The 72,089-nt window shown below is 36.9% G+C and overlaps 1 long non-coding RNA gene across 2 annotated transcripts; it reads left to right on the forward strand.

The window, feature by feature from the left end:
- The first annotated feature begins 13,543 nt into the window (after positions 1 to 13,543).
- LOC103550097 (uncharacterized) lies at positions 13,544 to 47,331 on the forward strand. 2 transcript variants are annotated; one of them, XR_544686.2, is made up of 3 exons: positions 13,544 to 13,699; positions 41,140 to 41,260; positions 47,129 to 47,331. It is a non-coding gene; the product is annotated as an uncharacterized lncRNA (long non-coding RNA). The 2 variants fall into 2 exon arrangements; XR_544685.2 differs by lacking the exon at positions 47,129 to 47,331 and adding an exon at positions 43,302 to 43,521 and having other exon boundaries at positions 13,553 to 13,699.
- Positions 47,332 to 72,089: the final 24,758 nt, after the last annotated feature.

The raw sequence follows: 72,089 nt of genomic DNA on the forward strand, positions 1-72,089 counted from the left end.
CAAAAATATATATTGATTTAAGAGTTTTACACTTTCTCAAGTCTATCTTCAAATATGCACACACCTCTCTTAAATAACTTTGCTGGAACCTTCTGAACACTTGATCTACTGCAGGACCTTGTCTATCAAACTTCATAACATAACTGGTCTTAATCCCACCACTTCTACTTCGTCACTCCTCATCCCATTTAGCTGATTTGCCTTCTGTCCCCACTATTCCACTGAGAACACCTTTTTAAGCACACCATTAATTTGTCTTGCTGAGTGTCTGTGGCTTATTTCTTGCTTTCTTTCTCTTTTCTTTGGATTTCCTTCTTGAAATCATTTGCCTATGTCAAGCACATTTTCCCCTCTCCCTTTGTCTCAATTCTTCCTTCCTCTCAGAATGACCTCTCCCTCTTCTCTATCTACATTCAAATTGCTTTTTAATAAGTAGTAAAATCAGCATCTGCTTCAAAAATACTTCTTCATGTTTCTAGCTCCAAAGAATTCATGGCACACATTTGACACTGACAATGTATCACCTATTACTACTGTTTTATGAATATGTCTTAACTCACAATAAAATTTAAACCCCTTACAGGGAGAATACCTGAAGATATTCTATTTATGCATATCTTTGCCTATTAATTTGTCCTTTTCAAAGAAGCCAGAGTCCAACTATCTGATAAGGTCTAGATGACTCTGGTATCTCTCACAGTCTATAATTAAAACCATCTCCCCTACAGTCATTCCTACTCCTTTCTGCAGCATGTGATGTTTGTCCTACCATCCTGACATTACCATCAGCATTCTCCCATGAAATAATGAACTTTGAAATATCTAACATAGTGTTTAGAATATAGTACATACAAAACACATTCATATTGCAGCCTCTTTCTTGCCTCAATTGTCAGTCACTATTACTCCATTTTCTGTGGAAAATTGTCATTTCTTGACCTCCAAATATCTGACATATCTTCCTGATGTTTTGGGGCATCTCTCTCCCAAATCGTGTTGTACAGTCAGTTCTGCTCTAACGTTACAAATGTGTCTCTGTTCTCTTTGAGAAATAACTCTTGACTTTTTCTACCTTTCACTGTTAAACAACAGATCACCATGTGCCCCGACCTGCTCAGTATTATTCAAAGCCGTGAACTCTGATGTACCCAACATCCACTGATTGTCTAGTGAAAGTTTTACTTATTGTAAAGACCAGAAGTGCCTCAATATGCAAGTAAATTTGCAGGAAAATTTGACTTAAACTCTCAGCATGACAATTCCTGCCGTGTTTCTATGGATCTCTCAGTCCACACTTAGGGATTCATGTGGAATTCCCTATGATTAGCTAACTGAGGAGGAAAAAATTGAATTTGGTTTACAGGTGGCTTTTTACCATACGCTAGCCCCAATCAGAGTGTGCCCTAAGGAGGGGCCAGGAAGAATAGAAAAGAAAATCTTCTATGAGGTAGAACTTTGTATGACACATCTCACTGCCCTCTTTGCCAGAAGGACAAATAGTCTGATGTAAAGCTTTATACAATATATGAATAATGGCCAAGATTTGGTCAGATGGTGAGAGATTCAATGTATTTGAGGATTAATAACAAACTGGTTTAAGCAAAAGTATCTGGGTAGATCTATTGATATAATCTCAACATAGGAAGATGTTTGTGTCCTTGAATACACATCTCTACTGTTGAAGAGGTTCTCAATAATCAGGCAGACAAGACACTCCTGTCTGTGAATGCCATTGAGCCTCTTTTTCACAGTAACACCCTTAAGCCAATACTTTCACAATGGGCTTACAAACAAAGTGCTAGTATATCAAGACGGCTACATATAAGCCTAATTAAATGGACTCCTCTCCACCCAAATTGATCTGGTAGAGGCTAAGTGTCAAGATGCCAACTTGATAGATCAATCTGAAACCTAAAAAGCCCTAGAATCAATCAACTACTTGATTGTTTGCTCATTACACTAAACTATTTCCATCAAGAAGAGAGCAGAGATTTGGCTCACTGGAAACAAAAAATTCTTTTTCTATATTTAGATTTACCTTGTCTACCTACCATGTTTCTGCCAGCACAATCTTCTGGTTACTAACTGGATGTCTCATTCATCATCATCAAGGAATTTGCTCCATAATTAAGGAAGTAGGTAAAGGACTGATGCCCACAAGTTTCATTGTTCTGATCATATCTGTTACAGAAATAGATAAACATACAGAACTCAAACATGGTCTATTAAGTACAATGATATCAGTAGGAGACAATTCCTTGAGCCAGTGGATTGCTGTCCTGCATGATGAAGTGTTTATTCTGAACCAGCGACAATATATGGAAAGATATAGTTGCTATTTACTGAGATGGGAAAGACTGCAGAAGGAAGAAGTATAACAGAGTTTCAGGATTTCTGTTTTGACACTTTGAATATGAACTGCCATTTAGATATTAACATGGAGACAGGAAAAAGAGGTTGGAGAAGGATGCATTTATATGAGAGTCATCAATAAGTAGATGGCATTGAAAACTAAGAGATGAGCTCATCCAAGCAGTGAAAGTTGACAAAAATGAGAAGAGGTCCAGCAATCTCATGGCTTTCCAAAACCAGCCAAGGAGACTAAAAGGAGCACCCACTAGGCAGGACAACCAAGAGGTTGGTGTCTTGGAACCTAACTGAAGAAACTGTTTCAAGAAGGAAACAGTGATCAATTATGTCAAAAATGCTGCTGCAAAATCAAGTTGTAAAGCAATCCTTACATTTTGCAATACAGAGGTCACTGTTTCCTATGACAACAGGTTTCCATGGATTGATAGGGGCAAGAGCCTAATTGGGATGGTTTCCAGAGAATTTGAGAGGAGAATTCTTGATAGTGAGTACAGGTAACATTTTTTAGGACACTTACTGTAAAGTAAATAAGGATAAACTGTTATTCCATGGTAACCAAGGGAAGGCAGAACACAGATACACATGCAAGTGCACTGATGGACAAGGGAATGTGTCTGTTTCCTCTGTGAAATAGACAGCAAGGTCATTAGCAGAGTGTGATGATATAGAGCTGGGTTAAGATGTTTGCAGAGAGAAAAGAAAATGTGAACTAGTAGTCCAGGACAGGGGAAGAGCGTGGGAAATGGAGCAGCACTGAGCACTTCAGACCAGTCACCTGATACATATGGTTTTTCTCTAGTCTCCTTCAGCTATTCATGCACACTCCTGGAGTAGGGGGAAAGTAATATTAAAAAAGAGCTGGGGATTTACAAAGCCACTATAGATGTAGGAAAGATAGACAAGGAGAAAGATGCAAGCGTGTGATTGTAATAATGGCCCATGTGGTCTAAACCAGAGAAGGGGAAGTGAGTATCTCACCTTGCTGGGAACACTTAAATCCCTCAATTTCTGTTCTATTCTCCTGGGCTCCTAACAGTTTCTTATTGTGATTTAAGTACTTTTTTTTGCATGTCTTGAAGAGTAAGTTCTTTCAAATCACAAATAGCATGATCTCAATAGCAACTCAATCATAAATAAGTGATTGCTGGCTACTTTTTAGTTTTGAAATACCAATTTATTCTATTTATTATCCACAGAGAGGAACAAAAATTAGGTAGTGGGCTAAAATACATAGCAAAACACTTTTAGGAGATAAGCAAAAGGAAGCCAAATCATGAGCTTTGAAGTCACATAGACCTGGGTTTGAACTCTGGCCCAGTTGCTTATTTAGCTTCTGTAACCAACACAGGTAACTAAACCTCTCTGAATGTAAGTTAGTTCTCTCCTCTTTAAAGTGAGGACAATACCTTCCAGATAGCTCTACAGTGAATATTAAACAAGATAGGGAGACGGTGTCAAGATGGCAGCATAGGGGGATTCTGAAATCACCTCCTCCCACAGACACAACAAATTTAAAACCACTCTTGGAACAATTGCCCCTGAGAGAGAACTGGAAACTGGATAAAAAGGACACCGACAACAAGGGACAGTCCTGACTGAGGTGGAAGAGGCAGAAATTCCTTTTTGAAGAGAGAAAAAGCAACAATCTAGCTGTGATGCATCATGGCTGGCTGGGAGCAATCTTAAGGTAAGAAGCCTTCCTTGAAGGAGCAGGGGATCTGAGTAGGGGAGCATTACCTCTATAAGAAACATTTGGGCTCAGCACAAGTGAGACAAGTGACATAATATCTGGCTTTGCTGGCTATTAACTACAATAGGGAATACCCCCAGAAAAGCTATCGGACATAAGGGAAAAAAAGTATGCTCTTAAAGGGCCCATGAATAAATTCACCCATTTCAGAAAGCAACCTAAAATCACCAAAAAGAAAGGTGCACAGTCCTTTGGTGAAAAGAGACTTACTTGAGAGGTTCTGGGTACATCTGGGTAAGAGGTGAGACCTCCGCAGGGACTGAGACATTGGCAGCAGCCATTATTGTGATTGAGTACAGATGTGCTGGCACAGACTCTGGCAGACACCATTGGAGTTCTTCCCCTGGTCTGTTAGCCCAGGGATCTGCCCCACCCACTAGATCACCAATTTAATCCAGCTCAGCCAGGGTAGGCAGACTGCCCTAGGGACTGGCCCCACCCAACAGCAAGCCTTTTGGAAACTTGTGGGCCCACAAGGTGGGGTGCCTGGAACCTCTACAACCAAGCGACTGGGTCCACCTCTGTGGAGCATATGCATATGCAAGGGCATATGCAAGAGCAGGTAGAGTGTGTGGGACATTGGTGGAATGTGTGGGGCCTCTGAAGTGGGGCAACTTGGTCTGCTTCAGTGGCTCAGGACATGCACATGGGACAGGATGGTGTTGACTGAATGTGTGGCCCTGTGGGCAGTGGGCCTTGTCAGCTGCAGAAGATTTGTGCTTCTCAAATAGCCACATAGGGGATCAGCTCCACCTTCCAAAGCCTGAAAAAAAACTGGGTGCTCTCATGCCAGGGGCAGGCCACATTCAGCTTCAATCCTGAAAAAGCTGACAACAGCCTTGCAGGCTGGACACCTAAAGCAATTGTAAGCCACTGAGAATAGCAACTAGTCACACTGGAAGACTACTCATTTAACAGAAAAACTGCAACATGAATGTGCTATTAGACCTTACAGCCAACTATGCTGGGGCTCCCCACATCTGCCAAAGTGATGGAAGGGTTCATAGCAGCCACATGCAGCTAAGCATTACAACCAGCCAGCCGGGGAGACAGCCTAGCCTCCCTTGGCACTGGCTGCAAGAGCAACCCTGCTATAACAAACGGACACATGCAGCTCACACAGTGGAGACTCCTGGAACATTTGGAACTGATGACAAGAGGGAAACACACTCCTGGGCCTCATAAGGCATCTCTTACATAAGGTCAGCTCTCCAAGAGTGGGAGACATAACTGACCTACATAATACATAGATATAAGCACAGAGAAAGAGGTAAAATGAGGAGTCAAGGAATACATTTCAACTAAGGGACTAGAAAAAAAGCCCATAAAAAGAACTAAATGAAACAGAAATAAACAATCTACCTGACAAAGAGTTCAAACAGAAAGTAATGACAATGCTCAGTGATCTTGGGAGACAAATGGATGAACTCAGTGAGAACTTCAACAAAGAATTGGAAAATACGAAAAGGAGACAATCAGAAATGAAGAATACAGTACTGGACATGAACAATTCAGTAGAGAAACTCAATAGCAGAGACGATGATACAGAAGACTGGATCAGCAAGCTGGATGAAAGACTAGAGGAAATCATCCAAGCTGAATAGATAAAATAAAAATGAATGAAAAAGAAAAAGAACAGACTAAGGGACCTCCAGGACATCAATCTCACTACCATTCACATTATAGATGTCCCAGAGGAGAAGAGAGACAAAGGAGCAAAGAATCTATTTGAAGAAATAGTAGCTGAAAACTTTCCTAACCTAAGGAAGAAAACAGACCTCCAGGTACAGGAAGCACAGAGAGCAACAAACAAGATAAACCCAAAGAGGCCCACATCAAGACACATTATAATTAAAATGTCAAGAAATAAAGATAAAGAGAGAATCCTAAAAGCCACAAGAGAAAGGCAACTAGTTACACACAAAGGAAACCCCATAAGGCTATTAAAGTGCTGAAAGGAAAAAAACCTACAGCCAAGAATACTCTACTTGGCAAGGTTATCATTCAGAATGGAGGGGGAGAAAAAGAGTTTCCCAGATAAGCAAAAATTAAAAGAGTTTATCACCAAGAAACCAGCCTTACAACAAATGCTAAAAGGACTTATTTAAGTGGGAAAGAGAAGACAACAAATAGGAATAAGAATATTATTTTAAAAAAAGCAATAAAAACACTGATAAAGGCAAACGTACAGTAAATGTAGTAGATCAACCATGTACAAAGATAATATGATGGTCAAAGACATAGTACTAAAATTATCTATTTCCTTGATAAGAGGGCAATGGAGATACACACACAAAAAAGTAGGTTAGGTATGAAAAACATAAAATGTGGGAGGAGGGGAGTAAAAGAGTAGAGCTTTAAGCAAGAGGTCAAACTAAAGAGACCATCAATTTAATATAAGTTGCTATAAATGTAGGTTATTGTATATGAACCTCATGGTAATCACAAAACAGAAACCTATAATAAATATATCAAAAATTAAGAGAAAGGAGCCCAAACATAATACTAAAGAAAGCCATCAAGCCACAAGGGAAGAGAGCATAAAAGAAGAAAGGAACAGAGAAGAACTACTAAAACACCCTGAAAAAAAGTAACAAAATGGCAACAAGTACATTCTTATCAATAGCTACTTTAAATGTCAATGGACTAAATACTCCAATAAAAAGGCATAGGGTGGCTGATTGGATAAAAAAACAAGACCCATATATATGCTGCATACAAGAGACACACTTCAGACCTAAAGATGCTCACAAAGTGAAAGTGAACAGATGGAAAAAAGCTACTCCAAGCAAATGGCAATGAGAAGAAAGCTGGGGTAGCAATACTTATATCAGACAAAATAGGCTTTAAAACAAAAACTGTAACAAGAGACAAAGAAGGGCACTACATAATGATAAAGGGAACAATCCAAGAAGAGGATATAATACTTGTAAATATCTATGCACCCAACATAGGAGCACCTAAATATATAAAGCAATTGTTAAGAGACATAAATGGAGAAATAGACAGTAACACAACAATAGTAGGGGACTTTAACACTCCACTTACACCAATGGATAGATCCTCAAAACAGAAGATCAATAAGGAAACATTGGCCTTAAACAACACACTAGGCCAGATTGACTTAGTAGAAATATACAGAACACTCCATTCAAAAACCACAGAATACACATTCTTTTCAAATGCACATGGAAAGATTTCCAAGATTGATCACATATTAAGCCACAGAAAAGTCTCAATAAATTTAAGAAGATTGAAATAATACTAAATATCTTTTCTGACACCAATGGCATAAAACTAGACATGAACTATAGGAAGAAAATCAGAAAAGTCATGAATTATGTGGAAATTAAACAAAATGCTACTGAACAATGATTGGGTCTATGAAGAAATCAAAGGAGAAGTCAAAAAACACCTGGAGACAAATAAAAATAAAATACGACATGCCAAAATTTATGAGATAGAGCAAAAGTGGTTCTAAGAGGGAAGTTTCTGGCAATACAGGCCTACCTCAAGAAACAAGAAAAATCTCAAATGAACAATCTAGCAGTGCCCCTAAGGAACTGGGAAAAGAAAAACAAACAAATCCCCAAATAAAGAGAAGGAAGGAAATAATAAAAATCAGAGCATTTAAAATGAAATAGAAACTAAATATACAACAGAAAAAAATCAATGAAACCAAGAGGTGGTTCTTTGAAAAAGAAGGGAAATTGACAAACCTTTAGTTAGACTCATCAAGAAAAAAAGATAGAAACCTCAAAGAAATAAAATCAGAAGCGAAAGATTAGAAATGACAATGGGCACCTCAGAAAATCAAAAGATCATAAGAGATGGGGCTGGCCCGGTGATGCAGTGGTTAAGTTTGCACATTCCACTTTGGTGGCCTGGGGTCCGCCAGTTTGGATCCCAGGTGCTGACATGGCACCATTTGGCAAGCCATGCTGCGCCAGGCGTCCCACATATAAAAAGTAGAGGAAGATGGGCATGGATGTTAGCTCAGGGTCAGTCTTCCTCAGCAAAAAGAGGAGGATTGGCAGCAGATGTTAGCTCAGGGCTAATCTTCCTAAAAAAAAAAAAGAAAGATCATAAGAGAATACTATAAAAAACTGTACGCCAACAAATTAGATGTTCTAGAAGAAATAGAAAACTTCTTAGAATCATACAGCCTTCCAAAACTGAATCAAGAAAAAATAGAGAATTTGAATAGATTAATCACCAGTAAGGAGATCGAAACAGTAATCAAAACCTCCCAAAAAATAAAAGCCCAGGACTAGATGGCTTCCCTGGTGAATTCTACCAAACATTTGAAGAAGACTTAATACCTTTCCTTTGCAAACTCTTTCAAAAACTTGAAGAGGCAGGGATGCTTCCTAACTCATTCTAGGAAGCCAACATTACCCCCAAACAAAAACCAGACAAGGAGAATACAAAAAAAGAAAATTACAAGCCAATATCACTGACGAACATCGATGCAAAAATCCTCCACATAGTGCTAGCAAATTGAATAAAACAATACATTAAAAAGATCATACACCATGATCAAGAGGGATTTATTCCAGGGATCCAGGCATGGTTCAGCATATGCAAATCAATCAATGTGATTCACCACATTAACAAAAAGAAGAATAAAAATCACTTGATGCAGAGAAAGCATCTGACAAGATACAGCATCCATCTGTGATAAAAACTCTGAATAAAATGGGTGTATAAGGAAAGTACCTCAACATGATACATGCCATATAAGACAAGCCCCCAGGAGAAAATCTGAAAGCTATCCCTCTAAGAATAAGAACCAGACAAGGATGCCCACTTTTGCCACTCTTATTTAACATAGTATTGGGAGTCCTGGCCAGAGAAATCAGGAAAGAAAAAGAAATAAAAGGGATCCAAATTGGAAAGGAAGAAGTGAAACTGTCACTATTTTCAGATGATATGATTTTATATGTAGAAAACTCTAAAGAATCCACCAACAAGCTTTTAGAAGTAATAAATGAATATGGTGAAGTTGCAGGATACAAAATCAACATACAAAAATCAGTTGCATTTCTATAGACTAACAACAAAGTAGCAGGAAGAGAAATTAAGAATATCATATCACTTACAATTACAAAAAAAAGATTAATTAAAATGTCTAGAGATAAACTTACTAAAGAGGTGAAAGTTCGGTACACTGAAAACTATAAAACATTGTTAAAAGAAATTGAAGAAGACACAAAGAAATGGAAAGATATTTCATGCTCTTGGATTGGAAGAATTGACATAGTTAAAATGTCCACACTTCCTAAAGCAACCTACAGATTCAATGCAATTCCTATCAAGGTTCCAAAAACATTTTTCACAGAAATAGAGCAAAGAATCCTAAAATTTATATGGAACAATAAAAGACCCCAAATAGCCAAAGGAATTCTGAGAAAAAAAGAACAAAGCTGGAGGTATCACACTCCCTGATTTCAAAATATTCTACAAAGCTATAGTAACAAAAACAGCCTGGTACCAGCACAAAAACAGACACACAGATCAATGGAACAGAATTGAAAGCCCAGAATTAAACCCACATATCTATGGACAGTTAATTTTCAACAGGGGAGCCAAGAACATACAATGGAGAAATGAAAGTCTCCTCAATAAACGGTGTTGGGAAAACTGGACAGCCACATGCGAAAGAATGAAAGTAGACCACTATCTTACACTCCAGTTGGATTAACTCAAATTGGATTAAAGACTTGAATGTAAGACCTGAAACCAAGAAACTTTTAGAAGAAAACATAGGCAGTACGCTCTTTGACATCAATCTTAGCAGCATGTTTTCTAGAGTACCATGTGTGACCGGGCAAGGGAGACAATAGAAAAAATACCTAAATGGGACTACATCAAACTAAAAACTTCTGCATAGCAAAGGAAACCATCAACAAAACAAAAAGACAACCTAACAATTGAGAGAAGATATTTACAAACCATATATCTGCTAAGGAGTTAATATTCAAAATATATAAAGAACTCACACATCTCAACAACAAGAAAACTAATGACTCATTTAAAAAATGGGAAAAAGATCTGAACTGACGTTTCTCCAAAGAAGAAATACAGATGGCCAACAGGCACATGAAAATATGTTCAACATCACTAACGATCAGGGAAATGCAAATCAAAACTACAATGAGATATCACCTCACTCCAACAGAACACCTATAATTAAAAGACAGGAAATAACAAGTTGTTGGAGAGGTTGTGGAGAGAAAGGAACCCTCATACACAGCTGGTGAGAGTGCAGACTGATGCAGCCACTATGGAAAACAGTATGGAGATTCCTCAAAAAATTAAGAATAGAATGCCATATGATCCAGCCATTCCACTGCTGGGATTTCTCCAAAGAACATGAAAACATGAATGCATAAAGATATATGCACCTCTATGTTCATTGCAGCATTATTCACAATAGGCAAAACTTGGAAGCAACCTAGGTACCCATCAAGGGAGGAATGGATAAAGAAGATGTGGCATATATACCCAGTGGGATACTACTCAGCCATAAAAATCAATGAAATCTGGCCATTTGTGATGACATGGATGGACCTTGAAGGTATTATGCTAAGCAAAATGGGTAAGAGGGAGAAAGTGACATACCATATGATCTCACTGATAAGTAGGAGACAAAAATAACAATGAACAATCACAGAGAGACAGATTGGATTGACGGTTACTAGAGGGTAAGAGGGAACGGAGGAGGGGAAAAGAGGTGATTAGACACATGTGTATGATGTTGGATTGCAATTAGTCTTTGAGTGGTGAACATGATGTAATCTACACAGAAATGGAAATATAATGATGTACACCAGAAATTTATATCACATTACAAACCAATGTTACCACAATAAAGATAAAAAACAAGATAATACTGTACATTACTAAATACTTTGTAGGCCTATTTATTTTTCAAATGTAGTTACTTTCCCCCTCTGTCCATTGATATTCCTAAATTGTGCTATATGAAAGGCTAGTTTCCCTGGGTACTGAGTAATAAAGTGACACCATGGTCAAATACATTTTACAATGCTGTGTCAAACAAGGGTAAACAGTTTTCTTGATTGTAGAACTTCCTGGAGGGTTTGATATATTGATATGCTTCTGAAATTTGAGAGAAGATTATAATATGCAAAGTGTCTTACATGTATTTGACAGGAGAATCCATTTGTCCCCAAATATTTAAATGGCCTACTATTTCACAAGATGTACTAGTAGGAGAAAATGTTTTAGACATTTTCCTGCCTGAATTTCTGCTCTGAAAAGTCATTCAAGTATATCCAAGCTCTATATAGCCTATTTGGCAGAGCTAATGGCGTTTTCAAAGGCCATGCCATACTATTAAAGATCTAGCATAGGTATTTTTCAGGGAAAAAAATTCTACAGCCTCTTGAGGAATCAAATTAAGAATCTAATTTTAAGTATAGCCTTCTTATACCTAGCTAAATCCTCTGTATTTCAAGTTCAGTCGACTTCCTCTTACGCAACATAATTTTGTTACAGTATTTTGTCACACCCATAAAATTTGAAAGTTGGAATATGAATCGTTTCATGTCTTCATTTGTTTGCTAACTCAACAAGTTTTCATACAATATATTAAACTATTTTTGTTTGATGATAAATCTAAGTAAATTTTTCTAATCAAATTATCTTGTATCTTACACAGAGAAAGCAAGTCAGCTAATAACTGGATATATAGTTGTTGGAGGAAATTAAAAACAAATCCTCCAAGTAGGGAATAGTTATACAACTATATTGGGAAAAGCATCAAGTACCTGCTCTTTTTTCACCAAAATAATGTCATTTTTTAAGCAAGTAAATGACAAACTTTTATTTTTAAAAATTGAAAGATGTTTTTCTTTTTTCCTTATTTCCTCCTGGGACTTACTTTATTGTGCTGGTAAAGACCAGAAAATTACTCTTCCTGCGGCTCCCTGATCTTTTATAAAGTTAACCAAGAAGTGAACAAATAGCAAATAAAAGATCATCAGTCTTTTACATAATCACTTTTTCCTGGGACTGCACACACATCTGTGGTCTGCCTTAACCACTGAAAATTGACATTTTCTATATCCTCGGGTTAGCATGACATTAACTGGAGCATCACATTCTGCTAGTATCTCTTTCCCTTATTATTTCTATGCATCTTAAGCTATTTTTAAAGTCATGCTGTTGAACATGTCATGACTGAGTATGAGCGAGTCCAAATATCAGAACTTTTAATATGAATACAAATGTCAGATGGCAGGCAGGCCCTTGTTGGTTGAATTGGATAACAGAGAGCACATCCCACGTCCAGCTAATGCTAGAATGCCATCTCAACCAAGTGTCCTTGTAAAGGTACAAGCATAACGGCACTGACAAAGTTTCAATGAATTCAGGAAAACATAAATATTTCAGGTTAATTTTGAGAAGGAAGTAAAGCTTCAAATGTATAAAGTCCAGTGTCAACCTAAATATGATGTGAAAGAAACTTGTGACTGTCTCTTCCTAGATAATTTAAAGATCAGTTTCAGATTATCAGGGACTAGTTTGAATGCAATAAATTGAAGATAAAATAACATCCATTCCATCGTTTTTGTTGTTGGGTTTTACATCCATTCTCCTTATTGGGTAGCGTGTAAGAAAAAGCATTTAAATTTTCAGTAATCCAATTCACAAAGTAATCACAGGTGATAGAGTCCTCTTAACAGTCACATTTTTAAGTTTTCAGGCAAGCAGTTGTTGAAGGAAATTATTGGAAACCAGATGACCCCAGGGTCCCGAGCCTTTTGACACAACAAATTTAGAGCATCAAATACAGGTGCATAACCAATCAGATTCTTATTATCTGGGCCTGCTAGAAAGAAATGTCCTGACTTCATTTTGGACTGACCTTCATTTTGCCATTCAACTGAAAATAATAATACTTAATGTGAGCTATATAAAGACTTATTTTGCCTTTGCAGCATTCTGTGCTCTGAGCAATGTCAATCCATACTTCTTTTATTTGGGCGATTCACTTTCTCTTTGAGTCTGTGGAAGAACACCAGCAGAGGGAAGGATACTTAGTAGAGTGGCGGTATATAAATAGCTCTGCCGAGAGCATTACAAAAGCTCTGTTGTGCTATCACACAGCAGAGCCAATAATGTACAATATGAAAAATCCCTGCCAAGTGCACAGAGAATACAGACAATGTTTGCCATTTCTCTGATCGGCTGTTTGTTATGTGTTGCAAGAGTTTATAGCTATAGAGTCAGAAAAGTCTACCACACCCCAAAGTCTTTCTATTAGAACAATAATAACAACAACATAAACCATAAACACACACACACACCCTTAAAGATATCAGAACAGCATCATCAATAACAAAAAAACAGTGGGTGGGAGCGGAATTGAAACACAAACGTTTCTATAGAAATAGAAATAGAATTTTCACAAAGTACCAAAGCCTTGTATAACCACTTCCTTGAAGATGTCTTCCATTTTCTGAAACCACATCAATCCACCTATTTGTAGAAGAGTTAGAATATCAAGACATCTAAGGAAAAATCATACCTTGAAAAATCACATATGAGGCAAGTACTTTTAAAATACTAAAAACTCTCCTCCATGAAAAGTTAAAATTTTATTTTCGGAAGATGGACTCCAAAATCAGTATCAGTGATTTTTGTTTTCAAAATATGATTCAGACACATAGCAAGAAAATAAGACACTTGAAAGCGACCACTTAAGATTCTCTTTGACTTTATCTCCTATATTTGAAGATGTCATTGTATCTATGTGAATGGCAAATAAATACACGTTCTGGGCATTTTTTATTTTAGCTACTTTCAACAAGCATTTGAAATCTTTTATGAGAAAATTTTCCATGAAAATTATATATTTTTATTATAAGAGCCTAAAATAACATTTCAATAAGATCTTTTCAAGTTTCTCGTCTTCTCACCCAAATCTCTCCTTTGTTTCCTTTCCTGTGACTCTCCCCTCATTTATTTCACCTCTAGACCTCTGATCCCCTCTCTCCTCTTCAGCTTTTGTCTTTCTTTTTTCCAGTCACATCTAAAATCATCTACAATTCCTCTTTTGTTTTTATCTTTATTTTATATATTGCTACTTCTGTATTTCCCTCTTCTTTCTTGATTTCTGGCTCCACCCTTTTCTTTCTCTATTTTCTCTGTCTCTCCTGTCTCGGTTTTACACTATTTACTTCCCCCTCACCAAAAGCATGAGGCTGCAGTAGAAATTTTTTGAAATGATACCTTATAAATGTTTTCGGGTTGTAGAGAACAGATTCCATTGTATGAAAATTTCCATTAGCGGAATCCAATCATACTTTATAGCCGAGTTCAAAATTCACCTCCACTGTGCAACCTTCTGTCTTTCCTTGGAAAAAAAATGTTTGCTTTCCTATCTGCCCCAAAAGAACCGTACATACAGTGTTATTGGAGAACTTGTCATGTTATATTATAGAAAATGGTTTACATATTCATTTGGCCTAGTCAAGTGTGAACTACATGATTGGAAGATATATGGCTTACATGTCTCCTTATTCCCTGTATCCAAAATCATATCTTCAATTCAGCAGGTCCTTAATAAACAAAAGTTGAAGGAACACATATACACAAGTTGTTCTAAGTTTAGAGCCTTGCTTTTCATTTATTGGGAAGTCACTTAACCTATACAAACTCAGATTACTAATTTATAAATTATAAATAATTACTTCCTGGGGTGATAAAATAATTCATTTAAAGTACTTAGCACAATATCTGGCATATAGTAAGTGCTCAATTTGTGTTAGCTATTTGCTCCTTGGAAGGTGGACCTCTCCTGATATCAATAGTTTGGATATACTTATAATTTCTCTTAAAATAAAACTGTTAGAATTCTCTCAAATACTTTTTTTAATGATCAACATCATCCTGCAAATGTTCTGTTGGATGTCTCATTAAATGATACATGGATTCCCTAAAGGTGAAGATGAGGACTTGCAACTTTTCTGTAATGGGCATCACTAGGGAGCTGGAACTCCAGATGGTTCACGGCAGAGCCAGCTGTCCAGGGAGCATTGCTTGACAAGAGCTATGGTCCACAGAGAACAGTGAAAAGTTAAAGGGCCCATCTGAAAGTCTGGCTCAGTGGCCTAGGGTAAGACTACGTGCACATCAAATATGAGATCCATCATTTGATCCATTCATGAGTTGTGCATTATTAGTCCATTCAGTGTATTGTATGATTGTAAATTCTACTACAATAGAGAAGAAACTAGCTAACACTTGCTTTGTATATAATCATCCTTTTCTGGAGAAACCTTATTTTCTTTTTCATACCTTTAAGGAAAAAAAAAGTGACAACATAAATTATACCAAGAACAAGATATAGATTCTTGGTATTGTGTCTGAAATAAATATATCTATGCAAACGATTTTTTTGCACATTGCTCCTGATAGCCTATTGTTTGCACTATGGGTGGAATCCAAGAAAACTTCATAAATCTTGTTTCTTTCTGGTAATTGGGAAATTTTACTTTCATTTTTTGCCTCACATGTCCAACTGCCTTTTCAAAAATGTCCCTAAATCTTCATATTTCTGAAATGGCCAAAAGAAAAGAATCTAGGTTGTTTCCTTTCCCCAGATGCCTTAAATATATGGACCTTGGTTTAGATGTTACCCAAATCTATTCTTTTCCACTCACCTTGTCTATTTCTCTGCTCTGTATCATTATGCCTTTGTCCTGAAAGATATCACTTTGCACGTATATCAATCAAAGCTCATCCTGACTTGTTTTGTAAAATAATTTTCCTAATTCCTCAAGGTCATTTTTATTTTTACTGTGACTTCTCTCAACTAATTAGCCTCTACAATAGCTTTGATGTATATAGTACCCCATACATTTGAAAAAAGTGCTTGGTTCCTTTTCTCTTTCTCTGATGAACGTATATTTCCAGAAATAGCAAGCATTACCTTCCCTTCCTTCTAGGGCCCTACAAGATTTTCTACTGGCCTTGCCTTCTCCTTATCTAGCCCAGAATCCTCGGTCAATGACTTAAGTCTCTCTCTTGCCAGCATCTCAAGTCCTTTGGACTCATACTTCCTCTGTCCATGTCCTGAAAACATTTAGCCCTGGATAAGCCCAGTCGTCCACTCTGTTCATTTCTACCTACTAAGCAGTGGAAGAGAAAAATCACAAAATCACGACATTTGGTGCTTTTACAAATATATAGCTTCTGATTTTAACAATGCCTTCTAGGTTGATGTGTAATTTTTAATGCTTTTTACTAGCACACTTTTCCATTTCTAGAGCATCTGTTCCAAAAATTCCATTGTTCCTTTTAAACTAGTATTAAATGTTTACCTACTGACTCCCAGTATATATTTGCCTCTTATTTTGTAGAGAAAATCAAGATCGTCTGGAATTTATTTCAACTTCCTGCCTCTTACCTTTTTTAAAAAACTATTCACTCCTCAAACATCATAACCTTGTCCCATGCTGCTTTCAGGAAAGAAACAGCCCTATTCCTATTCAAGAATAGACCTTGACCTCTTCTCAAGATCAATAGTGCTATTCAATGATCCAGTTTTTACTGATCAACATCATAATAGAAAAGAAACAGGGAGTTTTGCACAAAGTGTTTAATATCAAGGACCAACTTTATTCTGAAAGATACACTTCTACCTTTATTGGTGTTAAGTATCTTGTAAATTCAAAGGAATATTTCATGCAATTGATTTCTTGAATGGTTTTCCTCTCAACTGGATTCTTTCACTCATCTTCCATTGAAAAAGAAAGAGAAAGGAGAAAAGTAAAATTTTAAAAAATATTTCTTGCTTGCCCACTATGTCACACCTTTTTCTTTTTCATTTCTTGTTCCTTTTAGAATCAAGCTTCTAAAGGAATAATATATATCCACTGTTCAAATTCCACAATTCCAAGTCACTTCTTAACCACTCACATTTGACTCTTCTTCACTAAAATTGCCTTTGTTAAGATCAGTAATCACCTCCTAACCCCCAAAGCCAAGGGTCACTTTTAAGCGCTCATTTTCCTTGATCCCAGAGATGCTTTTGACACTGTTGACCATTCCCATTTCTTTGAAGGTTTTTTCTCTCTTTGATAATGCAACATTCTTTTGTTTCTCTACTTACTTTCTGACCACACTATTTGTCCTCCTTTTGGAAATCTGCCACATCTGCAAGGCTCTAAAATTTTTATCTACCTCCAGTGCCCCCTGCTTAGTTCATTCTAATCTCACATTACTCACTCTCGGTGTAATCTCATTCTAATTCCTGACAACATCAAGTGATCTCTGTCTCTTGACAGATCTCTTTACAGAGCTATGACTCTCTGTTATAACTTGCCATAATGCATTTTTATCCATATTTCCTGTTAACCTCCAGTTAAATGTTCTCAAGTTACACATCCTCTTTTACTCTTACATGTTTTCTCCCTCCATATGTTTTATCAAAAAGGTGCTATCCTCCAACTAGTTGTCCAAGTCAGAAACTTCTTCTGAGGCAGCCTTGATGGCCTAGTGGTTAAAGTTCGATGTGCTCCACTTTGGCAGCCTGGGTTCAGTTCCCAGCACAGAGCCACACTGCTTGTCTGTCAGTAGCGATGCTGTGGTGGCGGCTCACATAGAAGAAATAGAAAGACCTACAACTAGAATATACAACTATGTACTGGGGCTGTGGGCAGGAAAAAAGAAACCTGCTTCTCTTTCCCTTTCATTCTCCAGGCAGTCAGTAACCTAAAGCAACTTGCAAATTCCTCCTGTCTTCTCAATCTGACTCATACCACCTTAATCAGTTTCCTCTTGCCTTGATTAGAGCGATATCATTCTGACTCCAATCTCTTTCAAAATGCACTTAGAATGGGTTTTCTAAGACAGCTATGGTTTCTACAATCTACAGGATGAAGTCCATCCCCTTACCCATGCTTTTCAAAGTCCCTTACCACTCCTGTCATTTTTCTCAGCACTCTTCTGCATCTCTCTAATCTTGCTTTACTAGACATCATAGTGTACCTATCACGGCTTCTGCTGGGCACATGCTTCCCTCTTCCTGAAATGTCCTTCTTTTTCTTCCAAATTCTCAAACAACATTCAAGATACAGCTGAAAGTTGTCTCTGAGGCAACTACTTTGCTGTCTCTTAGCTTGCTTGCTAAAGGATTGCTTGTTTGCCTTTGGTCAGTACAAGGTAATAAGCTTCTCGGCTAGAAGGAGTTTGCCTTTTTCATCTGGTCTGGAGCCTGGTTTGTAGCAGCCACTTAATAGATGTGCACTGATAAACGGCATTCTCTTCTCTCAGCATTGAACTTAACTTCTCTCTTTGGTTTAAATAGACTATTAAAATCTCCAGCTCACCCCTACAAGTTTCATAATTCTTTTAGTCAATCACATTATACCTAGTTTGCTAATGGCAATATTAAGTTTTTTCATTTAAAAACAATCATGAGGCTTAGCTCACAAAATCTGTGGGCATAAGCTGAAGCTTATTAGTGCAAAAATAAATTAACAATGAAAGTAGAGGTATATCTTGGGCCAGATCTATTGAAAATGTATGACACTATTTAGAAGAGCTAATTTATAAGCTGATATTAGAAACATACTAAATGTTCATATCATTAATAATATGTAGAAAATTGGTAACTGACTTGCAAACTTAACTGGAAATATTTTTGAAATTAAGGGCTTCTGATGTCAAAGGAAGAACTTAATAAGACTAAATTGTTTTTCTCATAGTCTGTCCTCCTATTAAAAGTGTGAATGGCAATGAAAATCCAATTAATTCAAAAATACTCTTTTTATCCTTAAATTTTAGAACTATAATCATATTTTGGCTCACAGATATAAATCTATTTTCTAATGGAAGTTTCAAGGAAAAAGGGTATAATAGGTGACTTTTAGCTTGGCATTCTTATGAGTCCTTATTTCAGTGTCTTTCTCCACTCTTACAAAGCCCACATCCCACCTACCACTCTCTCTCTCCTCCCCCTCTAGGCAGTGAGACCAAATTTCTGAACTTACTAGCATGATAGAGTAATAAAGGATTGAGGTTACACTCCTTCATTATAACTTATATTTGAACATGAGACTCTAAAAGACTAAAGAACCTTCAGGATCCAAAGGAATTATACTCAAATGTATATTTTAGACTCTGACTAGCAATTGGTGAAAATGTTTTTGTTTGGGAGAATGGGGTGAGAAGATGATATTTAATGTTGCCTAAATTATAACAATTACTCATAAGACCAGATGTAGTGTTAATTTCCTGAAAAACATATCAGACCTGGTTTGAAAACAGGCCTTTAAGTTGCTTTTTTTGTTTTTGAAGAAGATCAGCCCTGAGATAACTACTGCCAATCCTCCTCTTTTTGCTGAGGAAGACTGGCCCTGAGCTAACATCCATGCCCATCTTCCTCTACTTTATACGTGGGACGCCTACAACAGCATGGCGTTTGCCAAGCAGTGCCATGTCCCCACCCGGGATCCAAATCAGGGAACCCCAGGTTGCCGAGAAGTGTTGTGCCACTGGGCCGGCCCCTAAGTTGCTTTTTAAAAGTTAATTTTATTTTTTTCAACATTGAGGAAATTAGGATTAAATGATATACTGGTGAGCACAGAAAATATCATTCAGCAACCAAAAAACAAACACGATTCCTAAGATGATAAGTGGGGGCTTAGGCAACATTTCATGGGAGCTTTAAAGAAGATTTCAAAAGAAAAGAGAAAAAGAAAAGTTCTTAAGGATATTTTGTCTACAAGAAATGTTGATTGGTGCTTACCTCAACACACACTTGGAGGGAGGTGTAGGGACCGCAGGAGCACGAATAGTTTTTTTTAGCACTTTTATACAAGTTATTTAAAGTCATAAACCACATTTACTCATTGCTTTCTCAACTCACAAGGAAAAAAAAACGCAAAGATGGATAACATTTAAAGTAAGATAAATGATAAAGGGGCAGTATCTTGAATCTATCATTGACTGTTGCCTATACTTGTAAACCAGTTTTGGAGTGGGAGTATAATTATTAGAGGATTTTTATGTTTCTCTTCCTTGAGCTGAGGATCAATAGCATGTGAGCTAAAGGGAGAATTTTCCCTGAGTTAGAGAGTTTTAGTAAATATCAACCTACTAAACCCTGGTGGAAATTTGGATTGCTATTTACAAATGTAGAAAGTAAAAAGAAAAAAAGAATGCTATTCTTCAAAAGTCTATTTGAAAGTTGGACACGATAATAAATTGCAGGTTGATTTAAAATTATTTAAATGACAAATATATCTTTAAACTCTGGTCTCACAAAGTGGTTTTTAAGGTATATCTGTATCCTATTAATCATTGTAACCCCAATCTCCAGCAAAATGTCTAGCATGTAGTCATGCTCAATAAATATTTTCTAAATAAATGGTGAAATCCATAAGTTTCATTGATTTTGCTGCTAATAATAATGCTTATTGAGTGCTTACTATGTACCAGGCATTGGAACTAGCATGTGGAACAAGGGTTTTCTGTGCTATATCTTTTTTAATCCTCATGGCAACACTATGAAGTAAGCGGAATTGTGATCCTCAGCTGAAATATAAGGTAAATGAGGTATTCAGAGATGAAGTAATTTCTCCAACTAGTGAATGATGGAGTCACACACAAGCAGACAGGCTTCAGAACCCCTGCACTTAATCACTAAGCCATATCTCTTCTGCATCTTCTGCTGTCTCTTTTGGCACTCTCATTCATTTAACAAACATTTATTGAGTGCCTTTTAAGTGCTAAGTGCTGTTATAAGCACCGAGGTTAAAAGAATGAAGCAAACACCAAGTATTCATGCTCTAGTTAACCTTATTATATTGGGAAGAGGGACAGGGAAGGGGGGAAAATTAAACAAACATGAGGAAAAAATGAAATTAAAGCAGAAGAAAGGGGCCCAAGTGTAACAGTACAGTTGTTATTTTAGATAAGGAGTCAAATAAAGTCATTCAGTTAAGGTGATATTTGACCAGAAACATGAAGAAAGGAGGAAGCAAGTAATGCAAATATGTGAAGGGAACCTGTCCGAGTCAGGGTAAGCACTCGTGGCAGTGGGCATCTGGCATCTTCAGAGAACACTGAGGTGACCAGAGTGGCCAGAAGAGATGAGAAAGGGGGAGAGAGAAGACAAAGAGAACAAAGTTGTACTGGGAGGAGCCAGAGAGCCTTCTAGGCCATGATATAAAGAATCGGATTTTATTCTGAATTGTTTAGGGAGCCATTTGAGGGCTTTGAGAAGTGTAACGATTCACTAAAGAATAAACAAAGAGACCTACTTCTTTTTATTGTATAGACAATAGACTGCCCATGATAGATTATACAGAAATACGAAAAATACATGTTCAGAAATGTTACAAAATTAAATGTTTTGTTCCTGTAACTCAGTGCCTCTTAGGCTTAATCTGTTGAGCTGAGAAAATCTAACCAAAAAGGAGAAAAGTTCTGAATTAGACAAGATCACTCCCAGGGCCATTGGCATTTATTTACATGTGGTCCTCTTTTTCAGGCTACATACACTCCCTGGACCATTTCTTTTCTCATTATCTCATTTATCGGCTATATATTGGTAACTTACAGACCAATAATTCCAACCCAGACTGCTCTCTTCAGCTTCATATCCACATATCAAAACATCCTTCTGTCACTCTTCTTGAATATCCCCCTCAAAAGCATTTTGAACTTCATGTGTCTAAAACTAAACTCTTCACCTTCTCCTATAAACTCTATTCCCTCTTAAATTCCTTGTATTGGTAAATTATATCACCATCCACTTATCCAAAGACATAGACCTGAGTCTGCTTATTCTTTCATTCAAGACTACTATGTATCAGAAATGATACTGAGACCAGGGGATGCAGGTATGAACAAAACAAGAACGGATTTCAACACATGAATCTTTGAGGCTAGTGGAGCATGTGGTCAAGAAACAAACAGTCACACAAATGACTAGATATACAAAAAAAGCACGAGGTACTGAAAGGTTATGTTATTTGGGCTGAGAAATTGGAAAAGATCTCCCAGAGTAATTTCCATTGAATCTGAATCATGGAGTCTTAAATAGGTGTTAAAATCAATGAAGATTGGATAAGGTTGGAGGAAAGAGAGAGACAGGTTACAGAGGGTAGGGAAGAGAATATATTTTAGATTTTAGGCAGAAGGAGCCATTCAAACAAATGTCCTAGGAAGATAGCAGATAATAAAAAGAGAAGAGAGTTCAGGATGGAGGTCTGAAAAACATCAGTTACTAGAGATTGTTTAAAAAAAAAAAGTAGAAAAGCAGCAGTCAGAGACTGAAAAAGAAAGCCAGAGCAGAGAAAAATCAGGAGAACGTGATGATACTGAAAAAAGGAGTTGCTAAATGAAACTGAGAAATCAAAAATCAAGTAACACAAAGACTGAAAATTGTCCATTGGATTTGTTAACATGGAGATCAGTAAAGATCTCAACAAGAGCAACTTTATGGGCACAAGGGCAGAAACAACCAGAATTGAACAGTTTTTGAGAGTGACTAGAACTCTCAGGAATCTATACAATAAAGATAAAAAACTAAATAGAAAATCTCAAACATCTTGAAGAGGCAATACGTTTAGTAAGAAACTTGATTGGCCAAGAAAACATAGGAAAAGATGCTCAACCTTCTTAGTAATCAAGGAAATTCAAGAAGTTATTTTTTCACACACCAGCACATCAGATTAACAAAAAATATCCCTTTTTGACAACATCAAGTATTGATAATACTTGATGAATATACAATAATATGAAACTGCCAGAATATTTACACACTGGTTACGGTGCAGACCTTGGAAATAATTTGCCTTTAAATAGAAAAGTCGAAGATACCCATGTTCTGTGACCCAAAAATGCCCCAGAGGAATTTGTGCACATGTACACTATGTGTACACACACTAGAATGTACATATGCACAGTATTATTTTTAATAGAACAAAACCTATAAATAAATGTCTACCAAAAATCAAATAGATAAATATATTGTGGTATAACAATATGTCAGAGTATATGTATTTGTAAAAATAGATAAAATGTAGCTACACATAGCAACATAGATGAATTTCAAAAATATAGTTGAGTGAAGTTGATATCACAGAAGAATACTGCAGTATGATTCAATGTGTAAAATGTTATCAAGCAGGCAAAACTGAACAATAGTGTGTAGTAAATCAATAAAGAAAAACATGGAAAAGAAACAAAAAATTCAACACAGTACCGACCTTATGGCATTGTATATGATATAGCACAAGGGGGATATGAAAGACATTAGAAATTTTAAGTTGCTGGTAATGTTCTATTTATGACAGCTAATTAATACATGGGTATTCATTTTATTGTCACTTGCTTCTTTGAATGTATGGTATATTTTTTGACTATTTTTTTTAAAGAATGACTGATAAGGTAAGAAGGGACTAGAGAAAGTGTACACTGTCCTTTGAAGAATCTTATGAAAGGAGAAAGAGTGATAAGAAGAGGATGTGAGGTCTAAGTCAATTTTTATAAGATGCCTTGTAATATAACTGAATAGGGTCTAGGAGTGACGCCATGATTACAGATCCAGGAAGATAGCATACACTCTGAAACAGGTGAAAGGAGAACATAAGTCAAGAGAAATTTGCATGGCTTCCCTTTTCTTATTTATTAATTGAGGACATAACTTTATTTCAAATAGATGTATGTGATAAAGGACCTAAGAACATATATCTCAACCTTTTTTGGAAGGAAAGTATAGACTAAACTCAACTGCTTAAGCCCTTTATGACTTATTTCTGCATGTCTCCTTTTAAAAACTTCCTATTACAGAACATTTTCATTGGATACAAGAGTAGACAGAACAAGTATAATAAACCCCTATGCATCAACTGTCCAGATTTAAACATTGTCAACACATGGCAATTTTATTTCATTTGTACCTCTGCTCATTTCTCCCACTTAATGTTATTTTCGAGCAAATCCTGGACATCACATCATTGAATTTGTAAACATTTTATATGCATTTTTTAAAAATGACCCTTAAAAAATCTTATCCACAACGCTACCACAATGTAATACATTAACAATAATCCTCAATATTATCAAATAGCCATAGCTGACTTCTTTTCAACACACATTCCAAAAAACTCACACTTTCCACCTCACCAGTGCTTACCTCTGATCAGTATTTAAATACAATTTAAAATAGATCTGCTGCATCCTTGACTTGCATGAGACAACATCAACTTCTAGTCAGCAAACCTATAGAGGTTCCCAAATATATACCACTTTCTCCAACTTGACTTTTTTTTAAAGGGAAGGATGTGTTCTTCTAGTTTTCCTGCTTGTGTTCTGAGTCACAAGTTATTCAAGTTAGTTTATATCCCAAGTAACTGGTAGTTCTGGACCCACTTATCAATCAGAATTTTACCACAATAATTAGAGTAATGTTTCATAGGAAGAGTTAAAAGAAAGTTGTAAGGAAAATGGAGATTAAAAAATATTCAAGTCTTTATAAAAAATTCATAGCGGAGATGAAATTTTGAGTTTTCATTGTGTACTTGGTGCAGAAAAAGAACTCAGTACATGCACAGAGAAGCATGTCAAAATGGTTCAGTTTGTTCCCAGGGCTCTGACACCAGCTGACTTAGATTAAATAGCAGTGAGCTGGAAAAGCATTCTGGGTATTGGTATGCAAATGAATTCACCAAGCATTTCTTCCTATGGCTTTGGAATTCCCACAGCCACACTACAATGAAACGTATATTTTAAAGTTGCATTTTAAGTAAGTAAATACAAGGCTAAAACTGTCCTTTCCACGGGCCAGATATAATCTTAATGGAGCTAAAAAATTTTTCTCTAAGAACAAAAATAATTTTTTAAGATAAATATGGTTTTTAAAGTGTTTTCAAAGATACATGGGAACATATACACATGGTACAATCTTTGATCCATAATTTCAGCCTCAACACACTGTAATGGCTTTCTCTGAGTCATAATAAGCATGCGTACAAAGCCACTAAAGATCAATGATTATTTGGATAGTAAGAAAACATTCTTTCTATAGCCTCTAGAGCATCAGTGTGGCTTTTAAAATAAATACTGTCTTAATCATTTAATATTACAAGGAACTAATAGCACTCTGAAGCAATAACTAATTTGAAAAAAAGGGGGAGGAAAAAATCATTCTCTCTCTAGTACAGAAATTCACATAGAGAATTTTAAAATATATTTATACTTGACACCCTGACTGTCAATTCTGTTTACACTAAAAAGAATGAATTATAATAAAGGCATCTCTGGCTCAGAGAAAATATTACAGCGGCAATGCTTTAGTAACGTGACACAGTGTCTTGATTTTTCTTAATGTTTAACTCCACCCCCTTCCCATTCTGCCCCCTGCCTTAAATAAAGTAGTCTTTAATTCTAAAATTATCAACTGAAATGCAAAGTGCATAATGCAAGCCATCCGTTTTCTGTGTAAGCCAAGATCACTTTGCAGCATACCCCTGCAGGGGACCTAACAGGGAATTTCCAAAACATTAATGTATTCAGAAGAAATGTCAAAATAAAGAAAGCCTGTAAACATTGTCTGTGGGAAGCTTTTTTGTGCCCTTCCAGAATGCAAAACGAACTCTCATTTTCCCACAGAAGTAGGATCTGTTTCTGCCATCTAGTGACAATAAGGCCAATGGGTGCTTGGAAAAGAAAAACATTTTCTAAATTGGCTCAACGAATCAATCCACAGCAACCAGAATTTTACACACACACGCAGGCATGTACTCACATACACATAAATTTTTTAGAAAGCAGTCTTTAACAGGGTACCCAGAGTGTAAGTGGTGTCCACATGTTCTTGACTAATCTCTGAAATAAGAGGAAAAAAAAAAAAGATACTAGTACCTATACGTGCAGAATGCTTTTAAAGTGTGAAATCACTTTCACATGTGTTATCTTCACAAGCGTCCAAGAGGCATTTCCAGCACTGGTTGGAAGCCTGGGCTCTGGAGACAGACTATCTGAAGGCCAAGCTTACCTGCTCCCATATTTGAATCTTGTTAATGACCAACGCAAGTGCAGAATCAGCTCTCCTGGTTACTAGACTTTTGATCACTGACTGTCTCTCGCATCCTCCTATACATTCAGTTAGGTTACATGGCTGCATTATGGTGAAAGCAGAAAAGTGAAAGATCACCTTTATTTCAAATGTTTGATTAGGGAACTTCACATAATATTATATTATTCACAGGAATATTAATGTCTAGAGGCAAATATAGAACTATCTGGTGGTAGAGACACCCGTGGTCAAGGAAGGTGAGGCAGGAGGGGAATGATCTGAACAACAACTTACTGTCTTTCAGGGATTTTAGGTTCTCAGCTGCTGCTTGGAACTTGGGTTTGAAGGCTTATGGAGAAAGGAAATAAAAGCAGTAATTACCTGCTTATTTTTCTACAGTATTGTTCATTTCTCTCCTCACTTCTACCTAGTGAATAAAATAAAACCTCTCTATTTAGTTCAAACTGTTATTTTCCACATAAGACAGGATGGGAAAATACAGAGAAGGGAAAGATGGGCTTTTCCAGGAATATGTGAGTTCTATCCACAAACACTGGAGAGAAGGTGAATATGGCGGCATAGATGCAGGCTGGTGGAGGTGGAAGGCTCCTCTCTTTAATCTCTCCACTTTTCATATTTACATATCCCTGCTTCCAAGACCACATTTCCTGATTTTTATCCTACATCTCTGGCTGCTTATTTTCATATTCTGTACTGATTTTCTCTTATGTCTCCAACCCTTGCATGTTGGAACCCCAAGAATTCATTCTTAGGACTTATTCTGTTTCCTATCTTTTCTCCCACCTACAATGATCTTACTCAGCTTCATGGCTTTAAATACTATCTGTACCTAACTAACTCACAGATTTGTATCTACAGCCTCAATAATTTCTCTGAACTCTAGATTTGTATAGCCAACTACTCCACTGAGGTACCCATCTGAAAATATAACTGGTGTCCCCACATTAATATATCCAAAATGGAGCTCCTTGAGCTTCCTTCTGAAATTGGTACCCTCAATCCACCTTCTTAAATAGCAACTCCATCCCTCCAGTTGTCCAGACTATTTAGGTTGTTTATGGTGATATGATTTGAGCCTCTGGATGTAGCTGGGCCTGAAGCTACCACTAGGCTTCCTGGTTACAGCAGCCAATAACTTCTTTTCATTTGCCACTAAAAGAGCCTTGACTATTCTATTTCCATATGCTTAACCAACATCTCTTCATCATTTTGATCCCAGACTGGAAGTTTTGTCTTCTGGAAAATCTTCTCCAATCTCATCAGACTGGGTCAGGCACTCTTCTCGTGTGGTGTCAGACAGCATATACTTATATGCTAACAATGTGTTTTAGTCAGATTTGTCTAATTACTTAATTGCAAAATCCAAAGGCAAAAATTACATGTGTGTTTTCATCATAGTCTCTTGTTTGCAAAACATATGTTATGTATTCAATAAATATTTGTTTAATTCTTGAATAATTATGAATCTTATCCCAAATTCAACTTACTAATTTAACCACTTATAAATTTAAATGCCTTAGGACACAAATAACAAAAAATCCAACTCTAATTTCTTAAACAGTATGAAAAGTTATCATCTTACATAGCAAGAAGTCTCTAGCAATACATCTCCAGGATCAGTATAGTCAGAGGTTTAACTGTCATGAAAGGTCTCAGCATCATATTTGTCCTCAAAATGATACCCTCATGATCATAAAGTGACTGCAGTAACTCCAAGCATCACCTCCAAACACGACAACATTTAGAGGAAGAAAGACGCTATCACTTTCTTGAGTCCCTCTTTAAGACTGAGGGAGTGAGGGAGTCTTTGCCAGAAGTGCCTCCTAGACTGTCTCTTGTATCAATGGCCAGAACTGGCCATTCTGAACTCAATCCCTGGCAAGGGAGAATGGAAACACCTTGACTGTCCTGTAGCAATCATTCATTCAGAGTAGATTATTTATCAACCACCATATCACAACTTTATAAATTTGAATTAAACATCTGTCTAAATGTATGATAGTAAAATATCTTTCCAAAATATGTAACTGGAAGTTAAATTACTGAGCACATCCATCCCAACTCTCAGTGATTTTCATGGATTTATTTAAATAAACAGCTCAATTTATTGAGGTGGCAGCTCTCCTATGCCCACTGTTCCACTGTCTGATACGTGAATGAATGATGTACATGAACTGCTCCAATTTCGAGAAAGCATAAGTGCCAGTGTTTTTCTGGCATGTGTCTCACCTATAAAATTTCATGTGTGGGAACTTCGTGCCAGAGTGCATGTGCCAATTCCCCTGCTATTCACTCTGGTCTCTCCTGGTAGTTGCTGTCTAGGAACAGAAGTTGAGAGTTGGGAGATAGGGGAACAATACTTTGCCATCCTTCCAGGCTACACCTGTGAGGTGGGAGATGATGGGAAAGGAGCCCAAACTGGGAGAGGATTATATTTCAATAAATTCAAAATTAAATAGAAAGTTAAATAATACTCAGTCAACATGTATAGATTAGAGCTAGGTGAGAGAAATCTTTAGCTTTTCTCCTATGATGGCATAAATATCATAAACTCAATTAAACATCCAAAAGTCCAAAGAATACATACTGTTTTCCAACATTACCTCAGAACCTCAAAGGGCATAGCTAATCAAATCTGGAGAAATGGAAGCTCCTGTTACCTATAACATCTTCCTTCCCTTTATCTTTTTTTTTTTTTTTTTTAAGATTTCATTTTTTTCCTTTTCCTCCCCAAAGCCCCCCGGGACATAGTTGTATATTCTTAGTTGTGGGTCCTTCTAGTTGTGGCATGTGGGACGCTGCCTCGGCGTGGCCTGATGAGCGGTACCATGTCCCCACCCAGGATTCGAACCGACGAAACACTGGGCCGCCTGCAGCGGAGCGCGCGAACTTAACCATTCAGACACGGGGCTGGCCCCTTCCTTCCCTTTATCTTAATGCTCTCTCTCTGCTTCCTAAAGTCCATTTAGAACATTTTTAAAAGGATCTTTCAAACAGATGGCTAACAGTTTTTGAACACACACGATGTATAAAACACTGGTCATACACATTATCTCATTTAATTCACAAACCATGTTATACGAGCATGCATACTTTCATTTTACTGATAAAAACTGAGACCCAGGGAAGTGGAGTCATTTGTACACTACTACTAAGTAAGTGACCCAGCCAAGATACGAACCTCGATCAGCTTATGGCAAAGCTCTTTGGGTAAGAAATTCAATTTTATAGAATTGAAAAATTCTTTCATCTCATAGATAATTCTAAAATTTGTGCCTCCTACTTAAAGAGCTTAACAAGCCCCGGTGCACAAGATCAAAGCATTATGCAGACAACTGAGATTGGTTCAGTAACTGTTATCAGTCAGGTACAATAGTTTATGCTGTGGTAACAAACAATGACAACAAAAGGTTATTATTTCTTCACTTGAAAAATAATGCACATTTTTTGGCTCACATGTCATTGTCCAGAGTAAGTCTCATGCTCCTGCCTAACTTTAAGGGAATGGGAACATGTAGTCTTCTTCAAGACTTCAAGAAGAAGCAGAGACCCAGAGGTGCTGGTGAGCATTAGTGATGTCTGTGAAGTAACCACTTGGGCATTGGTGCTCTTTTGTTTCTTCAAAGGTAGATCATAGAGGAGAGGAGCAACGTCTCCTAGTGACACGGCACAATGGGAATGTACTTGGGCATCTTTGCACAGCTAGTTCTCCCTTCCTACAACATCTATTGCATTTGTGAGCATTGCATATAAAGTCTGAAATGGCTCTTTCTACAGATATACTTCAAAAGAAGTCTAGTGTCAAAAGTAGAAACCCTTAGAGAAAAATAGAAATGCCTAGCCTAGAGGAAAATAATTCTAATTGTAGTAAAAGAACTTCCTAAATAATAGAGACAAATACACTTATCTTTATTCCTCAATTTTTCTTTAAAAAACTTTATATACTTTAGCATTTCCAAAATTACAAAAGAAACGTGTACTTGCCATTTCATGCTAAATAATACAGAGGCATTAAAATGTTATTAGCTAACACTCTTTCCCCAGGTATCATGCCCTTGAGTTAGACGTTAAAATTTTAGCGTGCATTCTTTGAGATATGACTCTATGCTCATACCAATATAGAGAGTTTTTCTCTTTTAAGAGAAATTGGTTCATACAATGTCCGTTTTTCTACAAATGTCCTTTTACATGGCAAGAGCATTTATTCACATCAGGATGTATTAGTTTAACTCATTTATGTTAATAACTGAAAAATATTCTCTATTATAGTTATACCTTAACTATGAAACAGTTCACCTATTTTTAGATATTCAGATTAATTCCAGGTTTTTACAATTATAAACAAGGATAAAATAAACCCTGTTGCATATGTGTTTTATATATTATCATTTTTAATTTTGTATAATAGATTCCTAAAAGTGAAAAGGCTAAGTCAAAAGATATGTGTACATGTTAAAATTTAATAGGTAGTGGCATATTTTCCAAATGTTTACTGCGATCAGATACATCATTTATTGCCTAGCTAAATCTCCATCTCAGAGGCATAGAGAAAGGATAGATGGGTTTCATCTGCATCCCTGTAAAATTTATGGCACCTGAAGATTTACTTGTAACTTTTGGTTTTACTCACCAAATGTAAATAAAAGTTATCTTAAGAAATGTAAGGAGGAAAAAAAATCGAGCGAACGGCTGATAAGGAGCAATGAAATTTATAAGCATTCTACTTCATAAATTAGAATATATGAGTTCTCCACTGCTTCTTCCTCCCTTGACCAATGAAATAAAGTTCAAAGATCCCTACCTCATGACAAGAGACATTTCCCAAGAAGGAAATTCATGACTTCTTCAGCACTCGGCTGATACACATCCAAACAAAGAATACTGCCGGGGCTCTGTTTTCAGTTCATGTCTCTACATGAATCCTGTCAACTTAGAAGAAAACGAAGAAGTAAAGGATCCTCACCATTTCAATAGTTTAGTTTGGATGATTTGCTTCCAATTGGCCTTTCCTCATGTGACCTAAAAGTAAACAATGATGTTTTAAAGTAAATTCCACATTTATAACTTGCTAAAGCATTGCATCTTCTAAGAAAACATATAATTATCAATATCATTTCATAAGTCAAGTAAACATCAGAATTGTATACCAAAGTGGATAGTGTGCAAAATATCTTGGCAAAAAGCCTAGATCTTGTTAAGAACATTTAATAGTTCAAACCAAAAACCATCACCAGAAGAAAGAAGTGGGGTTTTGTCCCTTTAGTTTTATATATCATTGTCATCGATGGCCAGTTACAACAGTTTGTGAGAGCACTAAAGTAACAAGAGTATGCTGGTAAATTTCACCTTTGTGTGGCCAGTAAGCTCTGCTTTCTTATGTGATCACAAGCTTTGCTCCAACTCTGAACATATCTTATAATGTGCACTGGGCTCTGAAGATGTTTGAGGACTGTGAACAGATGGAATGATTAGAAGTCCACCACCCAAAGTGGAGAAAGGATGTAATGACGATATAAAAATCATGCCTTCCTAACAAAAATGAAGCAGGAATATTGTTTCCAACTGGTGAAGAACAGGACATTAAACGTGATAAAATTCCTGGTTTAAACAGTTTGAAGCTAAAAAGCAACGTTCTAAAGTTTGATGTTTTCTTACATACCCTGATAAGTTAAAATCTAGCCAAACGTATTTCCTTAAACATTATTGTGAAACTGCATATTTATATTCCGTTCCCGGTCTTGGGTAGGGTTTTGCCGAAGCAGAGTCTAACAGGAGGCACATGTGATTTATTAAGAAAGAATTCCCAGGAGAAACTTAAAAGGGAGTCAAGAAAGCAGGGCACAGAAAGGGGAAGCAGTTAAGCAAGGGTGAGATTTCAGGCAAGGTCCTGCAGAGGGTAGCTGCAGACTGATCCTAACAGGGAATTCTAGACTGTAAGATGATCTCAAATTTGTCCTCTCTGCAATTAGGGAAGCTAGGATTTCATGAACCAGTCAATCATTGGTTTGTCTGCTCCTAAGAGTGAGTGGCTCCAGTAACTTGAGGGCAGTCCTCTGAAGAGAATTTCAAGTGCACGCTGTTAGATGCAAACGGACACAGAAGGTGGGAAAACGGTGTACACAGATTGTAAATGAGATCGGCAGGGTTGTGGGTGGAGCGCTGGCAGTGTTTGCTGTAGTCTCAAATTTTATGAGCACCATCCAGAAAATGTCAAAACCAAGCACTACCTGTATCAGTCTGTCTAGATTAGGTTATGCTGTAGTTTTAAACAATCCAAAAATCTCAGTGGCTTAAAATAAGAAAAGTTAATTTTTGCTCACAATACATGTCAATTATAGGCCAGCAGGGGGCTTTGATCATTGAACTGACTCAAGGACCCAGGTTCTGACAGGACAGCCAACAGCTTAAATGTTGCCAGCCACTGTACCAAGGAGTAAGAAAGCTCCAGAAAATCCTGTACTGATAAGGAAATATTTTGGTTCAGAAGTGACACACATTATTCTTGCTTAGAATGGACAGAACTTAGAATGGACACTGGACAGAACTAATTCTATGTTCCCCTCTTCACAACCACAACAGGGCCTGGACGCGATGTACTATCATGTGCCTGAAAGGTGAAAAGCTGGAAATATTTGGCAAATTAATAACCACCACAGTGTTTAACGGATTCAATATCTAAACCAGCACTGTTAAACAAGGCAAGGTTAATCAATATGTAAAATACCCAAACTTGAAATCATAAAGTCAAGAAACACACAGATAGCTCAACAAGACCAAATAATTTCTATATTATAAGTTGAATTAAACTCTGTTAACTTAAATCACAGATTGGAAAATAACAGATCGGAAATAATATTTAAATGTATTATAGAATTTTAGGTAATAAAATTTAAAATGCAAATGTGTGAAAAATAAAAACCCTGTATTAACAGGAATAAAGAGGAGAACAAAGGAACTAAAAGAAAAGGTATATATTTTTCAAGGATAAAACCAAAATTCCCAAAAATCCTGCAGGAAAGAGTGGACCAAGGAGAAGAACAACAGTGGAAAATACTTGACCTTTGGCACAGATGAAAGTTCACCCACATAACCAATGTGATATTATTAAACATATACATACACATATCTCTCAGAAGATGGAAATACAATACTAAAATTATTCCCCAAATGGCATTATTATTTCTTTCTTCAACTCCACGAGAGTGTTCTGTCCAAATAGACAGAACAGTGGAGTAAAGGAAGAGCTCCTAGTCCAGGGTAATTTTCAGAAGATCTTTGACTATGCCTCTTAATCGTCAGGAAGGCCTGCCAATAAATAGACCCTTGAAATAAAATGTTATTTTAAACCAGATTGAGGCAGTTTGGAAATCTGTAACTCAACATTAATTTATATAGTACTGGAGAATCTAAGAACGAATATTGGAGATTGGATTTCCAAGGCAATATCGAAGAAAATGGTATCATGTTGAATAGAGGAATACGTATTATTTTATAGAAGGGTCAAATATGGAGGAGGATAAATTATTTACTAATAAACATAATTATATGATAACAAGATTAGAAAATTTAAGCATATTTAGAAACCAAGTGTTTGTCAATCAATCAATTGATCGTCAGTTAGTTGACAAAACTTATAATCTACTAAATCCGGTAATATAATCCTAAACTGTCAAAATGCCCTTTTAAAGTCAGTGAAATATCAATACAGAGAAAAGAAATATTTAGGGAGGATTATTAAAAATATGCAGGAGCCAGCCTGGTGGCGTAGTGGTTAAGTTCACACACTGGTTTGGTCACGTCGGGTTCGCAGGTTGGGATCCCAGACGCAGACCTCCACACTGCTCATCAACCCACACTGCGACACTGTCCCACATACAAAATAAAGGAAGACTGGCACAGACATTAGCTCAGGGATAATCTTCCTCAAGCAAAAAAGAGGAAGATTGGCAACAGATGTTCGCTCAAGGCCAATCTTCCTCACCAACAACAATAATTAAAAAAAATGCAGTCCATTCATTCTGGAATCTAGACCAATGGATATAAAATTTTCTAGAAAGAAGGTTAATGTAATAGGGGGAAAAACACCTCTCCAAACCGTTTTTGATCCCCATTTAAAATAAAATATACTGAGTCTCATGGGAAAAAATGTAATCTTATAAGCTAGATTATTTACTAAAGTAATGTCAGTCAGAACATTAAGCATGATATTCTGCCATTAAAATTTTTATCATGGCAGTGTTGAGATAATTCACTGATTTCTCATCTCCTACATTGCATAGTGTTTTAGAGGTGAGTCGCTGATTCAACAAATATTTATTAAGCACATTTTATTGGCCAGTGTGTCCCTAGGCATTAATTTATCTTGTTCTGGAAACATCCCATCAAGATTAGCATCATTATCCCTCCTTACAAAGGCAAAGTTATTTGCGTATATTAAAATAGTGAATAAATTTTAGAGCTTGGGACAAGAGTAACATCCACGCAGAGGAACAAGTACTAGGCGCCTATTATGTGCCAGACATTCCACTAGCAGGTCCTGGGGTTATGAAGATGAATAAGAAATTGGTTCTGCCTTCCCCAACCTGGGCCTCTCTTACTCCTGGCTGTAGGACTTCCTTGCTAAAGCTGGTGAGGGGATGGGGAACCTTGGACCTGGAAGCAACAATGCCATCAGTTTCCAGAAGGATAAGGGGAATGTAAGCTGAACTGAAGTTGTATTATAAAGTGGCTTAAGTCGAAGCTTTGGAACCGTTTACAGACCTGATGTTGCTCCAAACTTCTATAGATATTCTGAAATCTCACCTTGTACCAGCTGGACCCTAAAGGGTAGCATGACTGGATCACATAGTATAGCCGCCCCTCTCCCATCAAAATGCTTTTTATTGCATCATACCATGGCAAGATGGCATCTCCCAATATTCAGGACATTACACAAAACAGACCTACGAAACTCCTTACTCCATGATAAATATGTTTTCAATTTTTTCTTCTTGCAATATACAAATACATAAAAATTTGTTTCCCGATGTTGGTTTCATGAATAGTTAACATGCTCCTTTAAAGCAATTCACTTCCTTTTACCTTAGAGATGGTGACCACATTCCCTCTTCTGATTGGCTTCTAGAAAGCTTAGAGTCTGATATCTGATCTACCTCTAGCAAGTGAGTAAAACTTCAGGGCAAATGTTTTATGTACCAACCTCATTCCTGGCTTGAGTCTACTTGTTTATTCTTATTTTCCCTTTCCCTTGGCTTTTTTACACATTTAAAATTCATTTCATCTCGCATGCATGTTCATAAGTTCTGATAAATTATTTTTGTTACAATTCAGAGGACTGGTAAATAAATAAGTGAAAACTAAACACCCTGGAATCTATTTTCAAGAGAACGTATTTCAGAGCTCATAGAACTTGTTTGTTGAGAAGGTGGGAAACAGCAGTAGCAACACAATCTTTCGATAAGCTCTTGGAAATAAAGAAGATAATTTTGAGCAGTATTATTGGTGAAATAATAAAGTTGTAAGTCAGAGTTACAGACATAGAAATTACAGGTATAGGCTGAAAAACAGCACAGTTAGAGTCATCGGTTCAGAGAGACACAAGCTGAGCTGCTGGTAGAACCAGTTCTCAGCCTCCCTTGCTGCCATGCTGAGGAACATGACTGTTAGTAGTGTGTTAAATAACAAGCACATTGAGAAACTTGAACAGGACAGCATATCCATATTTATATAAGGTACCACTGGAAGATACAGACATCAGGTATCTAATGGCTATAGATTTATTCATAAGGTGATGCTTAACCTGAAAGATCCTCTGAGCACATTTATTCCAAATCTTGTGAAATGAAACTGAGTCCAATAACAACAGCAATACATAAAGTTCATGGCTTTGAACTCACCTCTATGTTCATGAATGATCATGTTCACCATGTATATGTATTCAAGAAGACTGCCAGTAGTTAAGCCCATTGACTTCTAATTACTGGTGAAGGGTTTTGCTGCAATCAATTACTAAAAGGGTTTCAGAAACCTCTCCCAAGGGAGCACCACCAAAATAAAGACACCACCAGGGCAGGGGGAGTGTCAGGTGTACATATGTCTCCCTGTTCACTCCCACTCTGGGATCTAGAGGGCTCGATTACATATAAACTTCCCCCACATTTTAAATTTTCACTTTAAATGAAAGAAATTACCATTAATACATCAGAAAGAATATGTGTAATGAACACATGAGAAATTACCAATTTTGTGATCTAATACATTGGCCTGATGTTTAATTAGTGTACAACATGAGAGAAATAAACATTTCCCCAGGAAAAGTTAATACTAAAAACATTATTTCCTATTTTTATAATTTGTCAGTTCATAGTTTTAATAATCCAGTTTTGATACTTAGCTGTCTGGGAATTACCACAGCATCTAATTCAGGTGCTAAGGTTCCAGTAAAGAAGCTAGGAGAGCAGCCCTTATAACCCCCCCCCCAGCAGGACGAGCAGGGGCCTGGGGCTCCTATGCAGAGCAGTGATGAAGTGCCTGTGGTTTGAAGTCCAATTGCCTAGTCTGAAATCCTTCTTATGAAATGTATTCACAAGTCATATGACTCCTGAGCTTCAATATAATTAGATGTAAAATGTAGATAATAAGAATGCTGAGGAACAGGATTATTGAAAGGATTCGATGAAATGCTATGTATAATGAACATAGCATCTGAACAAGCATTTGATAATTTCTAAATAAAAATGCTTTGTATATTGTGTTTTTAAGTAAGCAATTTTAACCATAATAATATACTTGCTTCTTGTCCATGCCAGATTTATTTAAATTAATTGATATAAAGTATACCTTAAGTTAACACAGTTTATGAAAGTTTTTCTTGGATTCTCTGTAGTTAGCTTAGATTTAAAACAATAGAAGAATGAAGATCATGAATTCATCAAATATTTTTAAGCAGGTAGAATTATGTTCACAGTTCCATTTTGAAATTAAGGAGAACACAAAAAAGATTGATAGCAAATAAATGTCTGACATCTTTTAGAACTATTCTTTATTGAAAATTGTATCATTCAATCCATACAAGGGGCTTTAGAAAACCACTTTCTCAAGTTAAACCTGATCAGATGGGAGGTTTTACTTACATTAATAAATCAAATGAACAGTTTTAATTAAAAACTCATGCTATTTTCAAAATAGTGCTGAAGAGTAGATTTCTGATCAATTGTAACTGCCAGATGGGAGATTTTCATAAGCTGTTTTTAATATTTCACTTTTGTGAGCACATCACTTAAATATGCTGCCTACCGATCTCAAATACAAATGCTATTCAATCACAGTATTAAAATAATGCAATAACTTAAGTACTTTTCTGTAATTTTTGTTTATAGGCATGAATATATATATATTCATATATATATAGGGTATGCAATTCAATAATTTAATTAGCAAAGCTTTTCATCAAATTACTCTAAGTACATTTCCACAGCAAGCACATCGACGAGGAACTATGATGTACTTGGTCAATAAGTTAAAGTTACACCAAGATGATAATTTGACGTGTTGCTGACGACTGCAATGAGAAAAAATTACGTGTATGTGCATTTTCCATAAGATTTTTGCTCAGGTTAAGTTTTATGAAATTAAGTTATATTGATACTTATAATTGAGTGTGTTAGAATTAGTGTAAAAGAGAAGAGGGGCAGCATTACTTATTTGCGACATTTTACATTTGTCTAAAATTGACATTTTGCTTTTGCAAAAGGATTCGGACATTCATCATTTTATCTGATTCTTTAAATATCCCAGTGATGTAAGCAAGTTATTACTTATCTTGTTTAATAAGTAAGAAAACTGAGAAACACAGAGATTTAAGGGTTTGCTAAAGACACAACACTAATGACAGAACCCAGGTCTGGAGTCTCCCATGATGGTGTTCTCTTTTCACTACTTATCCCACATTTAGGTAGAGGTAAAAGGATCGACTCTAACTCATCTTCCTCAGCTAAATGTGAAAAGAATTAGAACCTACACAGCAAAAAATGAGAAGAACCCATTTTTTACTCTCTCTTTAAGTTCTTCAAGAAACCATACCCTATAACTATTTTTGCTTCTTTTCTTATTAGGAGAAAAAAAAATAAGCAGCAACAGCCCTAGTTGCAAAGTGATATACAAATATCCAAAGCAGAGTCTTTAGAGACCGACAGCATCTAACCCCAGATGAATAATTAGACACCTGGCTCACCTCTTGCTCAGCATTGGGCTACGTACCCTCTTTTTTAATTTTGGCTTCATTATTACTTGTGCTCTCATTTTTTTGAAGAGAGTTGTTTCCAGATTCTCTTGCCAGACTGAAAAAAGGGTGAGAGAATTTGCAGAATGAGCTATACTAGAAATGCTAAAATTTAGCAGCCACAATGAAGAACAGAATCAAATGGAAATCAGGGTATAGCATATGACCACAATTAGGAAAGAAGTCATTTAGAGATGCGAACATCTTCAAAAACACAGGCATGTGTCCAGGAAGAGTTCTGAATCTGTAAGATCAGACCAAGAGGAATAATACAGAATGTGAAATTCTTTCTATATGTTAAGGCCAAGGATAAATAAAATATCCCTGAAAGCAACCCCCAGAGAAGGCCAGATAGAACAAGTGAAGAATTTTAAACAGCATCAACAAGAGTTTCACTCAGAATCAACAAGATAAACCCCAAATGCCATTTCAATATTATTAAGGCAAAATATCCTTATTAGACCCTATGCTTCTCACTTTCATGTATGTTATCTGATCTTTGTAATATCCTCATGACGTACGTAATAATACTCCCATTTCACAGATGAAGAAACTAAGATCCAATTATTTGAAGTAATTTTCCCAATTGATAAGAAGTATAAGCAAGATGAATCCCAGAATTCTGGAAATCAACGCATTTGCACTGAATTCCTAGATGTATACATACACAAAGTAGGACAAATTTTAATGAGACACATTGGTACATTCTGCAAATATTATGAAGTCTCCTTTTGAGAACACAGATGTAACTAGTGCCAAGCAGTACAGTGCCACTGAGCATCAAGAAGGCATCTTGCTGGTTCTCTCTGAGTTGACAGCTATGGCTTCCTCTCTCTCATTTCACTCATCTTATAAATAACCCACCTTGAATTCATGATCTTCATTCTGATTCAAAGAGACAGCTTGATTACTGCCTGTTCTCTCATGCTCCAGAACTATTTGTTGTTAGTACTGTCCAGTTGATTCTGACCCTTATCGACCTAGCGGAACTCTGCTAGGTCATTTTTGTGTCATCCTCCCACATTCAGGCACTATATCAGATAATGCTCTGTTGCTATTCATATGGTTTTCATGGCCAATTTTTTCAAAGTGGGTGGCCAAGTCCTTCTTCCTAGTCTGTCTTAGTCTGGAAGCTCTGCTGAAACCTGTCCAACATGGGTGACCCTGCTGGTATTTAAAATACCAGTGGCATAGCTTTCAGCATCACAGCAACACACAGCCACAACAGTATGACAATCTACAGATGGGCAGTGTGGTTCCCTGACTGGAAAAACAACACAGGCCACAGTGGTGAGAGTCCCAAATCTTAACCACTAGACCACCAAGGTTGGCTCTAAGACTATTACAATACTCAGTACTTTCTAGTAAGCTCTTTGCAAAGCATTCTCACAGTAAATATACTTGCAATTTTTATGCCTTCTTTTTTAATGGTGAAAACACCTCTCATCGTGACAAGTTCAATTAATAGCTCAATCCCAGATTTGGCAATTGTCTTGTCGACAGTTGTGGTATCAGGATTTTGTTAAGAGAGAAATTAAGGAGAACATTATTAATTGGATCAGTATTTTCCCCAGCTGTCCTTTACAGACAATGACGGAGGGATAAGAAAGATAATTCCCTTGGTGAAAGTCAGTAGGTTGCCTTTTCATTAAGAGAAAAGGTGGAGATGAAATAATCAAAGAGTGCATTGACCGAGAAGTCTCAGGCTAATGTACAGCTTATATAGTTTGCTATATTGCCTTGCAGGGGTTATGAGTCCAGGCAAAGAAAAATAGTAGTCTTGTTTGGGAAGCCCAGCTTCTGTGAATCTGGAGGGCTGACTCAGTAATTACCTCAGAGGATTGTCATATAACACCTTAACCAAGGCTAAGATTTGCTTTGGTATCTAGAGTAGAATCAATTCTCAGGTTAATTTTTCTTTCCTAAGAAAAACAGAAATAATCAGTGATGTTGCAGAAACATTCACTTTTAAAAATATGCAAAATTTGATGCAGAGGACCAAAGAGTAGCAACCAATTAAAATAGGGTCATGACTGCATTATTTGAACAAATTAGAGGTCAAATTATACCCTTAGCACGGAATATTCACCTACAGTAAAACTTAACATAATATGGTGAGGATATGCGACAAAGACTGCTAAGTGTTCACAAAACTCCTTTTTCCTTTTTCCTTCTGGGCACACCAGTAGAATACATTTTCTAGTCTCCCTTGCAGTTAGGTGGGGCCATATGATGTGCCACAAATAAGGCACAGATAAATTCTCCATGCAGCCCTCCATGCTCTCATTCTCTTCCCCCACCTAGAAGACAGATGCAGAGTTTAGGATCTGAGACACTAAAGATCCTAGGGATGGTAGAGCCACTGGGTGGAAGGATCCTGGATCCCCTCAATCCATTTTGAACTAAGACATGAGCAAGAAAGAGAGCTCTCAGTAATTTAAACCACTGTAATTTAGAGTTTGTTTGTTTTGCATATGGCAACCACAGCCTGACCAATACAGCATATGAGCATCACTTTTATCACCAGACAACTGTTAGTTTTCAACTCTCCTAACCGCCCTATTTTCTATATCTCTTATGTTTGAGGAAACAAACCTGTATGTGCCTTCTCGGATTCTCTTGACCACTTTTTTCTTTCTCTCTTTTGGTCAGGTCCCCAGTCACATCAGGTCACTCCTCCGTTTTTGGACTTGGATGAAATAACACTCTAGAGTACAAGGGATCTCTCTTCCTGAGTGGCACTGAGGGAGTCAGATGATGTAACAGTATAAAGGTAAAAGCTCCCCATGCTGTTTATCAATAAGTAATTTGAGACGAGAGGGTTCTGGGAAGACAAATTTCTCCTTCTTTCTCTCTCCTAAATTTGGTTTATTCTTATCACACTTCCAGAGAAGTTCTATGTGTTGAGTGAGTACATCTGCTAAGCAACCTGAGGCATCTCTTAGTGACTCATCATGCAATGGTGACCAGTGTTGTAACACAATGCATTAAATTGCTTTGCAACTTCCTTGCCCCACTTCTGTTTTTCCTTCTTACGTTAGTGGGCTTGCATCTTCCAGATAAAATAATAACATCTTAATCTTGACTTCAAGCTCTCCTTTTTAAAGGATTGAGCTAAGTCACCTTATTTGTATCATTAGTTTTCAAGCCAACTAGTACTTTACGTTCTTTTCATTCCCACTGTCAAATCCTTGCTCAAGATCCTATAGTCACATAAAGTTTTCAAAAACAATAATTACAATCTTATGCTACAATAGTACAAAGTTCCAAATATAGGAATACTGAATTTCTGACATTAGATTATTTGTAAAACATTTATGGAGAATCCAAATAATCATCAGAAGCAGTGCAAAGAAGTTCAAGACCTAGTCTCTGCCTTTATGAAGCCCCATTTAGTAGCCTAGAGATTGGTAATGGGATAGTTGCAAACAGAGAGGTATAGTAATGCAGGTATAGTAAACATGTGGGCTCTTACAGGTGGCAAGCAGGACAAGTTATTATACAAGTCTTTCTCATATCTCTGAAATCATATCACATAAACAACTAAACAGAAACCCAGGTATGATATTTTAGAACAAATATCATAATTATAAATTTGAGCTACATACTATTTAATCAATATTCTTATTGGTCTCTTTCCTCTCTATTTACTTTTACTCAGTACACAGTCCTCATCTGAGTAGAAAAACCCTTTGAAGAGCTAACATTCACCATCATTTCTGCCCCAGGGAAGTTCTGAAATGAGTTATCTTTTCTTAGAATGTAACTGAACACAGGAAAAATTAAGACTCTAGAATTAGGTATTAGTGGTATAATTTCATTATGTCATTTAAATTCCCAGAAGATCAGAAATAACTATATTCAAAGTTTAAATGAGACATATTTCTAAGTCAGATATTGGCTGTGTGAGTTTTACCAGGAATATTTGTTCTCTTCCATCAATTCAGATGGTCAATAGTTTGTATCATTAAAAAAATTGAAAGAAAATAATGAATCTGTCTCTTCCTTATCAGGCGATCTACCAGGAATTTTACTTATGTTTTCTCATTTAATCCTTCCGTTGTTCCATAAAGTCTGCAGAGAAAACAGGCTCAGAAGTTTGAAAACTTTGCATAAAATCACTTACCCAGTCAGCAGTTGAGACATAATTCAAACTCACATTTGACCTCCAAGCCCACCTAGAAGATTAAAACATTTACAGGCTAATGTACTTCTGAAAAATAAAAGTACCTACATGATTTTGCTAAGCTATACTTTTGTAATAAATAGGGCACCATAAAGAATACCAAAGTAATAATTTATTAAGTTATGCTCTTCTGAAGGAATTAATTCAACTTTTTGAAAGCAACCTTTAACTAAGGCATGGTTTGCTCAGAAAAATTCTGGCATACTTAATAAAGTAATAGATGCTATCTCAATGAACACAAAATATAAGAGCATTCTTCTTTCACTGGGCATTTGGCAACTCGTAAGGGAAATCAGGCAGCTCGGTCATAGCATAGTAAAGTATTTAAAAGTCAGATATCTCACCTCACACCATATGCTGAAACAAATTCCAGATTATTAAAAAGTTTAATATTTTTGAAAATCAAATAAAAGAAAATGAAAATAATACTGAATACTGATCAAACCTCTGACAAAAAAATGATATTCTCTGCTTTGAATTTGTAAAGAATACACTAAGGAAAGTATCAATAAATGTTACCATACCATCTGAAATGTTAGTATAAAAAGATAAAATAAAACGTTAAACTTACTGGGAAAATTTTCAGCAAATGTGACATTGGATTAATAGCTTGGTTTTATTTTTACAGGTATAAAACATAGAATACTCAAACTGCTGATAGAAAAGTCACTGAGAACATGGATAAATTCGCAAGACCTTAAACAGATAATTAACATCAGAAGGAAAAATAATTATCAAATATAGATTTGAAAACATTCAAACTTTCTAGTAGCCAGAAAATGTCAGTTAAAGCAAATACCATTTGACATGTGAAACTGCAAAAATAAATAAGTAAATGAACACCAAAATGCTGATAAAAGTGCAGTGAAATCACTACCCCATTTATTTCTAACAACATAAGGTGGTACAATTCTTCTAGAAGCAATTTGGCAAATAACTTATGAAAGGTGTTCCTAATATTCACAGTCCCAGGAATCTAGCCTAAGGAAGCCGGCCGAAATATACAAAAAGGCAAATACGTGGAGGCACAATATGACACTGGGGACAACTAGAAGCAATTCAACATCTAACAGCAGCAGAACATTTTAGGACATTGTCACCAATCCACTAGATAAAATATCTGGCTGTTTTTACAATACTAATTGTAAGGACTGTTGAAGAATGAAGACAAGTACTTAAAATAAGTATTTCTTGAAGCAAAATTATATGGATTTGATTATTATGAGTACATTTTTAAATGCTCTCTAAAAAACTAGAGTGGAATACACTAAAATTCTAATGGTAGTGGGATTCATGTATGCACTTTTTGTATTTGTCCTGTTTTTCACATTTTTCTAAGGTGGGTTGTTCTACATCTATATTTTTATAAATAGGTTACATATCAAAACTGTGAGAAAAACATATGCCTAAGCATTGGGATAAGAAATAGCATGATTGAGATAAATAGGGCTAAACAATAAAAGTCAATAACAAAAAATGTTTTGTAAGTATTACCTCTTATCAGCTAGATTCACACACACTCATTAACTTCAGTAGGATCTGTATCTGGTGAGTGAAGAAATTATCTAAATTAAAGAACATAATTAGGTCTAACCTTAAAAATTCAAAAAACATCACTATCGGGACAAGTAATACTAAACAAGAGCATTGTGATGCAAGCAGAAACAGTCAAGTAACAGTATAAGTGATTTATGTTAAATTTGCCCATATTAGCTAGCATCTTATAGCATAGTGGCCCCAACTTTGTAAAATATGTGTTTTTCAATGAAGAAAATGTGAAGTTAATTTACTGAAAGAGAGAGAGACAGAGAGAGTAAATATAGATAGTTAGACTGAAGGACATACAGATAGAAACATAAATATCTCTTCTGTGTCTGAGCATTTTGTGTATAGCCCCCCATCCCTTGTGGTGTTCATAACAACGTTTCTTGGCACTAAGTTACTGGAAACAGCTTTCATTCAACAACGAACCGGCACACCTCCTGGCCTCAATATGCACTCAGAATGTGGAAGCAGAATTGAATTGAACCTGTTGATATGGCTGTATAAATCTCATAAACCAAAGAGTGTAAAAATGACTGATACTGGATTTTGAAAATGTTTATTTTCCTTTACATACAAACCAAATGCTTTCTAGGACTCAAATGATATCTTGGAAACCTGGGAGTCCTCTGAGTCATTAGTATAAAGATTGTTCCCCCCTACACACACACTCATTTTCCCTGCTCCTGCTGCCATCAGGAGAATATCAATAATAGCTACCATTTATTGAGCCGTGTGCCTCCCATGTGCCAGGCACTTTGTGTGTGTTATCTCATTTATTTCCGACCACAACCTTGTGAGGTCCGGCCAATGGCTCTCAGAGGGCTCTCCACGGCCCTTGTAACACACTGGCAGCTATCCTTCCCTCTATCTGTTCATAAGACTAATTGGGCCAGTTCTCAGGAATACTGTGTGGAAACAATTTTGCAGGATTTATGATCTGCATGTGATCTTCTCATACATCCTCTTGCAGATGATATAAGAAAACAAATGAGTAGATTGTTGTAGCAGAAAGACAACAAGCCTAAATGTCGTGAGCACATTTGGTTCTGTTCTTGGTTCCTGGTTCTGTTGTTCACAGGTTGGGTGATCTTAGTCAAATCATTTCAATTCTCCCACTCTCCAAGCCCCAGGGACTGCATAGTCACAAGCCTCAATGACCCCCTTTTAGTCAAGGCTTTTGTTATTATAACAGAAACCATACCAGATATGATTAGGGAAAGTAAATTTACCAGAATTATACAAGGATGTTGTTGGAAGTGTAGCTAAATTTCTTCAGGATTTTGGGCCAGAAACTAGAATGTTAATAACATTCCTAACAGGAACCTGAATAGCTACTTTTGGGGGCAGACACTCCAAAACCCACCAGAAGGCCTAAATTTAAACCTTAATTTCACCATTTAATTGTTTCATCACTTGAACTGATTTGCTAATAGTGCTTAACACAGTGTGTGGCCCAAAGCAGGCATTTAATAACTGGGAGCTATTTTATCATTATTTTGTCATCAGAATAATTAATAATAATCAGTGATATATTTTCCCCACAGAGTTGTGAGAATACATTTTGTAAATCACTAGGTATGCAGAAAGAGTAGAGAGAAATTACTAAGAGTTCAGGCTCTGGAGTCAATTTGCTTCTGTTCCATTTCCAACCATACCAACTATTAGCTGTATGACTTTAAGAAAATAATTATGGATTATGATAATAAAAGCATTTGCTTAATGGTGAAGATTAAATGAGATACATATGCATTTATATTGAGTCCTGCACATTACTAAATGGTCAAGAAGTATTAGTTATAAAATTATTGTTTTCAAAATTTTACATTTTTAGGAATAAAAACTTCTAGGTAAACTAAAGGGATAGGACACCTGAAAGGAATCAGAAACCACTCCCTGCCCCCAGTGTGACAACTACAACAAGGTGGCATTTAATGGGAAAACCCAACCTAACTGCACACTATTCTGTCCTTGTTATATTTAATTTTTCTTTTTCTTCTTTTCAAAGTCATTGGGAATAAAGAAATAACTAAAGTGATATCATATAAATGGCTTATCATAGATTCTAGTACAGCATCAGCATCACCTGGGAACTTGTTAGAAATGCACATTTTCAGGCACCTCCCCAGGCTCCAGGATCAGAAGCTCTCTGGTGTGCATGTGTGGGGATGCTCAGCATTCTGTGTTTCAGCAAGCCGTTCATGTGACCCTGAGGCACACTCAAGTCGAAGAAGCTCAAGTCAGAGAACTCTGGTTGCATGCTAGAATCACCCGTGGAACTTTTTAAAAAGATCTACATTGATGTACCCTGGCCCTATGAGAAAATAGTTGAACCAAAATCACTGAGGATGGAGTCAGGACAGCAATATAGATATTTTTGAAATATAACCAAAGCTTCCTCCTGTAGCCAGAAAAAGAAACACTACAACTGTCCATCCCACACAGTCATGACGCAAGTGGCTCCAAGGCCATCACCAAGGAGGCCTCTGAAGAGCACGAAAACGGAGGTAGAGCTGATACTAAATACCTCCAATCTTCACGTTACAGATACTTTAATGCCCCAAGATCTCCTCTTTCCTCATCTCAGGATAACACTCCCTCACGTGCTTCTGATTCCATAAAGAAACAAGTTCTTAGATATTTCATTCCTACTGATAGAAATCTCAATCAACCCAGAAGAACATTTTCTTAAGTGAAATTTTATACATTAGCCAAATGAAATTTCAGACATTGGCCAAATGGAGTGTGTAAAGATTGGGGACAAGGAGTGGGGGACTCCTTCCACTGTTTCATTTTAATTACCCTGCTTATTTTCTCAACTACAATGAATTATAGAGCATTGATCATTTATTACATTGAGTGGCATACCTTAATGAATACTAACTCATTTCAACCCTTTTTGGCATCCCCCAGAATTCACTGAACCAACTCTGTTTCGTTATGAAAACAGCCGCTCAGCAGCAGCAAAGGGGCTAACTGGTACATTTCATAGCAATGAAAACAACCTGCAAAGATATTTGGATGCAGAAAAATGGAAGCATATTGATAACCTGGCCTAGAATGGTAACATTTCTATTACATAGTTCAACAAAAATAAAGCGATTTTAACAAAATCATGTCAAAGGACCCATGTCTCATGCTTTGAAAACAAATGTGTTGGCTTCCAGTCAACATTTCCAGGGCTTAGCAGCAGGAGGTCATTACCCTTTGACAATGTTTGGTTACACAGACATTATCTCCAATTAACAGGTTTTAACAACAAGGATTTCTCTTTTATTTGAAAATGGTGTTATTTTTTAAATAAATAACTACAGAAGTTATTCAGTAATCTTGTCTCATTGACTTGGACTGGATTATATTTACTCCTGTAAACACACACACACACACACACACATCTGAGGCAGTGGAGTACTTTTAGTGTCCTTGAACTCTTTAAATCATGGTGGACAAATATTCTAATCATTACACACACAGTTCACAAAGACATCTTTTTCATCCCCCAAAAAAGAAACAAAAACAAAAAACCCTTTCCTGTGTTGATGCAGCCAAGACAGTCTGAGGATTTCAAATTTCCAAAATAAAGTAAGTACAAATGAAACATTTATCAATTGTAAGGCATTATGTTTTCTGTCTCATTTCAGAAGGTATTATGGAATTCTGGATGATGGCCGGAAACTCAGAGGAAAATTCTTAACACCCTCTCGGTAGACACATTTATAGCTTTTAACTATACAGAGTACTGGTCTTATCAGCGCATAGCAGAGAAATGATTAAAATATTTCAGGCAAACTTAAACTTGGTTGTCCTTAGGTAGAAATGAAGCATCATTCTGGGCTGAAACCTCCAATTATATAAGACAGGAAGTCACAGAAAGACATCAGATTCGTACACTGTCAGTCTACATGGCAGATGGTAGTGTCTGGCAATGCCTTTTTTATAACAGAAAATATTATTATAAAAATATCCACAGAAGACATTTTTAGTTCCTTAACTTAATATGTGGAAAATTAGAGATTTCTATAGAAATTAGAGGTTTCATACCCGATAGTATGAAACAACAATTTTCTTTGAAATCTATGCATTAACTATACTGTCATTTCTTAGAGAACTTTTTATAGTTGGAATTCATCTGGTATTTTCCTCTTTCTCCCTCCCTCTCAACTATCTATTTAAATTCAACCTAAATCTATATGTTTTTATACAACAGTTAAATCACACTATAGTGTGTTGTGGTGTGCTGTGAGTCACATTTTAGCCTTCCCCAAAGTTATTACAAAGAATTGCCTTTATCTCAAAGGAGAGATTTCCTTATAGATGAAGTTTCTTGCAGGTAGAATTCTCCTGAGAGCCACACTTTTGAGTGGCATGTTCTTAAGCATATTGCATTATGTGTCAGTACAATTAGCATATTCTTCTGGATGGTAAAAAGTAACAATAGCTGACAGCTGAATATGTAGGGAAATGGTCTGTAAAACTATCTAAGAACTAGGAAACCCAGTCCTCATGTGGAACAAGCAGGAGCAGCACAGGTTTTGTGATCCTGTTTTGAAATGAATGGAAGAAGCTTAGACTCCCAGGTGGTTAGACCATTCCTGTCTCATCTTCAGACACCATGTTCAGTGTTGATAGTTTGAGGAGTGAAGGGAGCCCAGCAGGTGACAGAAAGAGAGGGAACAGAAATGGAAATAGGCCTGCCTGATTTTGGCAAAGTACATAAAGTATATCAATATAGCGATAGAAATGTCCCTGAAGATTTTCAAAGAATCTTACTAGCTAGAAAAAGGTCTCTGTGTTCTCAGAAATGTTATATTGCACCGTTTGTGGTCTCAAACTACCAGAGAACTGAGTCTGGTCCTACCTTACCAGAACGAGCCTGGAAAGGTGGGTAGTCAGATCCGTTGCATAGCTAGGACATTGATTCAGAATGTGCAAAACCCACTGTTAAGTAGAAAAAAACAACAAAGACAAAATGGCCACAGCCAAAAATCGCTATTTTAGAGAATTTTATGTGGCAGAGAATGTCCTCTTAATTATATACACTGGAAGGGCATTTCAAGGAGCCGAAGGGGTATTAGGGTGGCCTATGGGACAGCGTGTTGTCTTCATTCCCTGGTGAGTAGTTGTTATTTTAATATGCTTGTTTAATTTCAAATTAAAATGATAAGATAAAAAAATGCCTGAGGTCATTCCTATAGTTAGCTTTTCCTTGTCCTAAACCTTATTTTTGTGGATAAAGATTATTGACAGTTTAAAGATATTCATTTACAAAAGAAATCTGAGAATTAAAAAATAGTAGATCCAAGCCCTGAAATTTCAAAAATAGAGGAGAAAGATGAAAGAAAGATATATATTCATTACTGAATATACCCATTGTCACTCTCATCATCCCTGTATCTGTAGCCCTAGCACAGGGAAAGGGCCCTACAGCTTGATTTTGACTCCTTTTCCTCTCACTGTAACTTTAACCTTCAGACATATTATTCATTGCAATATATCACACTTGCCTTTCTCCAAACTTCCATGTGTAAATCTGATAAATCCTTACAGTTTGGAGAAGTTGCTGGAAAGTTTCTTAGTTCGATTACTATTTATTGCGGCCCCCAGTATGGTAGGCACTGTGCTAGATGCCAGAAATAACATAGTAATCACCCAAAGGAGAAGAAAAGTCAGGGGTAGATTAAAATGGATCTGTAGAAATATGAATTCATTTCTAATCTAGGTTGTTTCTGATGTAATGAATTCATATTACACTGGATTAATTCTGAAATTCATGGACTTCCTAGTTAATGCCAGATAACTAGCCCGTCATCTTTTTCCTGGAGATAGTCAAGGGAAGCACCAGAAGGACTTGGTTTTCCCAAATGCTTTGGTTTAGTAAGGATGTTGAGAGTGTCTAACTCATGGTGGGCCAGACCCATACCTGCAGTAGTCAATCAATTGTTTACTGAGAGCCACATGCTCAAAATACTTTGTGACTGGAGCACAAAGTGAAACTCATTCCAAGTTTGGAATACAGACAAGCAGAGAAGTACACACACAGTTAACTAAATGTGATATAAGTTCTTGAGTTGTTAGTTGACAAATATGAAAAGAATGTAGGCAATAGAAACATATTCTGGGTGGAGCATACACTCTGTTTCCCGATGCCATGAACCTCTGGGTTATAGTCCACATGAACTCCCATTCATTTCCAGGTCAAATTCATAAAATTAGCTTACAAGTTAAAAGTCAGAATTTGTGGTTAGTTCATCAAGGCAAGTGCTGCTTATGCATCTCAGAATGTAACACAATATATTGAATTACAAACCATGACAAAATAAATGCTTTTTTTAAAATTGCTTGATTTAAGGACACTTAGAGAACATATAAAGTTATTTTGGTGATGCTAAGTAATATAAGTTTTCTAAATTATTTAGTTCTAGGAAGTTGAGAGTTACCTAAAACAAATCTTATTCATCAGTGTATAAGAAAATGAGAGAGACAGCCCTGATGTTAAAGTTAAAGTTCAATGCAGCCCCAGCAGGCAAAGTTCAATGCAGTCCACTTCAGCAGCCCCAGTTTGGTTCCTGAACACAGAACCACACCACTTGTCTGTCTGTAGCCATGCTATGGAGGAAGCTAACACAGAAGGACCAGAAGAACCTACAGCTATACACAACTAGGTACTGGAGCTTTGCAGGGAGAAAGGGAAGCAAAAAGGAGAAAGATTGGCAACAGATGTTAGCTTAGGGCAAACCTTCTGCAAAAAACAAAAAAAGGGAAACATAAGTCACACTCCAATTTGTTAAGAAAATTTTGAGAAAAAATGTAGATACTATTCTCTACTTATTTACTGAAAGTCATGTGGAAGCAATTTTTTTCACAAAAGTATTGAAGGGATAGTGAAATACAAACTTTATGTTACTAACAAACTATCCTGGAGCTCAATCTTGTCTATATAATATCAATGACTTAGATTTAGAAGAATTTTTGGGTATTTGGTGAACGAATAAACTTGTAACCCAGCACATATATTCTTTCAAAAACTATATAGAAACATAAGCCTATCGGTGTATATTTAATTTCATTTTTATGCAATTATTCTTTTCATAAGTATCAAAGAAATAAAATTGTCCATCATACTTAAGTAATGTAACTGACAGAAAGTAATAACAGATAATTTACAGATATAGAGATATAGATATATAAAGAGACAGAGAGAGGAGACTAAAAATTCACTGTAATTTCAAATGGAAAAAGAAATGGGAAACTCCACAATGCAATATTCTCTTTCTACATTCAAACATTCAAACTGTGCCAAGTTCTACCACTTTTACTTTACAAAATTTCTAAAATCCATCTGTTTCATGATGAAATATACATTTTTATCCCAGTCTTGATCATATCAACTACTTTATTTCTTACATCATAGACTCTTTGAATGCAGGGATATGTTAAACGATGTCTGGTCCAGGCAAAATCATGAATTTGGTAGAACTGCCCTGTCTACGTGCCCTCTCCTTATCTTTCTCTGCCTGACCGGTGCCTCCACATACTTCCCTGATTGTCAATGCTTTCAGGCTTCCTCATGGTTTCTTAGAAAGCCCACTTGGGCCCAAATCCTCTTGTTCTGTTTGCAGTTATCTCTCTCTCTACATAGTCTTCTTATTAAACCCACTAATGGGATCTCAATTTAGGATGCACTTAATTTATTACATAAACTACCGTGAAATGTTAATAACTGAAAGAACGTAATCAGCTCCTAGAGGTATTTATATTTTAAATGTTAACTAATTCTCAATAAACAAAGTATTAATTTAGCGCTGACTTGGCACTGGCTATGCAGCACTGGCTGAGTGAGACACAAAAGATATATAACAGATTGTCCCTGTTCTTGAGAAGCTTAACACTGTTTGGGTTGGAGGAGATATTGCTAATATGAAGCACTTTGAGCTAAGTCACCAGGCTCTGATTCCAATATCATTGGAATTTTCAGATGGAAACATTCAGGTTGGGATAGAGTAGGCAGAAAAGTCTTCAGGAAGGAGCTGAGCCGTTAACAGAACCTTGGGAAATACCCTGGATTTGAAAAGCCAGAGCCAGTGATCGAGGTCATTTCCAAAGCAAAGATAGGAAACAAAATAATCTGTGCAAGGGACATTTCGGTGGCTAGACTAACAAAATGGAACATCAGGTAACCAGCTAGATCAGGAGATGCAGCCCCAGGGATAAAAGGGATGATGGCTGTAGCTGTCAGGAAAGCGCACCGTAGTGTAGTGCAAAGTAAAATCAGGCAGGCTGTACGGAATTTCGTTTTCTATTGCTGCTTTCCTTTCTGATGGCTATAGGGAGGAATACTTTTCCTTACCTTTTCCAGCTTCTAGAGGTTGCCCAAACTCTTTGACCCCACAAAGATGTCCATTTCCCAGTCCCTGGAACCTGTAAATAGGTTACCTTACATGAGAAAAAGGACTTGGCAAGTGTGATAAAATTAAGGACCTTGAGAAGGGGAGAGTATCCTGGATTAGCCATCTGGGCCCAATCTAATCACATGGGTCCGTCAAACCAGTGAAACTCTCCAGCTGTGGTCAGAAGGACCTATGAATATAGAAGAATGGCAAGAAATACGCAATATTTCTGGCTTTAAAGATGGGAGAAGAGGGCCATGAGCCAAGGGGTGTGGGCAGTCTACCCAACCTGGAAAGGCAAGGAAATGTACTGTGCCCTAAAGAATCCAGAAGGGAACACAGCCCAGTCTTACACCTTGATCATAGCCCGGCGAGACCTGTGACAGATTTCCGACCTACATAACTGGAAGATAATAAATTTGTGCTGCTTTAAGCCATAGAAACTAATAAGGGCACCTAAATGCTGAAATAAGTGGATATTATCTACAGAAAAAAAGCATCATACTCTACTCAAATTCCTGTTCTCCTATTTAACAGCATCTGCCCTCTCAGTGTTAGGAGCGACATAAGGGCCCAATAAATAATCATATATTTATTTTCCTTAATTCTGAACTGTGGTTCTTCTGAAATGTTCAGATATTTGTAGTGAAAACGTCATAAATGGGGTATGTAACATTATTGCAAAATATGGCAACTTGCCTTGTCAGAATAAAAGTTTCTAGAAGAAGGAAATCTCTCAACAAAATCACTCTTCAAATGAACAATATTTGAGACTGTTTTTGCTTTTTTTTTATTGTCAGGAAACTGAGACACAAAGAAATTAAGTAAGCTAGTCAAGATCTTAGTGAGTGGCAAAACCAGGATCTGAACATAAGTCCTTTCGGCTCTTTATTACTGGACCAGTAAAGTGCATTTGTTTTCTTAGAATTTTACAGTATTCTTCCACCTTAGGAAAATCTTTCCCTGACTGTCTACTACATTTTACTTCCAAGTCATGCGGAAAAGAAAAGGTGGAAAAGTGAGTAGAAGCCAATGCAGAGTGTTTTGCAAGTTTTGGGGGTTTATACAGATATAAACTCACAAAAGAAGCCACATAGGCCAAGTCATCTTTTCTCTTTGTTACAAATGAATGTATGAAAGGCATTCCTTCTCAGAAGTCTACTTCAGGGCTATCTTTAGAGAGCCTGTTGTGCCAGCCACAGAGATGCTCCATTCAAATCTCCTTTAAAAGGAGGACCTGCCGCAGGGGTGCTGTTGGCCAACAACCTCCAGCTGCAGGACCTTTGGAATCCACTCTTGGCCTTAACAAGAGGACACACTTTCTGCAGGCGGCTCCAGCCAATAGCCAAAGGTGCTAAGTTCCAGGACCTGGCCATTTGTGTCCATCACAGGGCTTCTCTAATGGGCCATCTCTGCTTTAGAGCTCCTCCCTGGACCAACTGCAACTCTGAGGCTCTTTGTATCCAATTCTCCCTCCTTCTTCCCTTGTTTCACATGGTGCATCACGGTCTGAAATCTTTCCCTTCTCCTCTCCCCTCTCCTCTTTATCTTCAATGCATATTAGCTCCAATACATCCTCTGCTCTTGTAACTCAGTCTCAGCACCTGCTTCCAGTGCACCTGAACTGACACTCCTCTGATTACAAGGAGTTCAGGAATCCATTTCCCTACCAAAATAAACTAAGACGCACTTCCAAATAACAAGGCTACTATGTCTCCTATGCAAATCAATTGCTGGTGACCAGGATTGTTTCTGCTCAGCAGGTGACCACCTGGATGCACAGTCAATGTTGCTCCACCATAGCATCATAGGAGAGCAATGCTGGTGGCAACAAGGCTGAAAACTATCTATAAATACTTCCAGTCTTCTTGCCAGAAAAGCTGGTGTGTTCTGTTGTTTCATCCATACCTGTAAAAAACAACCTGTCCCTTTATTTCCATCTGTTGCTTGTGAGAAAATCAAACCTGTGTTTCCTCACTGAGCACATTTCCAGCCTTTGCTTATATTAATACAGCTTGTCCCCCTTTTAATTTATTAACTAGGTAATGAATTGTAAGCCACCAGACGAGGTAGCACATCTAATGCTACATCTGAGATAATTTCGAGACTATAATTTCTCCACCAAAATAGTTCTAATGCTATTTACAAAAATGATCATGCACATAAGCGTGGGGTTGCATTTTACCTGAACCATTTCCGAGTTCTATTATAAACCTTTGTTTTTCTTTGCTTTTCAACATGACATATGTGCTTTTTTTTTAATACTCTGGTAAAGCAACTTGACAGTTGGTAGCTGTCTGGCTGTTTACTCAACATATGTACCACTTAATGCACAGGTCTCAGTGATGCAGTCCCCAAAGTCGGTCCAACGGGAATAAAAGTCAACAAATAGAGCTTTGCAGGGAGTGTATTTACTTGGGCAGAGCTGGATATTTGATAGGTGTTTAGCAGTTAAGATTTAAACCTAATGCCATAAGAATTTACGGGGTCAGTGTCTCCCCCAGCACAGCACATTCTCTTGCTTTCACATAGGAGCTCCATATGTTAGGAAATCACCTTTTTAATTAGATCTCTGTAGCCTCATTCTAAGCTACCACTGTCACAAGTCTTGGATAAAATCCTATTCTCAGGAAACCTTTCCATAAACAGTAAGCTGTAGGTTCTTACAAGAAGATATTGAGACAGATTCTCCCAGATTGCAAGTGATTTTAAATTAGCTGTTCTGGAAAGTGGTGGGTGTGGTGTTATTTCAACATCCTCATATGTTACCTGAGGCTTTTCCCCCAGGGAAAGCAAAATGTGCTCAGTAGTTTGCATTTCCGAAAGTGGAATTGCTTAGGCAGTTTGGTGGCCTATTCTGGCCTGTCTGGACTAGCAGATAGGATACAGTAGAAATCCCCAACCCATTTTGGCCATGAGGATTGCTAAAGCGTGAATCCATCTGACAAGAAAAGGTTCCTGAAAATTTAGAAATGGTCTTCAAGAAGGGAGAAGGAAGTGGATGGAAAAGTTAGACATGAGAAGCTACTTTGTACCAAGTCCATTAAACAGGTTATCAGATATCATCCTCCCAAAAACCCTAAAGGAAAAGTAGGATTAATATTTTCACCTTTTTAGATGAAAAAATAATTGAGGCTGAGTAGCAAAATGACTTTCCCAAAGTGACAGAAACAAATATCAGCACAGCTCAGATTCAAGTCCCACTGTGAATCAAGCCAAAACCGTTCTTAATCAGTGTGGTACTCTGTCTACCAGCAATAGAGTTTATAATGAAGATGCCTTAAAACTCTTGAAGAAATTGCAGGGCTACTCAAGCTGGCATGAGGCCCTGGAGTTAGCCTAGACTCCAGAGATAAATTAACTTCTAAAATCACCAGTCCTCAAATTTAGTGCGACATTGTGATTTATAATAAGGAATATTTGGTCTTCCAAATAGTTGGAGGAATTTGGCCTTCTTCCAGGATTCCTGGCTCACAGCTCCTTAAAATCCTTGTAATTTCCTAAGTACTGAAAATGATAAAGGTCTTTTGTTATGTTAATGAAGTGACTTTTGAAAAACACCAAAGGACAGGGGCTGGTTGCCAGTGGAGCCAACCATGTAATTAGAGGATTGAAAGAGGGGCTAGAGATGGAGTTCTATCACCAATGTCAATGATTCAATCAATCATGTCTATAAAATGAAGCCTCCATAAACCCAAAAGACAGAGTTCGGGGAGCTCCTGGTTTGGCGAACATGTGGAGATTCAGGAAGAGTGGCTCACCTGGAGAGAGTTTGGAAGCGCCACACCCTTTCCCCATACCTTGCCCCATGCATCTCTTCCGTCTGGCAGTTCCTGGTTATATAATTTTATAACAAACCAGTAATCTAGTAAGTAAAATATTTCTCTGAGTTTTGTGAAGCACTCTAGCAAATTAATAGAACCCCAGGAGGTGGTGGAAACCTTTGATTTATAGCCATTCAGTCAGAAGCACAGGTAACAACCTGGACTTGCAATTAGCACCTTGAGTTGGAGGGAGTTCTTAGAACTGCCAATTTGTAGCCAGTTGGTTAGAAGCACAGGTAACAACCTGAGCTGGTGACTGGCATCTGAAGTTGTGGTGAGGGGGGCCAGTCTTGCAGGACTGAGCCCTTAACCTGTGAAATCTGAAACTGTCTCAGAAGATAGTGTCAAAACGGAGTTGAATTGTAGGACACCCAGTTGATGCCCAGAGAGTTCCTTGTTGGATATGTGGGGAACACCTCCCCCCTCAAATCAGAATTCTGTGGGCAGAACGCAAAAGACTCAGTCAGAATGTAATCTTTTTCAAATTCCCATAGTCCTCCCATCTCCCAGACTAAACTGCTGCCACTGGGTCCCAACCGAATCATTCTCTATGAGCATCAGTTCCACCCGCTTGGCAGCTGCCACACGGCCAGGCAGACAAGCTACATGCCTGAAGTTCTTATCCTTTTCCTCTACTTTTAGATTTGAATGGAATATCTCATCTCAGGACATGGGATCTGGCACACCATGTTCTGCATCCAGAGTGGTTGGCATGCAAAGGAACTGGATGACACACAACTTGGAAATGATGGACAGTTAACTCCCTATGGTGAAAATTTTGACGATTGGGAAATAGAAGACAGGAGGGAGACAAGCAGATAAATTTCTCCTTCTTTTTCACACCGCCTAACATATATCATTCCATACAGCATGCCCGGGAATATACTGGGTAATGAGTAAATACATCTGCCTAGCAATGTCATGGCTCATTGTGAAGCAGTAGTCAGACATATAAACAGCATTTCATTTATTTTCCACATCTTTTTCTTATCCTAATGCCTTTATTCCTTACTCTCCCTGTCTTACGTTTGCAGATAGGAAATAAAGCACTGTCACTTAGTCCTCACCTTAGGTTCCATATTCTATGGAAACTGGCAAGCAAAGCCACCTGGTGAATGTAAGAATTACTACATGGGATTGTTAAAAATGCAAACTTTCTAATGTTGGCTTCCTCTACCTTAAACATGGAAACTTTTCTGTATCATTATTAATTCCAGATGCTATCCTTGTTTCATATTAATCTACGTATTTAAAAGAAATAATGTGGAATAACTCAATTTGCCCAGATAGCAAGCTTTTGCTTTCTTCTTCCATGCTAAGAAAACTGAAATTGTGTTAGAGTCAGTGATATGCCTAGAGTCAGGCAATGAAACATGACTGGCCTAACTCAATTATGACAACAGTGTTCCCGAATTTCCAAGCCTCCTTTCAAGCAGGGGTGCCACCTGTCCCAGCTCTGGATGGGATGGTTCTGGAAAAGCTTTGTTTTAATAATAAAGAAGGATAGATGGGGCTGGCTTTTTGTCTAACTCTTCCCTGGTGTGGGCTTGGTGAGTCAAGGAGTCAAAAGAAAGATTTCTTGGACTCTCAAGTTCTGGTAGTAGTGCTCTTTTATTCAGAGAATAGCATGGGAACAGAACCCACAGGCAGTGAAGAGCTCCAGCATGGGGACAGGACCCATGGGCAGTGAAGAGCTGCAAACATGGGTTGAGGGTAGGACTAAATTTATAAGGCACAGCGATGTGAGTCATCTCTTTACAAGACAAAGGAAAGATTATGTTTAAAAAAGTCGTTAAAATGGTATTAGTGTAGGTGGGGTCTGGTTATTGGGTGGTCCTATAACTTTAGAAAAGAATCAGATCAGATCAGGTCAGGATGTTCTATGCTTCCCGGAGGATGCTATAGATCAGTATGTAGGCCAGGACGCCTTGGGCTTTTCTCCATGGGGCAGCCTTGATCCACATCATTCCCTAGCCTTATTTCTAGAAGTAGGCATAATGCTTGGAGGTGCAATAGCATTTATCCACCAGCTTCAACAGCTGTCTACTTACCACAAAGTGACAAGTCTTCAAAGAGTCAACATGCCAATGATGATGGACTAGAAAGATAGAAGTCTTGGTCTTGACTTCTTGCAACATGGAAAAACAAACAAAAACTTTATTTGTTTAAGCCATTGTACTTAGGTTTCCTGAGACTGGTAGCCAAATGCCTTTTATTAACTGATGTAGAGTCTTAGTTTCATGTATTGCATTGATAACCTCTTGAAATCCATGATTTCCCATGTGGAACTTATCTAACAATGACATTGACTTCAATCTTATCAAAATGGGAAAACTAGAAAGTAAAAGAAAACTCAAGTGAAAGGCAGAAAGAGAATGAGCAGAGAGAAAGAGAAGTTGATATTTCACTTAAGGCATATCTTATAAACACAGCAAGCATAGGATAAAAAGTATTTCCCCTACTTTTCAAGTAAGAATTGACGTCTAAAACAGAGCTAAATATTTTCCCCCTAATATTACAGTTAAATGGTTGAGCCAGGTTTTAAACACATGTTAAGAGGTTTTAGAATGTGTATTTATGTCAGTAAAAAGTTTTCTTTCTCAAAGGTATATTTGGAATAGTGATAGAATCTTTAATAAAGGTCTTAGGTTAATCATCATAATAAGATCAAATAGATTTTGGAAGCATTAGCCCTATTTCTGTGTTCTTTCTCAGAGTCTTTAATTTTTCTACTTATATTGTAAATCTCCAAAAATAAAAAATAAAATCACATTTCTTTCAACAAGGAACCCTTCCCCACCGCCCCCCCCACCCAAAGAATACCTATCCATGTCTTATAAAATACTAGTACTCCAAAGAAGAAAGTTTGGGAAAGCTGCATCAGCACAATTGCATATATTTATGCTCTATTTATGTGGCATACTGGAGTCCATCACTTACTACAATAATTTATATACACATACTCACACATGAGTATCTCTATCTATCTAGTTATATTTTATATACATCCAAAGATCTTTAGATTTGATACTAAGAAGGGCTCAAATGTCTTTTTTGTAAAACACCTTATGTAACTCAATTTATCAATACATATCAAACTTTAATTCCTTATTGTCCGTATTTAAAGTTTTCAAAAGGAAAACACGTGTAGGAAGGATTTACTAACTTGTTCAAGTTCACATAATGGGTCTATAGTTGAACGAAGACTGCAATTTCTGCATCCCGTTTGTTCTTACAGTCACTGGACAATCCTTCTATAAAATATTCAAGCTACTTTCTGTAGTCTGGAAGGTGAGAAAGTAGAAAAGAAAGTAGATAATATTTCATTTCAAACTACAATTCCTTCTAATTTTCTCTTTAAAGTAAGAGAGGAAACAACAAAAATATTGTAGTGTAAAGTTATCACTTGGAAGAAATAATCTCTATTTAAGACTAATTAAAAATTATCTGCATTCCAGTTAACATAGATGTTTATTTTCAGCATTGCGAGTTTACTACAACTGTCTTATGGTCACAGTGGTGATGGAGTTATTATTTTAATTATGAATTTTGCTTCTGCAGAATGAAAAACAGACTTATCATGCTCTAACAGATAATAAAAGGAGAAGAGTTCACACTCTAGATAGTACAATGACTTTCCCAAAAACAGATCTTTTCCTTTTAAGCACCAGATCAATAAATGACCCTTTTGATCAGAGAACAAACTAAAACCTCCTCTATATTTTGCTTGTTACTTTCATTTCTCCCCCAAGAAAAGATGAAGCCACTTAAGTAGCAGACCACAAAAGCACTATGGCACTTTCATCCTGGTAAAGAGTTCAAAAAGTAAATAAAACTTTTTGGAACTTATATTTAAGAACAAAGCTAGCACCCAGTAGCTCAATATGCCTTTGGGGTTAGGGGTTTATTCAGAGCATCAAGAATCAGTATTTCCATCTAGACATACAAGTGATCTAAATAGCATTCATAGGACTTTAAAAGCCTTTTTGAAATAAAAAGTAGAGCAAACTACAAAAGTATAAATTCTAAGTTTTCCTACCTCATTCCTACTTTGTAGAGCATCTGGTCAGGATGGGGGCTGTGGGGACATCACATATCAATCAGATATTAGAGAATACACTGGGCCACATGGCCATGGCACAGGAATAGACTAATGAGAACTAAGCAGGGTGCCTCTCCTTTTCAATTAGCTTTTTGTCGAGTTTCACAGGAATCCGTTGGATGAGGAAATTTTATGAGTATTTGCCACCGCTGGCAGATCCTTATCTTCTCTCAATCTATTGAAATATGGACCAGTAAAGGGGAATGTAAATGCCAAAAATAAATAAGGAAGAAGGCAAGTATGTATGGGAAGGGCTCATACACACGTCGGTAGCCAAACTGGATATTTTGGTGGAAACTGAACGGTTAGGGAGGTAAAAATAATTCTCTGCAAGGTTGACATTTCTATTTCTTTTGGAGGTGATTTGGAACATTTAGTACTTACTGGGATAAGGAGATTCAATTGTGTATTTTATATTATCAAGAAACACTACTTTTTTTTTGCTGAGAAAGATTTGCCCTGAGATAACATCCACTGCTGATCTTCCTCTGTATGTATGTGAGCCGCCACTACAGCATGGCCACTGACAGCCCAGTGGTGTAGATCCATGCTGGGGAACCGAACCCGGGCTGCTGAAGTGGAGCATGCTGAACTTAACCGCTAGGCCACCAGGGCTGGCCCAAGAAATGCTACTTTTGAATGTATTTCAATGTGAAAAGAAAGTACAAAATCTCTCCACCCTCTAGCATAACAACATAAAAAAGCGACGCAATGGTTTATTTGGCTCATATCTATATCATTGAATAGGAAAAGCTACTGAGAACACAGCCAAGTTTAAGTTCCACATTTTGATCACCTATTATTTATTCCTCTTAGCCCTAAGCAGATTCAATACGTGCTTTGCTCTCACAGTCACAGTTAAACCTATCCACACAAGTGAGTACTGAAATCGAGTTGGAAAGGAAAAAATAAAAACACTTAGATATTTATATGGGAAATGTGCCCTGAGGAAAAAGCCACTGTAATGTCAGAACCAAAAAATGGCAGTTTTGTACTGGAGCATTTCTTAGTGGAAAAGTTAATTGCAAGACGTGCCAACCAAGATTTGCTCTGTCGTGACCAGCACAAGCATATCTCATTTGCTCCTTTGTCTTGCTTTATATGCATACTGCAGTCTGAATGAGTGATGTTCTTGAATTATCGCCCTTTCCAAATTCTTTCTCCTCTACTTTCCTTACTTTACCAGTCCTCAGGTTTCAGCCTCTATTGTTCCCCTTATCTGATACTCCTTCTGGAATTCTAGCTTTATAAAATGCTGTGGTGAAGGGTTGCAGGATTTTCTTTCCCCTCCACTTGTATACCACCAAGGGACTCTTTGAAGACCTTACTTTCACCATCAAGAACTAGGGAGGCAGACCCAGTGGCCTTAAGGGATTCAATTAGAGTTCACCAAGTTAGAATCTCCAAGCTCTCAAAGACCTAATTGAAATACAAGTTCACTCACTTTTTCAACTATGTCTTAGGACCTTATTAAAATTTCAGGTTATTAAAGAGAACATCCTGTGTTTTGCAATACACAGAAAATAAACCTGGGTTATGCAGAATCTCAAACATCCTCCAGGTGCAAATGCAAAATTCTGCCAATTGCTAGGGAAATAATAATGAATTACCTTATAAATTATTGAAACAACCATAGCGGAATTTTGTCGATCGTGATCAATAAAATTTATATGGGTAGCTTCAGTTTCATAGGAGACAGTTAAACATTGGTAATAGATTAGTGAGAGAAAATGCATAATTTAATGTAGTATTTGTGGTGGGTTTGTCCAATTATTGCCTTGTGTAAAAATGATTATTATTATGACTACTCTTTATTCCAGGTGGTGTTATATTCCTTTTGTTAAGCTGTCAGCCAGAACCTTTATCAAAAGCTGATGATGGATCCTATCAATTTATAAAAACTGTCCGGTCAATCAAACCTCTGTTACACATGGTTATGATAGGAGAGCCACATATAAGTGGATTTCTGATTGGTGGTATTGCAATTTTATGAGAAAAACAGTCCTGGTCTTTTCTTGCCCTTTCCTTTCTACATTAAGAATTGTGTCTTAATTAGACCTTCTAACCAGAGATGAAATTAAAACATGAATTGACTACATTGTGATGTCAAAAATTAAACAACTAACTACATTAAAATCCACAGAGCTTTGGCATGAAGAAAGACAGAGCTACAATGGAAGATGTCACTAAGACAGGTGTCACATAAATAGGAGAAATGGGCAAAAAGAAAAGCAAATGGGGTGCTTGGACGGCATGTAATTGTTAAAGCCTCGTTTTAAAGATCACCCCAACAAAACAGAAGAAAATACACAGGGGGCAGAGAGATGGAAAGAAAGCAAAGGCTTTGTCACTTGAATTTGATTTGGGGTATAATTTGCAAAACACTTCAATATTGTTTTGTCGCTGCTTTTTTTTTAAATTTCCACCAGAAAGAACACTTCTTAGTGAAATAATTGTGAGAACTCTGTCAAAGCTATTGTTTTCAAATATTTCTCAGCTCGCATCCCTGTAGTATTATGTAATTAACTCTCTCAAAGTTAACCTACACTCTGGCTTCAATAACGGGATGGAAGATCCGGGTCTTTTTGGAGAGCTAACTGGTGAGATACAGAAAAGATTTAGGTCATCTGTACACTTTAGATTTTTTATTATTTATATGCTTTTAGTAGGAATAAAATCTTAGGTACTTCTCCAACTAGTATTTCATTCATTTCCTTCTTACAAAAAAACATAGCAGTAGAGATACAAATATGAAATATTTTATGCCAACTTATACTATGTTGAGTCATATTGTAAACTTGATTATTTTTAGCATTACCGCACAGAAAAATAGTAAAGTTATCATCTTATAAAAGCACACTAATTCTCAGTTACAACATTACAAGACTAATTTATTGGTATAAATTCACATGAACTTCCCAAGATGAGATATTCTTCATAATTTAAAATTTTAAAGTTACGGTTTATAATGATCACCCTGGAGGAGGAAAGGAAAATCTGTTTCTTCAGTAGATGTGTTAAAAATTCTTTCCATTTGCTTTCCACTAAAAGATCATGCTTAAGTACTTCCATTAAATATAAAATATTTTTCAGGTTTGCCTTGTTATTTAACGAAATTCAAAATCAGTTTGCAAAGGCAATCGCCCCATTCCCCCAGCTCTCCAAAAAACTTGTCATTTCATGACAAACATAGATTTCCTGAGAGATGGAAAACATTCACTGTGAAAATTGCTATATTTATCCTTGAGACATATTTGGTAAAATTCACTAATTTGCCCAGTGCATAATTTCAGTATGTTCATGGAAAAACAAACTGTCTCACCAATGACTTTAAAACAGAATCCCTCTGCCTTAGAATTCGATGGAAACAAGTGCTATGTAAATACTAATGATTGAGTATGATCTTCCCAGGCACTGGGAAGGAAAATGCTCATTTTGGTGACACACATACACACACACTGTGTGCACATTTTTAGGAAAGGGCTTTATAAGATAGTCATAAAAAATAATCAAAACAATGATTTACAAGTAAATGTTTGAGCCAGAAAGCAAGATTGAGATAACAAAGTATGATGACTACTTTTCTTAATCATATAAATCAGATGCTACTTGGCTCCCAAGTGGTCTCTGAAGATTCTAGTTGTACTTAATTTGTTTTAATTTTTTGTTGTACAATTTTCTTCAATAATGTGCTAAAAATCAAGAGAAATCTATCTTCAGTTCCCTCTGATATGATTTTTAGTTGCATACAAGCTAATTTATGAAAAAAAATGAATTTCCCAAATTTTAAGGTGACCTTCAGCTTGGAATGATGCTTGCTCCCCGTCTCCTGTCCTGGAAGAGCTCATGCACCTCAAATTCATGACCAAGTTGCCTTTTCTTCATTATAAAGTAAAAGCCATTAGACATTTTATTTGGTTTAAAATAAAAATACAACTAGATTTTTTCATTTGATTTTGACTACTCACATATGAGTTGGTATTGTGTATTTCTCTAAATTATGGTGTAATAGATTTTACAAAGAATTATCAACAAAACAGGAACCATAAAATATTCATAATTTAACCATTTCTTTTACTCAGAATTCCAGCATCTAAAAAGACATGAGGGGCTGGCCTGGTGGTGCAGTGGTTAAGTGCACACATTCCACTTCTGCAGCCCGGGGTTCACCGTTTCAGATCCTGGGTGCGGACCTACACACTGCTTGTCAAGCCATGCTGTGGCAGGCATCCCACGTGTAAAGTAGAGGAAGATGGGCACAGATGTTAGCTCAGGGCCAGTCTTCCTCAGCAAAAAGAGGAGGATTGGCAGCAGTTAGCACAGGGCTAATTTTCCTCAAAAAATTAATTAATTAAAATTAAAATTAAAAAAATAAAAAGCCACGAAAAGGTAGCCAAACAGAGTGATATCATAATCATAACAGGCTATGAAATGCAGTTTAACTCCTTGCACACCAAAATGGTAGTGAGCAAACTAAGGGCAGCTGCTATGGACCTAACATTTGGGCACTCCCCAGATTCATATGTTGAAATCCTAATCCTCAAGGTGATGGTATTGGGAGGTGGGCCTTTGGGAGGTAATTAGGTCATAAGAGTGGAGCCCTCATGAATGGGATTAGTGCCCTGATAAAAGACACCCCAGAGAGTCCCCTGCCCCTTCTGCAAAAAGATAGTCATTTATGAACCAGAAAGAGTCTATCATCAGACACCAAATCTGTCAGGTCTTGATTTTGGACTTCTCAGCTTCCAGGACCGTGAGAAATAAGTTTCTGTTGTTTATAAGCCACCCAGTCAATGGTGTTTTATTATAGCAGCCCAAACAGACTAATATAGTAGCCACAACTTAACTCTTGTATATTTTTGGAGAACTACTGGCCTTTATAAAGAAAATTCCATCCTACATATCTGCCTCTTTTGATCAGTGTATTTGAATTTACACAATTCTTACTATATATTGACCGATTGAAAAAATAATTATAAAAAAATCAATGTATAAAGTAGGATATATGAGATTGGACAATCGTAAAACTGGGAGTGGGTGTTGGGTGGAGAAAGGGCTAGAGCTTTCCTGTATTTTTTAAGATTCTATCACAATACTCTATTAAAATAAAAGACCCAGAGAGAACCCAGGAAAAGTCTAGAGCCCAAGATTAAAATCACAGAGGATTTCAAACAGAGATTGACTAACTGGAAGTTTAAAGTTTGAAATAATATATTCACAGTCCAGAAACTGTTAGTTACAGTAAATGAAACACTTTGAGCACTATCATGGAGAAATGATGCTCAGAATATATCTCAGATCTACCAGTTTTCCATGCCTGTTCTAATTCTTGCTCTCTTCATTTTAATTCTGGGTTGTTCCATCACCCACTTACACAAATGCACTTTATTTTAGAAAAAGACTTAGAAGCTACAGAAATAGACACTCAGCTAATCCTCAGTCTTCTTGCATTGATCCTTCCTCAAAGACATTCTGTTTATCATTGACACCAATATGTGAGACGTATGACTGAGTACACTCATTTTTTAAAGTTGTGCTTTAACACTTAATGATAGAGTCAAATTGATTATACCGACTATCAATGTTTTCACCCAATAATATGGCAGACAAAAACTTGAACAAAGTATAAAAGAATTGCCAACTCAGCAATTTTCTCATAGTTTACTTATGCTGATACTATTAGAATTGCCTTCAACATGAACTTTCTCTATAGGATTCATTTAATTCACTAGTAATCTTTGGAGAGTTCAATTAGATAAAACCAGAAAATATATGAGTCTTCTTTATTTGAGACCCAGGAACCACAATATGTAGCAAGACATGGAAGCAAATGAACAATTGAGTGTACTCTAAGATAATGTGGAGCATCCTCCTTGCCCTCGGAATACCTCATATACAGTATGGAATTTGTGACTCTGAGGTTTTGTCCAAGAGTGGGTGCCACTGTTGATCTTTATATTAAATATGAATAAAGTTTTAGTTTTTATAAAAACTACAAAAAGTCATATTTTCTTCTAGCATTTCAACATATCATATTGGGTATTCCTCTGTGGTTAATGCACACCACCACTTATAGGATGGAGTCAATAACTACATAATACTACCAGACTAACATTGGTAAAACTCTACTAAAGATGTGTCAGTCCTCTCAAGTATTTACATCATGATTCGTCATGGATTTCCTGTAGAAATCCATTTTATTCTGTCTAACATTCAGAGTTTTAATATCATCTGCCCTCATTTATCTTTCTCCCTCAGTCCCCATTACTCCTCTACACTGAAGCCCTGTTTCTTTGCTCTCCTTCTCCACCAGGCAATGGAGCTTTTTCTAAAACTGTCTTATTCTTTTCCTGTATTCCTCTCCAAGTTCCACTTCTGAAGGCTTTCTGCAATTACGTAAGTCCACACTGCTTTTTCCTTTTGTAAAATTGTATTGCTTGTAGCGAATAAATCATTCATTCATCTGAAAAATACTATCTTTGGTCTTCTTCTGCCCCCTCCCCAATCCATTTTCCCACCTTTAGTCTTTGTCTTTTGTCCATAGAATACACTTTAATCCTTGCCCATAAGATAAAGCAAAAAATCTTTAAAAGGTTGTTTTACTGGGTATATGGCTAAACCAAGAGCAAAAAAAACCCTAACATAATAGTGACTTAAACTAAATGGGACTAATTTCTGCCTAACATAACAGTCTGAGGAAGGAAGCTTAGGATTGTAATGGCAGCACTACTTCCATGATCATCAGGGGACCCAGGATCCTTCTACATTGCAGCTCTGCTATTTGTTAGGTTACACCCTTGCTCCCAAGATCCAAGATGGTTCACCACCACAAACACATTCCAAGAAGCAGAATGGAGGAGGAGAGAGATATGAAAGAACAGCCTGTCCCTTGAAGGACACATTCCATAAACAATGCACCTCACTTTCTCACACCACATTGCCCGAAACTTAAGCAAAAGCCACTGCTAGCTAGCAAGAAGACCGAAAAAAATTTAATATTTATCGCAGGAATTTATATCCCAGCTACGAATTGAGTATTTTATTACTGAAAGAGAAGTGAATAGATATGAGTTGACCTAAGCTCTGTTATACAGGATTATAGGGCTCTCTATGATTAATTCCTCTCTCTCTAGCTTTTCATTCTTCTTACTACCTCCACTTTAGCAATAATAAAATTTTCAATTCCTCCAACTCCTACTTTTGCCTGAATCACACTATCTTTCCGTCTTCAGGTGGTTACCATCTATTCATTCTTCACCCCTCACCTTAAGACAACTTCCTCAGTGAGTCCCACATCCAGTTGAGTCTTATTATAAGGTCCAATAGCACTCTCATTCCTTTGATACATTCATTATACTTCCGTCTTCATGTTTAATGCTTGTTATTGTTTTTTCTTGAGCATTCCAATCCATAAAGACAGATCAGTGTGACAGAAGTTCAAAGAACCTTGAGAAAAGATTTATCATAGAAAGTCAAAAAAGACTGCACTCTGAAAGTTCATTTTGGAAGCTGAATTTTGATCTGTACAGGCAGAGATAATGTGAAAACCATTACAAGGAATACAACTAATTTATTGGATGATCTGGGCTTCATTGGAAAAAGCATGTTTATTTTTTCTCATCATGGGTGTTGCCAACTCACTCTGTGGATTCATTTTTAGCTGTGCCTGGGATAAAATCTCAGACAGGTCCCACAGATTTTCCAGTCACTTGTAGATAATTGAAATGCCCAGTCCATTCTAATAACCCCTTAACTTCAGGCTAGTCCAATATACTTTAATAACTTCAAACTACTACTCAATTTAAACTACTTCCAGGGTCTCAGAAACCTAGATTATGGAAGAGAAATTAGGAATAAAGAACTTAGTCTTGAATAGGTGGTAGCATGATAATGTGGCATTGGTACCCTCTGGATGGCTTTTGAGTTATTGCCATATTCTCTCTCATAGGGGGATTTTATGAATTCCCCAAAGACGCTTCTACCTGAGCTCTCCAACTGTAGCTGCCATAGTGCTGGCACTGGCTGGCCACTTACAACTCCCTCATTCCCCTCCATGCCTCTGTTGAGATAGTTGTACACTTCCATGCAGTCCCCTTGAGTGGAATTTCTTATAAGGTAACTTAAGATTGGATACCTTTTGTGGGTTCCATATCTGGTCCCCAGGAAGCACGCACTTTGCTCCCTTCAAACTCTTGAAGTGAAACTCATGCAAACACAATTATTTCTCTTTGTTAAGCCAGAAGAAAGAGGCAGCTTCGACCAGACCTTTGTTCTTTTTAGGTAAGAGTGAGAAATTAGTCATGAGATCCTTTAAATTCCAAGGAAAGCATGTTAAACTCTCTGAGTTGTCCTTTTGAAGGTCCCTTCATCTGATCTGAGGTAAGGGGGAAATGCCTGTCCTCCATAAAAGCGATGGGAAATCCAAAGTACGCTTAAAAATGCTCTTCAAAGAAATCTCTCCCTATCTCAGTCTTCTTCTAGAATAGCTTAGATGTGGGTGGTGGGACAGTCCTAGAACTGGGTTTACTGTCTCCTACTATGTGCTGCAGAGAGAAGGAAACATCTCACTTTAAGATGAAGGAATATCTCACTCCTGTTGTAGTTACAGCCTTCGTGGCCTCAAATAAAACTAAATGGGAGGCACTCATTTAACATCATGTTTTAGGGGGAAAAACAAGGTTAATGTATAATTCAGAATAAGAGAATCTCTCGTCCTCCTCTACTTGGAGACAACCTAAAACCCACCTTGGCAGATGCATAAGATTAACACATCCACAAAAACAAACACACAAAAATCAAGAGATAAAGCTGAAAAGGGAGGTTGGAGAGTTGAGGATCATTGTTAAGAGTTGAAATTTGGTCCTGTAGGTCAAACAAAACCACCATTGAATTTTACTGTGAGATTATTTTTTAAAACACATTATATTCCCCATCACACTTTTGTAATCACTTCAAACTTCGAGAATGATAAAATTTGCTGTAGGGACATTTCTATTAGTGACTCTATTATAATGTGATAGAATTGGATGGTCCCACTGGATTTGCATAACTCTGCATTTGGTTCAAAATTATAGAATTTCAAAGTAAAGAAATCATAATGTACAACTTCTATTAATAACAATGAAAAAATCTTTTGTGAAATTCTTATGCCACATGAAAATAAGAATTCTGTCAATAAGGGAAGCATAGTATATCCTCTAATATAATTTTTCACTTGAAGTCATGTAATCTAGCTGAAGGAAACTGCAAAGTAGAAACAAATTCATAAAATAATTTAGGTCAATAAGAATGCTTCCTTATAAACATTCTTTTGTAGGAACTATCCTTATCATTCAATTGCAAGTCTTAATAAAGCAGAAAGGGAGTTGGGAAGTCATATGACTCAATTCTACAAGAACTAGTTAGTAAACCTGCATAATACTGGCATAGATATGATAATCAAATCCAGATCTATTAATGACACTGCCATGAGAAGCATATAAATATAAAAATAAAAGGACAAGAATAGAGCCCTGAGGGACCACACATTTTACAGTAAGTTTCTGATGAGCTGCTCTCCAATACAGTGTGCTGTGTCTGCTGACAAAGATAATTACATTTCAAACCAACTTAATGCTGTCTCCGAATTCCAAGTCACGTTCCTGGAGAATCTAACAACATATCACTGTCTACCGTGTCAAAGGTAAGTGATAGATCTAACTTTGAGAGGAAGCATCCATTCTTTCCCAGAAACCCTCACATACCACTGAAGATAAACAAGTAGTCCTTGGTAACTTAATGTGCCTCCCAAAATCCATGTTTGAATTTTATCAAATATTAATCGTAGATAATTGCATCTTCAGGCAAAATATCAAAAATATTTCCATTCTATTTTTTTTCCTAAAAGAGACAAGAACTAGAAAATCTGTATCACAATCTAGCAGGTACATAGTTGATAATCCTTAGATGTTTGTTGAATGAATATATGCACACATTTTCATTCGATAGTCAATGAACTAGAGAAGCAAAAGGCATGTAAAACAGTATGCTAATAGATTATAGCATATTCATTTCTATTAAAAATTATATTCTGCATATGATTCCTCAATTATATGTGTGAGCAGGGCCAAATAAGTTTTTTTTAAATAAAATAGATAAAAAGCAAGATAATAAAACCAAATCTATCAAAGTTTCCCAAAACATGCAGAGAATTTCTTGTGTATTTCTCCAGGACTTGCTTTGAAATAACTTTTTTTTTTTTGTAAGGAAGATTGGCCCTAAGCTAACATCTGTGCCATTCTCTGTTTTATGAGGTATGTCACCACAGCGTGGTTTGACACGGGGTGCTAGGTCCAGACCCAAGATCCGAACCTGTGAACCCCGGGCCTCTGAAGCAGTGTGTGAACTTAACCACTACGCCACCCAGCTGGCCCAAATTAACACTTTTAAGAATAAAAAATAAGAAAAGATTTTATATATGTAGTGGGTATAAATCTAAGGCCATAAATTCAGATGTGGAAGTAAAAATCACTTTCATTATTTTCTTTCAATCATTAATTTATATTCCACCATCTCACTGAAATGAAAAGTCAGCTCTATTCATTCTATTGCGTTTCTCGCCAAGGTGGTGGGAATGCCCACAGTCATCAGTCAACATCAACTACCACAGCAACATCCTCTCTCAGTCCTCGCGTTCCCTTCAGTTTTGCCATTTCTACACTTTCAATTCCCTTCTCAGCACCTAGTATCCAGTCTGCAGGGAGCTGCCACACAAATCTGCTACTTTCACAGCTTATATGCCAATTCTTTCTCTCCTCTCGTCTCTGGAATATTTTTAGTTTGAGAGACATCTCCCTCCTTTTCTCTCTTCAAACCCTGCAGGACACTTAGCACATCCTTAATGGGAGTAGGTTTTAGTCAAGATAAACTAGAAAGGAAATTCATTAGTTAAAAATAAATTGAGCTTCTAACACAAAATAGTCAATACAGAGACTGAAATAATTCAGAAGTTTTCTTTCATATGACATCCTCTAATAATAGGAAGTTCTACCATCTTTAACCCGGGGTCCCTGTTTTGGGACAAAGGGTTTGCTCAAGTTTGCTTCATCTCTTGGCCAATGTAAAGGAGAAAGGGACTTAGGGGGAGACATGGATATGCCTTTTTAGAAGCAAGATTTGGAATAAGGACTGGCTTCCAGGTGTGTGGGCGAAGCAGTTGCACAGGCCTCACACGCAGAAGGGAGCCCCATGCTTGGGATTTAATGCTCTGCAGTCGCCATATTAAATTATTTTTTTTAATTCTTAATAATTTTATCGTTGAATTTATGTTTTGTAAGAGAAGTTCAATGGGACAATGGAGCATGTACTAAGGGGCGTGGAGCCTTGGCTCAGTCTTTATCCTACCTCCCACGATGTCTCCTCTTCCTAGAAACACATCTTGGCCACTCTCTGACCTGCCCCATCCAGTAAGTGCTGCTGTCCCTCACCTCCAGCAGTGGTTTGACTAACCCAAATAAAGTTGTTATCAATATCTGTGTACACGTTTTTATGTAAATGTAAGTTTTCCTTTCTCTAGAGAAAAT

The sequence above is a fragment of the Equus przewalskii genome, chromosome 13, assembly GCF_037783145.1.
Source record: "Equus przewalskii isolate Varuska chromosome 13, EquPr2, whole genome shotgun sequence".
Classification (NCBI taxonomy): Eukaryota; Metazoa; Chordata; class Mammalia; order Perissodactyla; family Equidae; genus Equus; species Equus przewalskii.